The following is a 72089-nucleotide window of genomic DNA, read 5'->3' as shown; positions in this document are numbered from 1 at the left end:
AGCTCCAGCTTCATGTGGGGATGGTAAATGCCAAGCAGGGCAACTTCGGGATTGGGGGCAGATGCAGTGGTGCAGAAGAGCTGGGGCCTCAGGGCATAGAGGTCTCCACTGCACAAAACCCCCGCCTGGTATATTCTTCCCTTGGGGACCATCACCCTGTCCCTGCTGTTCCACCGCCTCTTTTCAGTAGAAGAGTGAGCTGGGGTGACCTGCGCTAGTGAAACCCGCCTTTGGTCCTGATCTCCCAAGCTCATCTGTCCTGCCTCCAGCTCCGGAAATGTTTTGTCTTGTGTATTTTTCAAGAGATTGAAATCTCTTTCTTGATTTTGAAATCTGTCAAGAAAGAAGACACAGTTTCATGTCTGAGGTGAGCATTTATCTTCTAGAACACCTGAAACATGGCTGTTTGATTGCCAAGTTAGACAACTATTTTGTGTCTGGCATTTGGACCTCCATGTCTCCACTTTCTACTTTGCGGAGCGGTGAGGGTGGGTAACAGTGAGCAGCAGTGACAAGCTGCTTTAATGTGATCATTGGCTGATTACCTAATGAAGTCTTCCTCCTTTTCTCCTTCCTTCCTCTTTCTTTCTTCCCTTCCTCCCTCTTTCTTTTGCTTTTTTTGTTTCTTTCCTCCTTCCTTCTTTCCTTCATTTCTTCCTCCCTTTCCTCTCACTCTTTCTTCCTAACTATGGGCCCCTGGACCAGGTGCTAGAGATACCACTGAGTATCTCTTACAGAGATTGTATCTCTGGGCCACGGGCAGGGTATAGGGGATTGTATCTTTGGACCACAGGCAGGGTATAGAGGTCCCCCCAGGAGGGAGTCATCTGTGCAAACCAGAAGGTCATGAAAGATCTCACAGGCCAAGATAAATTGACGATTGAGATGAGGCTTAGAAGACTGTTGCCAGGCAAACTCATGATTAAGGGCAGCGTGGGCAAAGAAGAGAAGCATGGTGTTTGGGAAGTATAAGTAACTTAGTGTGACAGGCGTGGGCCCAGTGTATGTCTGCTATAAAAAATGCAGGGGAGAGGAGTCAAGAAAACACATCAAGAGTTGATGCTAGAGCACTGAAATAATCAATATTATTAATCATCACAATATTCAGTACTTATGACCCATGTGGGTAATAATCTGAACTAAGTAAAACACTAACTAGGTGCCTAGAAAAACTCCTAGTTTCATGCTTGAGAGGCAGGGTGAATGGTTTTCATTGAAGATAAGGTGTTTCTATTTCCAAAGACCTTCTGATATGGCCCATTGCTCCATGAAACCCCTCTCACTGTCAGCACAGTCATCTTCACGGGGAAAATAGAAGGGGTTTGAGTTAATGTTTGTAAAGCTCTTAGAACAGAGCCTATTACACAGTGTTATGGATGTGTTTATTAAGTAAATGAGTATTTGTTGAATACCATGTGCCATGTATGATCGTAGGTACTTATTTCATTGCCTTCCAACAACCCTGAAAGTTAGATCCAAATTTTTATTTTACATTTAAAGAAAAAAAACTGAGGTTATCAGAGATTCAATAACTTGCCTGCAGTTAGTAATAAGTGGCCAAGCTGCAATTCAAACCTAAATCCATTGAGGTACACGTTGCTTCCACCTGGGACACCTGCCCCACTCAGGGATAACTGGAATCTTACATCCTTCTGTGTCATATCTGAGGGTCGATGGAAGCAGCAGATGCCCATCCTCATGGTGAGAATCTTTCAGAGACGGGGTTGGTGACCAGTCCCCGAAAGTCAGTGCAGTGGTCCTGTGTGGGGTGCAGTGTAGGGTAGGACTCAGCAGGCAAGGTCTTCAAACTTCCACAGCCAGCCCCAAGCTCTAGATCTCTGATTATTCTGGAATTGGATGGGAACATGATTCTAACATAACCCAAGTGCTGAAAGAGAGCAAATACTCAAATGGGAAAGCATTGATGAATGAAGGTAGAGCTTACCCAAGTTCAAATAGCTTAACATTTGCAGGATTCTCATAGGATCTTCACCCTGTGGATTTTTCCCCAAAAAGATTTCAAGAAAGGACCATTATTAGTGATGGAAGAGGAAGGCGTCTTGATACTACTTTCTAACATCCTTCAAGAAAAAGCCCTGGATGTTCTGACATATTTAAGAAGAAATAGAGATAGGAAGATAAACCAAAAGTCCCAAATCCTAGAGTTCTAAGGCCTGCTCTTTCATTAACTAACTATATGACTGATGGCAACTCATGCTCCATGCCTCAGTTTACCCGTATTTAAAATAAAAGATTTGGGCTGGATCATTTTTGATAAATGCTCAAACTTTAAAATATTGTAAGCCAATAATGGAACAAAACTAAGTCTCTTCTGATAAATGTGTTTCTTTCTCCTGGGCTCCTTCTTCTGTCCTGTGAAAACTGCCCTGACCACCTCCTTTCACAAGAGTATTTCCTGTGCTGTGGTGAATCCTCTTTCTTCTTTTCCGAGGTCACATGGTTCTGCCCACGCTAACTTCCCAAGCACTTTCAGACACCAGTTCATTTCCTTCATAGCACCTACCACAACTTGTCATTGTATATTTATAGATTTGTTTGTTTTATAGAGACTCTTTCTCCTGCGAGATTGCAAGTTCCATGAGAACAGCTACTATGCCTGCTCTGTTTACCAACGCATATTCATTGTCCCAGCATTGTATGTGGAACATAAAAGGCTCTTGGTTAATGCCTGCTGAATAAATGAATCTGTCATCTTTCCCTTTTTGATCATTATCATAGGTATCATTTGTTAAGGGTCTACTAGGGATCGGACACTGAGCTGATGCGTTGCATGTATTACCTCATGAACGTATCACGACAACCTCACCTGGCAGGTTCCATCTGTTTTGCAGATGAAGTCACTGAGGATCCCAGAGGTCATGGTGTGAATGCACTCTAGAACCTGGATCCAAACCACAGCTGACTCACTCAGAGTCTAAGTACTGAGCCCTTGCAATAGACCACCTTGGGTCCTCAGTGACTCTGAGCATTAGGCCAGACATGTAGTAGGTTCTCAGGATGTGTGTACTGAATTGAGTCTCTGTGTGATGGAGCTAACAGATGGTAAATGGAGGTCAGTATTTATGACCTGTGGGGCTGATAATCTGAAGCTTCGATGCCTGAGGTGGATTCTGAAATCTGGAGCAAGGATTGGTAGAGCAGAAAATCTCTTTCTAACAATGAGATTCATTCTTGTGTGTGTGGAGAGTTTAACAGAGCTCCTTTCTTCCACCGTATGAGGGTGTGACTTCAAATTTTTCTTGAAATGCACATTTTTAATTAGAAGACTGTATGTGGGTTGCCAAGCTTCTGAGAACTAAAAGGACACTTGTGCCTGGGGGACACTTACAGAGACTTGTCCCTCGGTAAGTGCATAATAAAAAATACACAGAGAGCAACTGAAATTAAACCCACAGGGAACCCTTTGCACTTGGTTTCAAATACCTAAAGATTTGGCAGCTACAGAATAAAGAGAAAGAACAGAAACAAAAGCCAATGCCAATTTGCTTAATTTGGGGTTCTTTTCCCTGAGAGCACCTTTCTGAGAATCTAGAGTTGGCAGAAATATTGGAGACTGTCAAGTCTAAGACTGCCTCCTGCAGATGGGAGACTGAGGCCTGAAGAAGTCATGGCAAGGTCAAAGCAAGGTCAAACCAAGTGAGGTATGGGTCAGAAAGAAGAGAAGCCATCACTGTGTGCTACAGCAGGGCACTAGGAGAAATTTGCTGGTGGTGAGGAAGATGGGGATTGGTGGGAAGTGCAGAGCTGGGGGTGGGGCAGACAGCTCTCTAGCAAGGTGGCTCCTGCTCTATTCAAAGCAAAATTAGAAATTGTTCAAAAAGAAAATGAATATGTCAAGAAAATCACATGTCAAGGAACATAGAGTCACTTATTAGTGTTTGTCTCCAGGACATAATCTGATGGACTGTAGGAGAAATCCCAGATTCTCTTGGGCTCCTTTGCTGCCTCAAACTCTCTTATACTTGAATCCCCCCCACCCTTAGACACATTGCTGTCCCTTAAACTTGGGAGTGGCGCCAATAAATCTCCAAATGGCCTGGACTGAACTGCAATCAGAATAATATTAATGCACTTAAAGAAAGAATGGGCCATTGAAAAGGTGAGGGGTAGTATCTTAGAATGTATAATTCAAAGGAGAGAATAGCCTGATACATTCAGCGCTGCCCAGAGGAAAGGGATATAGTATGTGAAGGATGCTAGTAGATCTAATCACCAGAGGAATAGGGTAGAATGTAGAAGTATTTCACAGGGCATTTTAATAAAAATGTTTCTCCAGGCTGGATCTGATTCCACGGCTGCAAATAATCTTCATAAACTTCAATGACCAGGCCAGGTGTGGTGGCTCACACTGGTAATCCCAGAATTTGGGGAGGTCAAAGTGGGGGGATCACTTGAGGCAAGGAGTTGAAGACCAGCCTCAGCAACATAGAGAGATCTCATCTCTACAAAAAATTTTTTTAATTAGCCAGGTGTGGTGATACGCACCTGTAGTCCTAGCTACTAAAGAGACTGAGGCAGGAGGACCCCTCAAGCCCAGAAGTAAGCTACAGTGAGTTATGATCGAGCCACTGCACTCCAACCTGGATGACAGAGCAAGACCTTGTTGCTAAAACATTTAAAAAAACACAAACAAAACTTCAACAATTGATGACCTGGTGTGTGTTATTTTTAAAACCTTGATTTTAAAGCTTGATTCTAGGAATGGAGTATGAGCATGTACACAGGACTGCTGAGAGCTGGTTTGAGCACAGTGAAGAAATAAGACTTGGAGCCCCATCAAAGGCAGACAGCTAGAAATCTTCACAGGGGATTTATGCTCAAGTCCAAGTCACCTTTCCACCCTGGCAGCTCCAGGAGTTTGTCCTTAGCTTCCACTTCCTATGTAGCTCATTAGCCCTGGATGGATATGAGTGGTCCAGTCACTGGGGAAAGAGATCATTCTTGCTATAAATACATGGATGATGTGGCTTTGGTGTCCACCCCTGTAAAGTGAGTTGTTGAAACGACACCTTAGGAAGTCTATGAACCCGTGATATGGTTTGGCTGTGTCTCCACCCAAATCTCATCTTGAATTCCCTCATGTGGTAGGAGGGACTCAGTGGGAGGTAATGTAATCACGGGGCGAGTCTTTCCCATGCCATTTTCATGACAGTAAATAAGTCTCACAAGATCTGATGATTTCAAAAGGAAGAATTACCCTGCACAAGCTCTCTCTCGTTGCTTGCAGCCACCCATGTAAGATGTGACTTGCTCTTCCTTGCCTCCACCATGGTTGTGAGGCTTTCCCAGTCACGTAGAACTGTAAGTCCAGTTAAACCTCTTTCTTTTGTAAATTGCCCAGTCTAGGGTATGTCAGCAGCGTGAAAACAACGGACTAATACAACCCAATAGGGGAGGATCTGATCCCAAAGCCTGATCATGCTCTGAGACAAGAAGCCCCACTTTAGAGACACCTCAACAGGCAGCCATTCTTCGCCAGGTGGCCCTCTTCTTCATCCCCCAAGCGCTGTCCTCTCAGTGCTGCCCCCTGCTGACAGACGTCTCTCACTCTGCAGTGCTGGGGTCCACAGCTGGCCATGACAGCAGGGCTTACCTGCCCTTGCCACTCATTTTCACCTGGCTGTGGTTAAGCCTCTTCACTTCGCTATGTCCCTGAGTTTCTGTCGTTTCACATACACAGGGAAAATGCTGCCTCGGAACCTTTCTCACAGCCCAAACGAAAGCATGTCTAGGAAAAGGTTCTAAAAGCATCCATCGTTTTGCAGATGTAATAGACTGGTAACAATTTCATCAGCACACATTTCTAAAGATTCTCCATGTACACTCATCAGTGTAACGCAGATCCTGTGAAGATCCCCCTCTTCAGCCATTTGCCTTGAAACAGACACCTTGGATACCTGTCCAAGACAGGTGGCCAGATGGCAAGAGATCTGAGGTCACGGTGACCTTATTTTGTCCACCTTAGTGTTTTATTACAAAAAAAGAAAAGTCTTGATTTACTTCCATTAACGAACCAAGTCTTATCTCCTAAACGTAAGTCCGTTTTTTCCTTGTTCTTTTTGGAATGTTGAAAATGAAGAATCTAATTCACAAAACATCTCCATGCACTTGAAGACGATCCTAATGGTATATTTCAGTTTGCTCATCTGCAGACAAATTAAAATTATCTTGATTCCTATATATCATTCCCTACATTTTACTGTGTCTCATGTATCATTGTTTTTACTTCATTAGCTAAAAGTTCAAAGCACTAGAAACCATTTTTACCTTTCTTTTCCTTCTTCCTTTCTTTCTTTCCTTTCTTTCTTCCTTTCTTTCTTCTTTCTTTCTTTTTCCTTTTCTTTTTCTTTCTTTTTCTTTTTCTTTCTTTCTTTCTTTTTCTTTTTTCGAAGACAGGGTCTCACTATGTTGCCCAGACTGGTTTGGAACTCCAGGTCTCAAGTGATCCCTCTACCTCCACCTCCCAAGTAATTGGGATTACAGGTGTGAGCCACCATGCCCACGTCTGGGCCAATTTTTCTTTAATACCAAACAGCACAATTTGGGAATCTCTGTCTTCTTACAACTCGTCTACTATGAGACCATTTAACATCTGTTCTGAACTAAAGGTGGGTATATTCACTTGCCTAGAACTTCTGCTTAAAATTTATTTATAATGCAGTTGTCCTAATAATAGTGTAGCTGTCCCAGTTGTCATAGTAGTAGGGTATTTATAACAAGACTAAATAAATCCCAATTATGGCTAAGATTCTGGAGGAGGAAACGAAGAACACTGAACTCTCTCATCCTTCCCACTGACTTCTTTAGAAGGTTCTGATGATTAATCTCCATGCTGGATACCGTGTGGCCCGAGCCTCTAAGAGTCTTTGGTTTATGTCCTTAAGGCCGATGCACATACAGTGAAATACAATAAAGCTGGGGCTGCAAAGGACAAAACATGTTTATGTGATAAATCTTGGCAGGAAAGCAACATAATTCCTACTCATGAAACATTTTTCTCAGTCCATTCTCTGTGCCATTCTGAAAAAATCCGGAAATCACACCAGCATTCTTTATTTTTAGCCCATCCAAAATTTCATGCACTTGAGGCGTGTGGGCAAGGAGCTATCTTTAGAACCATCAAACAAATGCATTGGAATCACAGATTATTAGGGCCTGGGTAACTCTCCACGTTATTTGATTTTTCTTAGCCTGGGAACCCCAATATAGAAAACTCAGCTGGAATGGGGACCCAGAGAGAAGTCAAGTGAGTCACTTGCCTTCTCTGGGACCCAAAGTCTTGTCGAGTTGGTTTCTCCCATTCTCTGCTGCTCAGACACTGTCATGTAATCTTAGGTTTTTAAGGAGCAACTGGACAACCACGGATCCTGGACAACCAGGAATCCAGGCCAACCCTATCATTTTGCAGATGAAGCAACAGAAGCCCACAGGGATGAATGCAGTGACCAGCTCAGAACCTCCAGCAGTCACTGGCCAGGCCAGGAGAATAATTCGGGTCTCCTGACTTCCAAAGAAGTGTTTTTCCACGGCATATGCATAAGATACGGTTACAATGGAAACTACTTTTTTTCTTATCCCATTAGCCAGAAAAGTTCATCTGAGAAACAGGTGACTGGTGGGAGAGCTTGCCTACTGGAGGCATGAGGAAATCAAGTGACTTCATCGTAATTAGACAATAGTTCTTTTCTTTGACTGAGAGGAGAGTGAAAAGTGCAAGGAGAAACAAGACAAAGAATGATTGCCTAGAAGTTACTCCATTATGGTTTGCTGCAGTGTGCTATCCGGAAAGATACTTGCCTGCCACTCCTTGCCTATGTGACTTTGAGTGAGTCACTTGACTTCTCTGGGACTGGGAAGCTCTTGTGCTCTCTGAGAGCACAACAGAGGCTCTGTTCTGGCCATTGGACATCTAGATGATCTGTTGTCCTCCCCAGGTGGACACACCCCAGATCAGCGCCTTATTTTCTTCCTTGTCTCAGTACTTCTTATAGAGCCAGGATATCTGTAATGTTATGTGGGTTTTTTTTGAGGGGGTGTGGGGAAGGTAGGCATTTTGTGCACTGAATAATTGTCTTCCCAACTGGATATTTTTTGGGGACTTTGACTGTATCTTTTTGCTTCTTTTAACATGTTTCTTGCTGGGTCTTGTCTCACTTATAAGGCAGAAATCCAGACCCCTGCAATGAGGAATGAGATCTGGTATTTCCAAAAGCCCTGGATGGTCTTATATGTGCTCCCATACAATTAGTTCAGCCATCCTTGTCTCTTATCGCTGTTCCAGAACTCTCTGCGCAGACCATGACATCTTCCTGGCATCAGTGATACTTCCACTGGGCACTGCTATGCCCTCTTGTCACTCCCTTACCTGCTGCAGAAAATGACTATGGTCCTCCCTATATTTTCTTTCTTTTTCTGATGTGTGTGTATGTGTGTATTTCCAATTTCCCCCCTCCGTTTCCCCTATTTATTTAGTCCCCAGGTGACTGGATATCTAGATAGGATTGTGACTGCACTAGAAAAGGAATAAACATCACCCAGAGCTGGACACACTGACCATGAAACATGGAGTCTTTCCTACTGCAGGGAAGGGACAGACATTTTCATTTGTAGAAGGGCTAGTTGTATAAGGTAAGAGCGTGTCGCTGCTGTTATCATTTAAAAGTTCAATTGTGGAAAGAAGGGTATGTGTGGACATTAAATAAAAAAGGTGGAATATTGCTCATTCAACACCTGTCTCAAGCTTCTGAGCTTGCCTTTCTGAGCTACAGGATAGAAAACTAAAACTAGATTTCCTAATTCTTCTTCCAGTTAGGGAGCTTCCTTGAGAAATGGTGTAGTAGAAGACCTGAAATTAAGATTCAATAGCATGGGAAGGCCTCAAATGGCCTAATCTCAAGTCCCCTGCCCAGTCTGCTGTGGCAGATAAGTTCCCCCTAACCAAACAGCCCTCCTTGTCATAGAGACCAGGTCCAGTGTCTGCTTATCCCTGAGCGGTGGGTTTCAGGCCCCTGCCAGCACACGGAAATATTCAAATGAGCCACATGCATCCTCTCATGGGAACCAGGCCTCATCTCACCCTCTTTTATTGCAAAGCCTGCCTCCCACAGACCCTGTTTGTTCACTGTGCTCCCAAATAGAATCCCCATATGGCCCTGTATGGTATGCACTGTCCTCCTCACCTGGACAGTGAGTGTATATGACTAATAAACCACTGTTTATTTCATCTATCCAGTGCTGGGTGTCATATGTTTGCCCATTCCTATAACCCTAGAGGGCTAGGGAAACCCTCCCTCACCAGGTGCCTGAAGAAGAAGTGATTGAAATACATGGCTCTACCAAATAGGTGCTCTTGCGTGAGATTTTGGGACAGAAGTAAGAAGCATGGGAGTAGCAATGTGGAGAGTACAGAGAAAGAAGCATCTGTTCTTCCAGGGGAGCCATGGAGAAAATGGTAGTATTCACCATGGAATACTATGCAGCCATAAAAAGGAAAGAGATCATGTCCTTGGCAGGGACATGGATAAAGCCAGGAGCCATTATCCTCAGCAAACTAACACAGGAACAGAAAACCAAACACTGCATGTTCCTGCTGCTAAGTGGGAGCTGAATGAAGAGAACACATGGACACAGGGAGGAGAACAAAACACACTGGGGCCAATTGAGGGGTGGGAGGGAGAGCATCAGGAAGAATAGCTAATGGATGCTAGGCTTAATACCTAGGTGATGGGCTGATCTGTGCAGCAAACCACCATGGCACATGTTTACCTATGTAACAAACCTGCACATCCTGCACATGTACTCCTGAACTTAAAATAATAGTTGAAGATGAAAAAGAAAATGTTGCTGTTCATTCCCTTAATAATATAATAATAAAAATTTGGTTGCAATGATAGGTGGCAACACTTATATTTCTAGTAGAACAGCCCTGCACTGTGTTGGGGCCTTTCTCTTGGCTCTGCTATATCGGGCTTCCCTTTTTCCTGGCTACGTAGAATCTTACACTGGTTCTCTGACTCTTTAGAGATTCCATAAGCTAAGTGATATATTTTCATAAACTGCTTTTTACTTAAACTACCTGAAGTGGATTCAGATGTCTGTAATTAAAAACTGGATGATACAAGTGGTGTAACAATACAGGGTTTTATTTTTCTCACAAAGCACAAAGTCTGGAGGCAGACAGTTGTGGGATGGTGCAACTATCAGGCCCATGGTAGCATCACTTTGTCAGGTCCCCTCCATCTTTCTGTAAAGCATTTGTCCTCATGGTTGCAAAGGTGGTTGTTCCACCTTCAGTGTCATGTATACATTCCAAGCTGGAAGAAGAAAGTGGCATGGGGAAAAAGCATAGATCTGTTGTCTTTTGCTGGGTAACAAACAACCTCCCAAAACCTGGTGGCTTAAAACAACAACCATTGTGTCAGATGAGTGGTTCTTCAGCTCTGCGTAGCTCAACTGGTCTCTGTGGGTCTCACTCACACATCTGCAGACATCTGGTGGGTTGGGTGTAGGTTGGATGATCTAGTATGAATCATTCATGTGTCTGGTGATTGACATGCTCTTGGCCAGAGAGACAGGAGTTTCCAGGACACGTCCCTTATCATACAGCAGACCAACCCTGGTGTCTTCACATGGTAGTTTCAGGTTTCCAAGAACAACAAGAGAAGGGAATCTCCATCGTGCAATCTGTTTTTGTTTGCATCTTGTTTGCTATTGTACCACTGGCCAAAGCAATTCACAAGACCAAGCCCAGAGTCAAAGGGTGAAAAAATAAACTGCTTTTCAATGAGAGAAGTTGCAAAGTCAATTCCAAAAATATGACAAGGGTAAGAACTTGTGGCCATTCTTGTGATCTAACACAGAGAGGCACCAAATCAGGAGAGCAAAACTTTCCCAGAAATCCCCGCCAGGCGTCTAACTATTTCTCATTTATCAGAACTGCAGTTTGGCCTATCATCACCCTTGTCAGCAAGAGAGGCTGTGAGTGCAGTGTTTCTTTGTTTGTTTGTTTGTTTTTTAAATCTGGGCTGCTTCTCCTCTTGGAACAAACTTGTAGTTCTGTGAGTAATTGGGGTGAGGGAATGGGAACTGGAATGAATTTTTTTTTTTTTTTTTTTTTTTTTTGAGAGGGAGTTTCAAGTTTCACTCTTGTTGCCCAGGCTGAAGTGCAATAGCACAATCTCAGCTCACTGCAGCCTCCACCTCCCGGGTTCAAGCGATTCTCCTGCCTCAGCCTCCTGAGTACCTGAGATTACAGGCTCCCACTACCATGCCTGACTAATTTTTTGTATTTTTAGTACAGACGAGGTTTCGCCATGTAGGCCAGGCTGGTCTCGAACTCCTGACCTCAGGTGATCCACATGCCTCGGCCTCCCAAAGTGCTGGGATTACAGGTGTGAGCCACCATGCCCAACTGGACACTGGAGTGAATATTAGCAATGTCTGCCATGCATAACACGAGGAGCTATAGTGGAACCACCTCTGTGCAACTGCACTCTCATTCTGTTTCCTACAGAAGACAGGGTGTGGGACTGATGCCACAGTCTCCACCATTCAATGACAAAGGCTTTGTAACTGTGCAACTCTCTTTTGAGCTTTTCGTGATTGATTTACCAGACTGACTCAGACATCGTAGTGGATCAAGCTTAGTGTCTCTGTCTCCTTAACACACAAAACACATGTCTCACTATTACCTCCTCCTCTCCTAAGTAACACCCACCACACACACAGCACGAATGCTAGACCGTGGTAGAAGAAGGAGCTGCCATTGCTGTGCAGTCCTTTTGGTGGCACAGGCCCTGGGGCTGATCGTGGTTAGTCCAGCATGTCATTGTCAATCCTGCTGTTTCATAGTCATGAGACAAAAAGCGCAGACAACTGACAGCACACTGGTTCAGGCGCTCCTTATGATCTACAGAATCTGTGTGCTTTTGGACAGGAGTCCAGCCTCTTTCTTTGTGTGCCCTTTTGAAAAATTGAAATGTTCTCGAAGTCTGGAGACAAACTTCTGAGTGAACTGCATCTGAACTTTTAAAATTCTTTTTTCCCCCCTCTTGGTTAAATCTCAGTGGAGCCGGAGGTGATCATCATTTTCATGAACACAAGCTAAAGGTTTTGTTGCCTGTTGAGCAAAGTAGCTGCTTCCTATTGCAAAAGAACCGATTCCTATTTGCATTGCGTTGGCGTTTTCATTAAAATTTCCATTATCCTCTTCCTTACAATGTAGTTATAGATGGAAATTGTCCTGACTGTGTTTCTCAAGCAAAATCGCTCCCAATTCAAAATATGAGAATGGAATAGAAGGGGAAGAGCCATGCTTCTCCAAATATAGATCATCTTGATAAGGAAAAGATATTTTTTTTGGTCCTGGTGTTCATAACCATTTTACATCAGTATTGTTAGCTTCATCAATCACACAGGAAAATAATGGCTTAAAATAGAGTCATGGTGGCAGACGTAGAGGTGGAAGTCCCTAAAGATGCTCTGATAATAATGGCAACCGTTTGTTAAGGGCCTCCTCTAAGCCAGACCCCACCAGAGAGCCCATAACTTATGCATCATACAGCCTGGGGAAACTCCATACACTACCAACTGGCCTTTGATTTGTCTCATGGGGAAAGTGGGAGGACAGCCCTGTCACAGCATGGTGATGCCAGTTCTGGCCCTGCCACTTGCTAGGTGACCTTGGTCAAGGAATTTATGCTCTCTAAACCTCAGTTTTCTTACCTGCAAACCAAAGCTAATCCATTGTTAATGATGCCTTCCCTATTCTCCTTCCTCAGAAGAGTAGCAATGGAGTGAATGCATTTGAAAGTGCTTTGTTGACTAGAAAGCTCTATCTCATCATAAGAAAGGTGGATTGCCATAGGTCATAGAAAAAAAAAAAAAAAGATGGGTGAATCAGCCACCTCCAGTACAACCAAATCAAGTCATTCTCCTTAGAGGAGGGTGCCAAGCCTGTGCTCCCAGCCTCTACTGGGAAAGCATTAAGTCCTGTCTGAGTCCATTTTGTTGCATTGCTATATAGGATTCACTGAGACTGGATAATTATTATAAAGAAAAGACATTTATTGGGCTCATGGTTCTGCAGGCTGTACAAGAAGCATGGTACTAGCATCTGCCTCTGGTGAGGCCCTCAGGCTCCTTCCATTCATGGCAGAAGGTGAAGGGGGAGCAGGTATCACATGATAACAGAGGGAGAAAGAGAGGAAAAAGAAGCGGTGCCAGGCCCTTTACAACAGCAAGTTCTCAAGGGAACTAGCAGAGCAAGAACTCATTCATTAAAGAAAGGAGGGGATGAAGCCATTCAGGAGGGCTCGATCCCCATGAGCCAAACACCTCCCACCAGGCCCCACCTCCAATATGGGGGGTCACATTTCAACATGAGATTTGGAGGAGACAAACATACAAACCACATCAAAGCCCTTTGCTTTATGCAATGGTGGCTACCATAGCCACTATTTTTTAGTACTGACTGAGCCAAGCAAAGTCAATCATGCATTATTTCATATAATCCTTGAAACAAAACTGCTGTGATTAGATAGGTAAAGATATTGAGGCTCAGAAAAGTTAGGTAATACAATGTCACGTATCACAACACTAGTAAGTAGTGGGGCTGGGTTTCTAGTGCGTGCGTGTCTGACCCCAAAGACTATGTTCTTAACCATCATCAGCTACTTTTACTGGGGAAGAATAAGAAACTCACCCCCTTGAAAGGTAAATATCTGTGGAGAAAGAAAGTCAGAATTGCTGAGAGTCCAACTCAGCCTGACCCACCAAACTTATCTCCTCTCTACTTTCTCTCACTTTGGAAACAAAGTCTTTAAGGAACTTTTTCTTTCAAAATCACCTTCAATTAAGTTCTATTTTTGCAAATGTTCATTGAGTGCTTGTTAGGTATTAGACATACATACATTTTGCATGTGTATGTGTATAAATCTATTTAACCCTTATGACAATCTATGAGGAAGATACTATTTTTTTTTATTTTACTTTAAGTTCTGGGATACATGTGCAGAACGTGCAGGTTTGTTACACAGGTATACATGTGCCATGGTGGTTTGCTGCACCTATCAACCCATCATCTAGGTTTTAAGCCCCGCATGCATTAGGTATTTGTCCTAATGCTCTCTCTCTCCTTGCCCCCCACCCCTTCAATAGGCCCCAGTGTGTTATGTTCCCCTGCACCGTGTCCATTTGTTCTCATTGTTCAACTCCCTCTTACAAGTGATACTATGCGGAGATACTATTACTGTTGCCTTTCTAAGGATGATAAAACTGAGGCTGAGGAAAGGTATGACACTTGTCTCAGGTGACAAAGCTATTAAGTGACAGAGACAGATTGACAGATTCCAACCCAGGCAGTCTGATTTCAGAGCCTGTGCTGCTACATTCTATACACAGTAAAAATGTTTGAAAGAATACACACCAAATTATTAGCAGTTATCTCTGCAGATCTGGATTTGGATTGGAAACGAAGAAATGGAGGCTTTTACTTTATTTTGTTTTTACTTAAATACTCTGAAGTTTTTTTTTTTTTCTTTTTAACTTTGAGACAGGGTCTTACTCTGTCATCCAGGCTGCAGTGCAGTGGCATGATCATAGCTCACTGCAGCCTCAACCTCCCGGGCTTAGATGATCCTCCCACCTCAGTCTCCTGAGTAGCTAGGACTGTAGACACGCGCCACCATGCCCAGCTAATTTATTTTTGTATTTTTTGTAGAGACTGGTTTCATCATGTTGTCCAGGCTGGTGTCTAACTCCTGCACTCAAGCAATCTGCTCACCTCAGACTCCCAAAGTACTGAGAATACAGCTGTGAACCACCGTACCTGGACACTCTGGACATTTTTACAATGTGCAAATATTATTTGTAAATTAAAAAGTACATATATATTTACATATATTTTGCAATCTAATTTATAAATGAATTTAAAATTATTTATAGTGATGGGACTGAGATTTTCTAGGGGATTCCAGAAATGTAGAAAAGATTGCAAGGGCGACATGGTTGTGATGAAGCTGGATTCAGTACTTATCAGGTATGTCTAGGGCCTCCTTTCCTTCCCCATCCTTGATCTGGGTGCGTGGCCAGCAGACAGGCAGAGCAGGGGGCTCTATGGCTGCATGATGTGGATTTATATCCACTCTGAACCAGAGGGCAAATGGGAAAATGTAAATTTTGGCAGCTGCTTTTGTGGGTACTGACCTCAAGGGACTCATTCAGCCTCAGACCTCACCCTGGGAGTGATTTCCCACATCCGCTGTAATTTATTGACAAGAGTTGTTTCTCTTCCTGATACTGAAGGAATTGCCCAGCTCAGTTTTGAACAAAGCACCGTGAGGGTCAAAGCGACGCACTGAATCATCATTTCCTCACACCACCAGCCCTGCCCAGGGTCATGTTTTTCCCTCCATCCTTTCTCATTTTTGAAGACACTGGCAGTACAAATCGTCTGCAGTCATTTTCCATTGTCCTTCTGCCAGACTGAAAGGCAGAATCTCCATCTCCCAGTCTTGACCCAGCCTGGCAGCTGCGACTTCAGGGCATTATTCTCTGCTGCCTCGTCACAGGCAAATCTTTTTAAGATAAGCATTTCCCATATTACATGATGCTAACTTAGAAATATGGAGATTTCAAATTGCCCTGTCCCAGATGTCATAAATTTAAAGACTGCACCTTTCCACATTCTGGACAGACTAATGGAACCACAGTATGTGTGTGTGTGTGTGTGTGTGTGTGTGTCTATATATATATATATATATATATATTTTTTTTTTTTTTTTTTTTTTTTGAGACGGAGTCTCGCTCTGTCGCCCAGGCTGCAGTGCAGTGGCGCAATCTCGGCTCACTGCAAGCTCTGCCTCCCGGGTTCACGCCATTCTCCTGCCTCAGCCTCCCAAGTAGCTGGGACTACAGGTGCCCGCCACCATGACCAGCCAAATTTTTTGTATTTTTAGTAAAGACAGGGTTTCACCATGTTAGCCAGAATGGTCTCGATCTCCTGACCTCATGATCCACCTGCTTTGGCCTCCCAAAGTGCTGGGATTACAGGCGTGAGCCACTGCGCCCAGCCGAAACCACAGCATATTATCATGAGTGTTTTCAGAGAATTTCAAGGTATGCTTAGGTATGGCTGACTGTCCAGGTTAATGATTGTAAGCTCCTTCTTTTTCAGATGGGGACAAATAACACCATTTAAATGTTTCTCTGAATGTCATTATGTGTTCTGTAAATGGTCCTGTTGTCTGATCAATCAAAACTGTGTTATCTCTCACCCAACGCTTGTGGAGGTTGTGATCATCCCAATGATGACTTTATTCACAATAGTTACTGCTTCCTGGAGTCCTTCAAGGTGCCAGGCACTGCTCTCAGCACCTCCATCAGTGATCTGCCAATCCCCACAACAACTTTGCAAGCTTACATGGGTTATCATTCCATTTCACAAATGAGAAGGAGGTTCTGAGAAGTTAAGGTCTCCCAAATAATACATCACATAATTCATAGAAGGACCAGCTGGGAGTTTTTCTTCACACTGTAAAGGTTCAGGATCAAACACTTAAAGGAACAGACTATTCTCAAGTTCTCTTAGAATTCAAGTTCTTCCCCCATTTGGCCTCTCTCTGGCCCCCTTCTTGGTGTGGGACACTTCAGCATCCCCTGCAAGCCTCCCTGGCTGTGCTCACACTATTCTTTCTGTATAGAATTACCTTCTTCTCTCCTTCTGCCCAGGAGATCATAGCCACGTTTAAGACTCAGCTCTACCACATTGTCTAAGAAGCCATTACTGTCTCCCCCACCTACCCTACCCAGTACACCCTATAAAGTTGGCCATATTGTTATTTTGTCCTGATACTCACTACACAAAGATTTATTACAAAACCTATGACACTTCATTGTTTGCATTCTTTCTTTTTCTTTTTTTTTTCTTTTTTCTTTCTTTCTTTTTTTTTTTTTTTTTTTTTTTTTTTTTTTTTTTTTTTGAGACAGAGTCTCGCTCTGTCGCCCAAGTTGGAATGCAGTGGCACAATCTCGGCTCACTGCAACCTCTGCCTCTTGAGTTCAAGCGATTCTCCTACCTCAGCCTCCCGAGTAGCTGGGACTACAGGTGTGTGCCATCACACCTGGCTAATTTTTTGTATTTTTAGTAGAGACAGGCTTTCAATGTGTTAGCCAGGATGGCCTCGATCTCCTGACCTCATGATCCACCCACCTCAGCCTCCCAAAGTGTGGGATTATAGGCGTGAGCCACCGCGCCTGGCCAGCATTTCTTTTTATGCCTCTCTTTAGTACTAAATTGTGGAGACTTTCAAGGCTTAGCTTATCTTCATCTTCCAGTTCCCACAGCCTATACCAGCGTCTGGAAATCAGTGACCAACAAATACAGTTGTCCCTCAGTATCCATGCGGGATTGTTTCCAGGAAACTCCTCCCACACCAAAATCCATAGATGCTCAATCCCTGATATGAAATGGCATGGTATTTGGGTATAATCTATGCATATTCTACCATATACTTTATTTATTTATTTATTTTGAGACAGAGTCTCACTCTGTCACTCAGGCTGGAGTGCAATGGCGCGATCTCGGTTCCCTGCAATCTCTGCCTCCCAGGTTCAAACGATTCTCCCACCTCAGCCTCCCTAGTAGGTGGGATCACAGGCAGCTGCCACCATGCCCAGCTAATTTTCGTATTTTTGTAGAGACAGGGTTTCACCATGTTGACCAGGCTGGTCTTGAACTCCTGAACTTAGGTGATCTGCCCACCTCAGCCTCCAAAGTGCTGGGATTACAAGCATGAGCCATCATGCCTGGCCATCCCATACACTTTAAATCATCTTTACATTACTTATAATACTTAATGTAATGTCAATGCTATGTAAATCATTTTTATACTGTATGGTTTCTTATTAGTATTATTTTTATCGTTGTATTGTTATTGGGCTTCCACCCAATGTGTTCAATCTGAGGTTGATTGAACATGTGGAAATGAAGGGCCAGCTGTATTTGTTGCATGAATGGGTGGATGGATGGAGGGAGGGATAAGTGGAAGGATACCTTCTAGAACGTAAAGGAATCAACATAAACACAGTCAACAATGTTGCTCACAGAAAATACATTGTATTTTTCTTATTCTTTGAGAATATTTAATCCTGCTCTAGAAGACAAGAAACAAATGGATAAAATTCACAAGAAACATGAGATATAGGTAATGAATAAGCAAATAGCATATGAGACATAGAATTCATAAACTATGCTAGGTATGCATAAGTAAGTCAGTAAGCGGTGAGACAGGTGAGACATAGAGTTAGCAAGGCATGTATTGCTGAACATAGGGAGAAAGGACCAAAAGGCGACACGTATTCATGAGTCTCCAAATATACAGGAAGAATGTGACACTAAATATTCATGAACTCTTAAATTGGCCACTCCCTAGGGATGTCTCTCCAGCGTCACATGTTCTCTGCCCAAGAAATGTAAATAAAACTCTCTGCTGCTCATCAGGCTGATTGACAAACTAGAGCTATTGATCATGGGACTTGCCTCTGTGTCCCTCTGATAGAGCTACCTTGTGTGGGCTGCAGTCACCTTCTATTTACTGAATTCTCTTGCCTGAACCTCACATCTCATCTTGGTAACCCACCATCAACGGGGAAGGCTGATGTAGCAGGGAGACAGACAGAATTGTGAGCGTCATGTAACTGAGGACCAGGTGATACCATTCCTCCATCTGACCTATACCCTCTGGTTAAGTGTGTTACCCTATTTCTTCTGTATCCTCTTGATTCTTGCTGTATGTTTTAAGTGCACTGAATAAACTATATATACTTCAAGCATATTAGTTTGGTCTGAGCCCCTCTGTTCCATGACCTCTGGCATAACTTGCTGAGTCATGTATGTGGAGGCTATAATGCATCAGCGAAATTTCCCAAGGCAAATATATTTCCTAGAAACACCATATTTATTCACTAGAGCTTCCTTCCTTGGCAAGCCAAATTTGCTACAGCTACTCTCTAATTACTACAAGAAAAAAGAAAATTCAAGGTACTAGAGACCTCTGTATCCAGAGCTCACAGCAGAAATATTGAGATTACAGATGAAATAAACACTCAGGCTGGAGTTGTGGCCCTATTTTGTATGCAAAACCTTTATGACACATCTTAAAGGAAAATTGTGTGGCTAAAATGGTTTATGATTAAGTGACACAACTGTGAGAGACTCTGTGTTTTTTCTCTGAGAATGAATAATTAATTTTATCTTTTTTCTCAATGTCAGGGCAATACAAGCTCCCACTAAGATGCCCTTGTAGAATTCTGCAATCGTACCCTATATAGGCAGCTGGAATTCCTGGGCATGTAGACCAGTAAAGAGCTGATATCTCACCAAGTGGGATATTGGATGTCTGAGCTGGTTCTTCATGTGGGAGGTTATTTCAGACTTTCGTTCTTTTTTTAATTTGAATTTTAATTAATTTATTTATTTTTGAGATGAAGTCTCGCTCTGTCACCCAGGCTGGAGTGCAATGGCATGATCTCAGCTTACTGCGACCTTCACCCCCCAGGTTCAAGCGATTCTCCCACCTCAACCTCCCGAGTAGCTAGTATTACAGGCGTGCCACCACACCTGGCTAATTTTTTGTATTTTTAGTAGAGATGGGGTTTCACCATGTTGGCCAAGCTGGTCTCGAACTCCTGACCTCAAGTCATCTGGCCACCTTGGCTTCCCAAAGTGCTGAGATTACAGGTGTGAGCCACTGTGCCTGGCCCAGACTTTCATTCTTGTTCATTGGCCATCAATAACATTGTGAGTCCCATTTATTGCTGCTGGTTTCACATAGCTCAAATCCATACATGAAAATGCTCTTTCTTCTGAGTCACATTTAAATTTTATTCCTATTGAACTCTAAGACTTTTCCTTTCTTTGGACAAGATAGATGCTAAATCAATCTGTAGAGCCAATGGTTCTTTTCCCTAATTCTATCAAGCGGTCCCTTTAAAATGAATTTGTTTGAGCATCACATTGTAACTGAGCTTGTGAAAGTTTAAACGCTCCTCATAACAAGATCTGCTGGTTCACTAACTGCAAAAACAAACAGAAGAAAAGAATAAGAGAAAATTGAAAAGTCTCCATTTGATCTCCTATATTGAATTTACTTCCCATCTTCTAACAACGGAATGATATTCAATCTCCACTAGAACAGCACTTTGACATCTATGACTTGGAGGATGTGTAATGCTAGGAAAATAGCCTTATAGGGCCGTAGGGACCACTGATGTATCTGTGATCCTATAAAGCTGCTTGTGGGCAATGCATAACAGAGTCAGGGCTCAGTTTTATATAAGTTGGTGAAAATAAATAGCATATGCTGTTACTTGGGACTTTTTATTCTCAGATCTCCATGGATCTGGAATACTAAGACTATACAAAGTTATCATTTGGTCTCATGGTTGTCTATTTACAACACAGTTAAAATGCCTGCAGCTGGGAAGAAGGCCTGCACACTGGAGCTCCTTGTGGTCAGTTGCTGTTGTAATGGGACTCCCCAGGGAGCTGACTCCCCTACGGACCAGAAGAAGAAGATTTGAAATAAAGGGAGCGGCGCTTCCACTCACCCTGCACCAGAACCTGAGCTGTCACTTGCTTGTGCTCACCAGGAGTGTGGCACCCAAACCGAAGATCAGACCCTCTGGCTTCCCAAGATGGAACCCGGTACCTGACCCCAAGCACTACAGGAACTTTTGTATGAAAATGGAAGTGGTGACTACCTGGTGACCTCCCTACCCGCCACCTTCCCTCCCCAGAATCTGTCCAACCATGCCTCCCAAGCTCGAATTATCTTCAAGGAGTCTTTCACTCTAACAAATCAGTCTTAAAATTGAAATATGCCAGTAGAGGCAGCTCCTCATCTTTCCATCGCATTAAAATGCAAATGACTGACATCAAATGCTTTCCTGACAGCTGGTTTTGCTGGAGCACACTCTGAGCTGTGTGAGGGAAGGAAAACACAGAAATGGAAGTGGAGGTCTTAAACAGAGGTTTTAAACATTGAATCTTGTTCTCTTTGTTCAGAAATTCTTTGAGCTGTGAGGGCAGTGCTGGGAGAATGAGGAGTCCACTGGTTACATGTTCTTCCTTCTGTCAAGTGCTCTGCTTAGGCTGTCAATTTTATAGCCTCCTTTTCAACCTCTGCTATCCTTTGCGTTCCCAGAGAGGTCACTTGTGAATGACCAGATCTAATGTGCACAACCTGACATGTTTTCCCCTTGGATGGCACCTTCCTCCCTCACTGTTTTCTTTCTTCTTCTGGGATATCACTTGTTTGGGGGATTTATGACAGAAATTTTTACTTTGTTTATACAGGAAAGCCACGACTTCTCGGGAAGTCAGTTAGGTCCCTGTCATCCCTGTTCTAACAGTGTAGGGACTGAAATAAATGAGGGAGGGTGACTCCCCCACCTGTTGTTCCAAGCAGGGAAGAGGGCTCTGTGGTCTTCTCTGAGCTGAGCCTGTAGTTGCACTTCTCAAGTGCAGGAAAGGTCAGTGAAGTGGACACCAGCTTTCTGCCAGTTTGTTCTGAGAACGGTGGTTTCATAACCGATTGCGTGAAGCTGAAGAAATCAGCCTCTGCTAGGGCTGGCACCAGAAGCATCGGTTCCCCAGATCTTCATGTATTTCCCCCTATTTTGTGCCATTCTCTCTCTCCTTCTGGGGCATTTCTTCCTCCCCCTTCTCACATACGCATTGCCCTACCTTCTCTTGTCAAATCATGCTCACAGAATATGACCTTAGACTTGCTTTTGGTAAATTATAAATCACTGGAAAGAGCTTTGGCTCTCCCCTTTCCCAGGGTATTACACTTTAACAAGGATCAAAGTCTTAAATTAAAAGAATTAGTCTCTCATTGGGGGTTCGAAGCCACCATTATAGGAGAAGAATATTAAACAAGAGGTACCATCAGGCCTCCCAATATCCTTGAAATTATATACTTAGAAGATGACTTGAAAAGGTAGAATTGAAGTCATGAATGATTCTTCATTATGCCCTGTCTCTGCTGTGATGTTTCTAACATAGAACCACTTATATCCTTCACTCTAAAGAATTCATCTAATCCAATCTCCAAGATAGTGTCTGAGGCCCTACTGGGACATTCCTGAGTTGTATTCAATCAACAGTTCAAAAATCAGAGAAATTCACTGTCTTCCTAGGCAAGCCAACTCATTGACAGACATTCCCATATATTAGTACGTTCTCCTGTTCCATTTACTCACTGGTCTTTAGCTCATTCTTAAAGTCTTGTGGGTTACATCTACACTTTCTTGCATATGATAGTCTTCCAAAGAGCTGAAGACAATGGTCACATCCTCAATGCCTGGTTTATTCTTCTACAAATTGAGAGTTACTCTGGCAGAGTGAATTGAGCAAAAAATCCATAGGAGGGATATACCCCTGTGGATGTGATGGCTTTAAAATGTGGCCATCAATTAGATATATTGTTATCCTGAGATAGTGATACGGCTTGGCTCTGTGTACAAATATCATGCTGAATTATGATCTTCAGTGTTGGAGGAGGGGCCTGGTGGGAGGTGATTGGATCATGGGGGCAGATTTCCCCCTTGCTGTTCTCCTGATAGTGAATGAGTTTTCACAAGATCTAGTTGTTTAAAGTGTGTAGCACTTCCCCCTTCTCTCTCTCTCTCTCTCTCTTGCTCTGTCATGGTAAGAAATGCTTGCTTCCCCTTTGCCTTCTGCCATGATTGTAAGTTTCCTGAGGCCTCCCAGCCATGCTTCCTATACAGCCTGCAGAACTATGAGTCAATTAAATCTCTTTCTCTATAAATTACTCAGTATTAGGTAGTTCTTTATAGCAGTGTGAGAATGGACTAATATAGATAGAGTCTATTATTTCCCCCTTTGAAGCTGAATGGCTTATGACTGCTTTGGCCAACAGAATATGGTGAAGTGAAGCCATATATATACCTGTCACCTTGTTTGCTAGAACACTTGCTCTCGGAGCTGTAAGCTGCCATATGAGAAATCCAACTATCCTGGGCTGTCATTCTGTAAGAAAGCCCAAGCCACAGAAAGAGGCTTCAGTAGGCAGTACCAGCTGAGCCCAGTCTTCGGGTCATCCCAGCCAAGGCACTTGAAATGCAAGTAAGGAAGTCCCCAGATGATTCCAGCCCTTGGATATCTGAGTCACCTCCAGCCATTCTAGTCCTACCATATGAAACTCCAGATATTATAAAGACAAATCATCCCTGTTGTGCCTTGCCCAAATTCCTGAGTCACAGAATCCATGAATGTAACAAAATGATTGTCATTTTACACCATTAAGTTTGGGGTTGGATTATTACACAGCAAGAGATTACTGGAACAGAGATCAACCACTAAATCACCTTGGCCATGACCACTTCCGCCCAAGAGTGACATTAACACTAAATTCCCTCATTCTTGCAACTTGGTTATTAAATTTATTAATCTTGCATTTAAATGACAACTTCCTCCAGAGTACCAAAGAAAGGCAGAGATGTCATAAACTGCAGGAAGTACTCACAGAAACAGATCATGCATCAAAAACAGTGCCAAGAGAATTTAAGTCTCTAAATGTTGTGTCTTACTCCTTGCTGCTTTATATTACACTCCTGATGCAAAATCTTCATTTGAGCTAGTTTATTCAGATAATAAAGACTTCCAAATCTTCAGTCCATCATCCAGTATTCATTACGCCACTTTTTTTTTTTTTTTTTTTTTTTTGAAACGGAGTCTCACTCTGTCACCCAGGCTAGAGTGCAGTGGTGCGATCTTGGCTCACTGCAGCTTCCGCCTCCTGGGTTCAAGCAATCGTCCTGCCTCAACCTCCTGAGTAGCTGGGATTACAGGTGCATGCCACCGTGTCCAGCTCATTTTTATATTTTTAGTAGAGGCAGGGTTTCACCATGTTAGTCAGACTGGTCTTGAAGTCCTGACCTCATGATCCACTTGCCTGGGCCTCCCAAAGTACTGGGATTACAGGCATGAGCCACCGCACTTGGTCTTTTTAAATTTTTAATTGCATTTATTTTAATGCTGAATTTACTCTCCTGCCATAAGTTTTTGTTTCTTCAGTTTCTTCTGGGATATATTTTCCTTTTGGGCAACTTCCTCTTCTGGTTTAGGAACAATCTGTTCCTTTTCAGTAAGAATCATCTCAATGTGGCAGGAAGAGCTCGTGTATGGGTTAATCCGACCATGAGCTCTGTAGGTCCAATGGTGCATCTTAGGTGCTTTGTTCACTAGGATATACTCAATGACCAGAGAATCTACATCTAAACCCTTAAGTTCAGCATTACTCTCTGCATTTTTAAGAATGCGCAGCAAAAATTCAGCACTTTTTTGGACCACTGACCTTGTGTCCCGCCCCACTGCTTGGCCTAGGCGTGCCTGCCAACTCCACCATTATAACTTCAAAATGGTACACACTGTTTCGGTAAAGTGACATCTTTCAGATACTTTGTGGCTTTTCGTATATGCATACCCTTGATGGCCTGGGCAGTTTCACGAATGTTCTTAAAGAGAACACGAAGATTTGAACCTCTTGATTTGTATCATTTTGTGGGGTTGTCAGGGTCAAGTGAATAGTGAACCATTTTCACAGATTACCTCAGGCTGCTTAGGGAAATAGCTAATTATGCCATCTTTAGCCTTGCATCTTCAGACAGAGAGAATCCAACTTGGATGCAAAACCTGGGTATGTCCTTCAGTCTTCTGTGCTCTCAAACCCAATAATGATGATACCTGCCTTGCAAGACTGTGGTAAGGATGAGAAATCAAGTAAGAAAACTGCACCAGGTGCTCACTACTGCTCTCTGCAAGTTTAATCAACAAATCCCCAACCAACATTCAGTCTTCTTCCGAGTTCTTGAAAGAAGTACTGGATGGGTCAGGGCACAGGACAGGCCCACTACTGGTGACCACCCCTGAGCCAGTTATCAACTAATCAAATTTAATAACTGAACTAGCTTCAAATATAAGCTACACAGAAGCAAAGATCTTAGTCTGTTTTGTTTACTAAAATCTCACATACCTAGAACAGTGCTTGGCACATAGTAAGTACTCAATAAAGATTTGTTAAGTTTGTGAATGTGATTCTGTGAGTGGCTCTGTCCTCACCCCCATGTTCTGGAGCCCTAATCATATACCTGAGAAATCCATGCTGTCCATGCCATGCTGTCTTCTGGCCCAAAGCTGCTCCTGCCTCCCTCAGCCTCTCAGCTCACAGAGGTAAAGAGTGCAGATGGTCACACCAGCAGGAAACTGACAACTCCCTCTACTCTACCCATTTTCCACTTCCTAATTACCGAGATGTTTAAACTATAACATGAATAGTCACATTAAGGCCATTTATTATATGTAAAGCAGGGGCATAGCACATTGATAATTAAGGCCTCCCTCTGTGACAACCTACATGCTGGAGGTGTAATTATGTGTAAGTACCCCTTCGTTTGCTAACCTTTATCACTGGGCTTAAACATACATTCAGCTAGTTATTAGTGAAATTCTATAGTGTCCTAAGGAACTGTTGTTTTAATAAATGGAGTAGGAGTTTTCCAGCCTGTATTATGTTTTCTCTGCTGATCCAGGGCAGTGATTCCGTGATGTAATTTTTTTTTTTTTTTTTTTTTTTTTTTTTTTTTTTTGAGACAGAGTCTCACTCTGTTGCCCAGGCTGAAGTGCAGTGGCGTGAACTCAGCTCACTGCAAGCTCCACCTCCTGGGTTCACGTCATTCTCCTGCCTCAGCCTCTGAGTAACTGGGACTACAGGCACCCGCCACCACGCCCGGCTAATTTTTTGTACTTTTAGTAGAGATGGGGTTTCACCGTGTGAGCCAGGATGGTCTCCATCTCCTGGCCTCGTGATTCGCCTGTCTCAGCCTCCCAAAGTGCTGAGATTACAGGTGTGAGCCACTACGTCTGGCCTCTGTGATGTAATTTTTTTTGGTGTCTGCATATTCTGCATTTTCATTATGGAAAACTCAAATCTTGGACACTCTTAGGACTGGAAGAACAGCCTCCTGACATTCTTTTCTGGTTCACATTGGCCATAGAAGAGATTTTTCCTTCTTTTAAGATTCGCTGCTTGGAGGGTCTCTACTCCATGCAAAATAAGAAAACTCCACAGATTATATCTTCACATTTGGTTCCAGGGAAGCAAGAACTTACAAGCAAACCAACAACATTCGCTTATTATGGCCTTGCCCTGAGCTAGGGCTATATTGAAATAGTACGTTTTTGAGTTGAACTAGCATTATATACAAGCATATTTAAACATTTAGATCTCCATTGTATTCAAACAAGACATAAAAGCAAAGATGGTGGTAGAATGGGGTGTTTAATCCCTTCATGCCTTATCCTGGCTTCTGATGGTGTATAAGGGTGAGTGAGTCCCAGAAGGGAGTAGAGACCTCCCCCGTCCTCTTCTGAGACTGGCTTTACTTGCTTTCTCTTCCCAGATCCTAAAGCAGCAGCTCCAGAGTGTCCCTGCAGGAGGGACTTCACAGTGGCTGTCAGGAGACTGAAGTGCTTTAAGCTGCTGTTGCACAGCTAGCACATGGGATGTACTTGACTCATTGGTTTGGGATGAATTGAGGCAGAGAAACAAAAGAGAATATGAAGGGATTAAAGGGGCTAAGACCACCTCTTAGAACAACTACTTCAGATCTCCTGCTGGCTGAGGGATAATGTATCAAGTCACCCACCCTCAAGGACCTCTATTCTTAGTGCGTTGCACTCAGTGAGGCTCAATCCGCATGTGGGGAAGAAATAACAGCTCCTATGGGTAAAGAGGTACCATTTCTCCTGTCCACCATGCAGCAATTTCAGAGATGTGGGTGCAGATGACCTCTGTGCTTCCCAAAACTCTGTTGTTTTGACAGCCATAGGGGAGAAAAGGTGATTTTAGACACAACATACCATGTTATTGGCCAAAAGGAAGGCCAGGAGAGACGTGGTTTAGAGAATTGCATTCCACAGGCACTAGAGCAGAGAAATATCTTAGTTCTGGAACCATAAGATGAAAAACATGCACAGAGGAACTCATGGCCTCCAGGAAATGCCATCAGACATTTCTCCAATGCTGAACCCCGAGTTCAATGTGTTCATCAAATAACTGGGTATTCCTGAATATTGTACATGTTTAGCCAGACCTGCAGGAGGCTGAGAAGTTCTCTAATGGCTGCCTCATGAAAATCAGAGTAGTGGCCTGGAAAGATGGAGTTGGGGGCTGCTTGCTGGCCCCAGGATTGGTTTCTTACCACCAGCTCACCTTCCATCATCCCTCTCCAAGGCTATTTTCCAAACTCTTAATTCCTTTAAATGTTTCCACTGCACTCCCCCTCTGCAAGAAGCCCTCCTTAATCACTGTACTTGCTATGCCTCTGGCTTTCCCTGTATTTGTATCTTTTCTTCCTAGAAACAAACTGTGCACTGATTCTAAGAGGAATTTTGTTGAGAGTGAATTATGCACTCAGAAATTAATCACTTGCAAGCAGTGGGGTTGAATGGATGCCTTAATATATGGCAGGCTCTATACTAGAAACTTTATATGAATCATTCCCTTTGAGCCTCCCTACAATCCTGCGTAATAACTGGTGTCTTTTACACATATCAGAAAACTGAGGATCCTAAAAATAACTTCTGTCATACAGATAACAAAAGTTTGTTGCGTGTCTTATACGTGCCAGGCAAACTGCTAGGTCCTAGAGAGGCAACTTTGAAGAAGACCAATATAGACTCAATCCTCCAAAGTGTAGGGACTAGCAGGGATGCAGACGAGTAAACGGAATAGTCCATTCTACAGGAAATAAGAGTGTGTGGTCAGGAGAGAGATCTATGGTAAAGGGACACATGAAGGAGCCTCTAATTCATTAGAGAAAGAGATTGCTAAACTAAGAAAGAGGGCAGGGGTTCCAGGGACACCAAGGGGAAAGAGTGGAAAAGTCAAAAGAGGAAAGGGGAAAGGAAAGAAAGAGATTTCCAGGCAAAAGAAGCCTCGTGTGCAAAGATCTGCAGGCTTGAAGGCAATGAAAGGACAATGTGGCTCAGCTACACCTGCTTCTAGAAAAGTCCAAAATTAGCTCACAGGATACAAGAGCTGTGACAAGAAGGCACAAATCAAAGAGAGGAACTTAAGAAAAAATAAAAACAGGGATGGAGGTTTCAAATGGAGCCAGGAATGAGACTTTAAAACTGCATACCATCATGGTATGTATGCTTGTTAGCAGAGAGCCACCAATTTGACTCTGAGCTTTCTAGAAACCAATCCTGGGAGGAAAAGCTGGTGGTTTCTCTAGACGAGACTTCCTTAGGGAAATAGCAACCATTGGTCCAGAGAGGCCTATAGGACCTTACTAAGCAAGCCAGGATACTCTCCACCGGGAAAGCATCCTGACAGCATCCACATGATGGGATGTCCTGGCCGTCACCCCAAAGCATGTTTCATAACAACAGTTGAACTGGGGACCTGGCAACATTATCCAGGGGTCTCACTCTGGATCCACAATTGTCAACTCCAGGGAAGATCCTAAAACAGCAAAAAAACAGAAGAATAATTTATCCTTCAAATAAGTGTCCCTGGGATAGCCTCTTTCTGCCAAGTTTAGAGCATATTAGTTAGAAGTAAATTACAAACTATTTCCTTACAAATACTTGGAATTCAGCTCTTCTATGCTGCCAGTTCACTGTAGACCTTATCATACTATCGAGCTGACAGTAGAGTATGCCTCAGTGAGAAAGCATCTCCTATCTCTCATCTCCCTCCGCTCATCTCTCCTCTCTTCCTTGAAGACCTACCCCAATGCCATCCTCTCTACAGACGCTTTGCACTTTTCCAAAACCAGAATTACTTCTCCGTGCTTCAGTCTCTCAGAGTGTGTTACCCTTTTAAAGACACGTAGCACATTCAATTTGGTGCCATGCATCTGCAGATCTTTCCTCCCCTAATGTGCCCATCACAATGCCATCCTCATCACCAAACTCAATAAAACCTGATCCAATGAAAGCAACATTCTCCAAATACGACACTGAAAAGTCCTCATTCTTCAAATCACTACCTTTTTTTTGGCGGGGGTCACTCTGTCATCCAGGCTGGAGTTCAGTGGTGCAATCATGGCTACTGTAACCTCAAACTCCTGGGCTCAAGCAATCCTCCTGCCTCGGCCTCCCAAAGTGCTGGGATGACAGGCGTGAGCCACTGCACCCAGCCAATCACTACCCTTGTAGCAAGCATGTGGATTCATTTATTCATTCATTCAGAAGATGTACTCAGTGGTCTGTGATTTTTTTGTGTGCAATGGTTTGTCTGGCATGTTGAGCTTCCTTAGTCTGCGTGAGACCTTTTGTGACCTCCCCATCTACAATGGGAGGTCATGGGTAAGGGTCATATCCTTTGAGGAAACGTAAGAGCAGATGGGATGAGGAACTGGGAAAAAATGTAATGCAGGAAACAGCCTTGACCTCTAACCCTGACACACAGAATGAGTGGATTAGAGATCCTTATAGGCAACTGGGCCTGATGTTGTCATAAAATACAAAGACTAACATTCATTGGACCCTTGATAGGTAATAGAAATTGTGCTAGGCTTCTTAAAACATTTTAGTAGTCATGAGTTATATCATTCAACCATGACAATAACTTATGCATTATTGTGAGAATTTATAGATATAGGGCACTAAGTAGTTAGTAAAATACTAGCGGTATCACCGTTAGTAATTTGCAGAACAAGAACTTGACCTCAAATGCATTTGACTTCAAAGCTCAGTTGGGAGACTCAAGATATGTCACTTCACTCCTTAGTCATGTAAGCCTCGGTTTCATCATCTAAAAAGACAGGCAAAAAATAGTATTTGAAGGATTCTTTTGAAGACAAAATGAGGAAATACACATAAAGCATTTAGTACAGTACAAGGCAAAAAGTAGGTACACAATGAAATTTTGTTATGGATATTAGGAAGCTCTGCTATCTAATTTCAAAAAGGAAATTTATATGCATTCAAAGTGAGCTGTTTTCGCCAAAAATGAATCCAGATTCACCAATATCTTAGAGGGTATATTAGTTTGCTAGGGCTGTCATAACAAAGTACCACAGACTCAGTGGCTTAAACAAAAGACATTTATTTTCTCACAATTCTGGAGGCTACAAGTCCAAAATCATGGTGTTGGCAGGGCCAGTTTCTTCTGAGGCCTCTCTCCTTGGCTTGTAGATGGCCACCTTCTCCTTGTGTCTTCACATGGCCTTCCCTCTGTGCTGTGTCTGTGGTCAAATTTCCTCTTATAAAAACATCAGTCATACTGGACTGCAATCTACCCTAATAACCTCATTTAACTTGATTACCTCTTAAAATAACTTATCTCAAAATACCGTCACATTCTAAGGTACTAGAGGTTAGGATTAAACATATGAATTTTGAGGGGACACAACTCATTCCATAACAGAGGGTCTCAATCAAACTTTTCTAGAAATATTTTAGTGCTTTAAAATTTTGTTTTGGTAGAAGGCATGTTAGAGCATCCTCACTTGGTTTTGAGAGGAAAGCCCATTTTAGAGCCTTCAGTAGACAAATTATTCAAATTATTGCTTGTTTAAAAATGACATTAGTCAACAGGAACTACAGTGGTTTTGGTGCATTTATTTTTATTTTGGAATCTCCGAAGTCCCACACTTCCCCAGGGCTGCAGCTATTCACTTTATGCATATCATGACTGAAAAGCATCTTGGCCAGGATCTTTCTTTGCCAAAGGCTAGGACTAGAATGGAGAAAAGTATAAGAAACAGAGAGAGGCTCAATGGAGGTGGGTATATTTTTTCCTAGGGACACTTCCTCCTTCTAATTTTGGAAATAAGAGCAAGATCACAGGTACACTGGTAGACACATAGTAGGTGTATTAAATTACAAACTATGCCGGCGCTGGGTGCAGTGGTCATGCCTTTAATCCCAGTACTTTGGGAGACCAAGGCAGGTGGATCATTTGAGGTCAGGCGTTCAAGACCAGTCTGACCAACATAGAGAAACCCCATCTCTATTAAAAATATTTAAAAAAAAGAAAAAGAAAAAAGCCAAGTGTGGTGGTGGCGCCTGTAATCTCAGCTACTCAGGAGGCTGAGGCAGGAGAATCGCTTGAACCCAGGAGGCGGAGGTTGCAGTGAGCCTAGATTGTGCCACTGCACTCCACCCTGGGAGACCGAGCAAGACTCCATCTCAAAAAAATAACAAAATAAAATAAATTACAAACTATGCTCCTGTAACAAAGCACAATGGTAAAATAGATTCTTTTTCTGGGTTTGAGTGACTACATTGATGACCCCAATTAATAGCACCCTGTATCTGTCCCCTTGCCTTGTAATGGTAGTTTTACCTACTCTGAACAGGTCAGCTAGTGACTTGTCCTATTCAGTATAAATGGCAGAAGTGGTAGAATTGCTGTTGCAAGACCAGGAATTCCTGTTTCAAGCTCAAGGACCCTTAGAGACAGACCACTTGGGCCACTTCTGGTTCTATCAGTTACTAATTTCATGGCCTTAGGCAAGTGTGTAACCTCTCTGCATCTTAGTTTCTTCTTTGCCAGGAAAATGGGGGTTGGATGATAATTCCAAGCCCAAAATCATTCTGAAAATTAAATAAAATAATACTGGCAAAGTTTCTTGTAGGTAGTAGGGACACAATAAAGATTGTGTCTCTCAGCCTGGGCAACAGAGCAAGCCCCTGTCTCTAATTTTTTTTTATTTTTTTATTTTTTTTTAGCTGGATATGGTAGTACACACTTGTAGTCCCCAGCTACTCAGGAGGCTGAGGCAGGAAGATCTCTTCAGTCCAGGAGTTTGAGGCTGTAGTGAGCTATGATTGCACCACTGCACTCCAGCCTGGGCAAGAGAGCAAGATCTTGTCTCTAAAAAAAAGAGCTGTCTCCCCTTTCTTTGTTCCTCTGTTGCCACTGACTTTGGTTGTCCTGTGAATGCTATTTCTAAGGAGAAGTGTGGCCCAGCTGAGATGAATTAGTTAATTAGCTAAGTGTCTTGCCCTCAGGTGTGCAGTGCAGAGGGCGACCACCCCCTTGGAGATGAGATACTGTCACTGCCATGGTTACGCACCCAGGCTACCATCTTGCCATTTGCTGCCTGTGTCTCTTCCAAGGGTGGAGGCTCCTCCATGATACACATTTAAGTTTGGCCTGGGAAGCTCCTTGTTGCTTAAACAATCCAATCTTCTGACCCCCAACACCCCAAACCATAACCTCCCTATGAAATGCCATGAGGCCTGCAGATTCCACAGATCCTGGGCTGTAGTCATGTGGGAAGGGCAACCCCTCAAGCCCCAATGTGCATGAATGATTTTCATGGGAGGAGATGCAACTTTCAAGAAAGTGTTTCTCGCATAAACGTCCGGAACCCAGAAAGAAGAAGAAAGGGAATATGTGGTCCCTGGTCCTCTTCCCAGCCCTCTACAGACAAAGTACGGGGACTTATTTCTGGTTTGAACACATGTGGCCTATTAAGAAGTATGTCAGCCTCTGATTGATGGAAAAGTAGAGAGGGAAAACAAGAGTGCCAAAGAACAAGCCCCAGAGCACTCCCATACAGAAGGCAGGAAGAGGAGAAGGAGCCCCCATGGCACTGATGAAGCAGAGCCAGAGAGTTGGCAGGAAAGTCAGAGTCCAATCCACCAGAAGAGATGCCCCTGAGGCATCCTTGGGAGTGGTATCTACCCACTGGCAAGTCAGTGGTCAGGCAGGATTATCTGGACTAGAGAGTGGCAGTGTCCCGCGGGCCTGGCTTTATTCATAGGTTCATAGGACACTCCCTGGGGATGCCCAGATGTACTTCCTGGTATAGGGCAAAGGGGAGAATGAGTGTCATTAAGGGGCAAGAATTGACAGAATGGAGACGCTAATGCTAATGGCAGCTGATTTGTCCGGTGAGGCCAAGACAGGTGATTGTTTGCACGGTCACTCTGGCAGTCTGGTGTGTTTCCACCTTAGCTTTGGCCTGCAGGAGGCTTTGGGCCAAATTGACAGCCTACCTTTAGCAACTGCAGAGGACTGCATAATACACACTGCCAGATGTAATCTCACCCCTGGATTTATTGTTTCATTTTCCTAATTTTTCCTTCAAACAAATTTCTTCAATTAATTTCATTCTTTTGCAGTGTGTCTGTGTTTTATAAACTGCTTCAAATCCTTTATCATATGGGAGATAGATAGATAGATCTTTTATATATGTATACATACACATACATACATATACATGGGAGTCTCCAACTCCCGGGCCACAGACCAGTACCAGTCTGTGGCCTGTTAGGAACCAGGCCAAACAGCAGGAGGTGAGTGGTGGGCTAGTGAGTGAAGCTTCACCTGTATTGACAGCAGTTCCCCATTGCTCGCATTACCACCTAAGCTCTACCTCCTGTCAGATCAGCGGAGGCATTAGTAATAGATTCTCATAGGAGCGTGAACCCTATTGTGAACTGCACATTCAAGGGATCTAGGGTGCATGCTCCTTATGAGAATCTAATGCCTGACGATCTTTTATAGTCTCCCATCACTCCCAGATAGAACCATCCGGTTGCAGGAAAACAAATTCAGGGCTCCCAGTGATTCTACATTATGGTGAGTTTTATCATTATTTCATGATATACTACAAAGTAATAATAATAGAAATAAAGTGCACTATAAATGTAATGCGCTTGAATTGCCCCAAAACCATCCTCCTCCTGTCCCATTCTCTGGGAAAATTGCCTTCCACAAAACTGTTCCCTGGAGCCAAAAAATTGGGGGACCATTACATATACATATAATCATACAACAGATATATGTACATATATACATACACACACAGTATATACATACATGCATATAGGTAATAATTATTGGCAAATTCCCATCACCCCAAGCTACTTCTGTGGTTTTCCTGATCTTAGTTCATAAGTCACTGCTTACCCAGCCTCCCAAGCTAGATTTTTCTTTTTTTTTTTTTTTTTTGATTTGTATTTCCCTTTTATTGCATAAATTACCAACAAAATCCTGACCTGGGAATCAAAAATTTAATATAACCTCAGTTTAACACTATTAAATAAGCTAAATCACAGAGTAATACTGGAATGTTACCCAAATTAATAAAGTAGGCAAATGGCCAAGTATTACATTCCCTATTTCAAAAAAGAGGCATTAAGCATTCATGTCATAAGTTTATTGACAAACATATCTAGTATGCCATGAGTTAGAGTTTGATCCATTTCCAGAGGCTGTATCTCTTAAAATGCTCTTCATATCTGTTAAATGGACGAACTGAAACATCCTTATGATTTAAGCAGTTGGTGTCTTACTATAAGGAAGGGTGCAGCAAATGCAGATCCAAAGTACAAACACATCTTAACTAGTAACGCCCACTTGTTTTCCACTGAAAATGGCAAATTCTTCCCAGGGCCCTCCTCATAGTGGCTCCTACGGACCACAGAGGTTGTGAACCTCCGGATGCTGTGGCCCCACATAGCGCTGCTGGAAGCACCGCACCGAGTACGGATGAAATGGCGGCACCTCACCAAGACCTTGTTTTCACGACCAGATTTTTCAAATTCATACTTGACTTCCCTCTCCCCTTACCTACCACATTAACTCAGTCATCAGCCCTATCATTTCTACCCAGAAATGGCTCTCCCTTCCCATTTCTGTCTCCCTCACCCCATTCCTATCTCACACCATCCTCATGACTAATGCTATTATCTATTTTTCTTTATAAAATACACATAGTGCATTTAAGCTCCTAAAAATAAATGAAACAAAAAATGATCAAGAACTAAATAGAAAAATGGGCAGATAATTTTTTTAAAATCACAAGGTGGATACAAAATAGCAAATTTAAGAGACACACAATTGCGCTCCATAAAGTAACTGAAAGTAAAACCTCACTGAGGGCCGGGTGCAGTGGCTCATGCCTGTAATCCCAGCACTTTGGGAGGCCGAGTCGGGTGGATCACCTGAGGTCAGGAGTTCAAAGGCAGCCTGGCCAACATGGTGAAACCTTGTCTTTACTAAAAATATAAAACTGAGCCCAGTGTGGTGGCACGCGCCTGTAATCCCAGCTACTTAGGAGGCTGAGACAGGAGAATCGCTTGAACCAGGGAGGCGGAGGTTGCAGTGAGCCAAGGTGGCGCCATGACACTCCAGCCTGGGCGACAAAGCAAGACTCCTCCTCAAAAATAAATAAATAAATAAATAAATAAATAGTAAAACTTCACTGAAATAGCATTTGTCTCCTAAACTTTGGCAAAAATCCAAAGTTTTCTAGCCCACTGTGTGAGCAAAGGTGTTGACTGAGAAAGAGGTGCCCTTACACACTAGCAGTAGGAGTAGAAATTGCAACCTCCGTGGAGGGCAGTAGGGCAAGATTTAGCAAATTACAAATGCTGCCTCTGCCCTGTGACCCAGCAGTTCCACTTCTGGGAATGTCTCTTATGGATATACTTAAGCATGAGTGAAATGACACAAAAGTTTATGCAACATTTTTGTAACGGAAATAACTCAAATGCCTACCAGTACGGATCTTTTAAAAACAAATGACAGCAAATACAATCAATGGAACACTATGCAGCTGTTAAAAAAAATAGACAAACATTTTATAAACAGTTATAAAAAACAACCTCAAAAATATGTTCCTATGTCACAAAACATCAGGGTGCAATTATCATGTTAGCACCCCCATCTCTCTGCTTCTGTATGCACTGACCATCCCAAAAAGGATAAGTAAGGAATGGGTGATGCTCACCTCCTCTGGAGATGGCTGGGGGTCAGGGACAGGAGGAAAATTACACCTTCAGCACTCTTTTGTGCCTTTTGCATTTTGAATCGTATATATGAATCAACAATGGAAAAAATAAAAACGCTATTATGGCATTTCTCTGTTAAGTGCATGCACGTGTGCGTGCTCTCTCTCTTTCTCATACACACACACACTTCTGTTGGATGTTGTGTGTGTCTCTCTCTTTCTCACACACACACACACACACATCTGTTGGATGTGTGTGTGTCTCACACACACACACTTCTTTCTCACACACACAGCCTTCCAGATACAAGACAAATTATTTAGAGTTCCTCACCAGGCCCTTCCCAGTACCACCCCAGCTGATCTCCCAGCCAATCTGTCAATTTCCCATCCTCTCTCCCTCCACCCTGAACTTCTCACCCTCTTTCCAACCCAGGCAGAGGGAGTGTGATGAGGTGCCATGAAAAAAATGAAGGCATTGAATCAGAAAAACTTGAACTTTAGTTATTTCTTCATAACTGACAGGCTTTGTGACCTTAACCACTCTGAACTTCAGTTTCTTCATCTATCAAATGGGAAGAATGATGTCCACTTTCCTGAGGTTCTGGGAAACATGAAATGAGATGACCCTTGTGAAGCATTTGGTACATACAGCGCCTTCAACCAATGCTCCCTCCCTTCCACCTCCCTTTCTTATTCGTGCCTCTGTATAATTTCTCAATACTCTCTGCCTGCCTAGATTCCCTTTCTCCTACTCCTCTTGGCAAACTCCCACTCAGGCTTAAGGTGAAATTCAAATGTCATCACTGGTCCTTTTCTCTGCCCTGCATCTCTTTTCTTACAGGATGGATCAAGCTAGATGTCATTTGTCATTTTCTGCTTCCATTTCTGTCTCTACCACCAGCAAAAACTATTTCGTCTTTCCCTCCCAAGAGCTTAGCAGAGCATCTAAGTTTGAAGAACTTGTTCGAGTTCAGAAAACCACTAAAACAGAGAGTCCTGACAGGGACTTCCTGCTTTCTTACCCATGCTTGCCCGGCCCATTACTTTTGGCTGTTAACACTCTCATGGCATCTTGCTCCCTTGTAGTGTATTTCTCTACAAAAGGGAAATGGACTTTTAAACAGAAGGAAAGATTCATAAGATGAACACTTTCTTCATGACCACCCACCAGCTACCCATGCTGCAGAGAAAAGTTGCAGGTGGTAGAGTAATGGGAAGGTGAACATTTCTTTAGTGCATTTAACACCTGCTTGAAAAGCAAGAAGCCCTTGTCCAAGCTATTTCTTCATATCAAACCCTCATAATAGCATTCTTGCACTTGTTAGCCACGTGGCATTTTGCAGTTTACTGTGGGGTTTAACCTAAGCTCTTCTCAACCGATGAGAAAGCAAATGAAAGCAGAATTCTGAAGCCAAGAGGGGTCTAAATTCCAGTCACCAGCATAGTGTTAAGGAATTCTTGGCTGAAGAGTGCAAGTGGTGTCAGAACATCTGAGTCTTTGTCAAAATATGTGTCAAAATTCATGGCCCATTGCATCCCAAGGCAATCTGCATAGATGAGTTCCTGCTTTCCTCGATCTGAAATTCTTGTAGGAAGCTAACATATCATCCTGTAAAAAACGCAATGAGAGGAGTGCTTATGGGAGCCTGACCCAGACTTGAGGGATCAAAGAGACTACGGCAGCTGAAATCTGCGGGTCTAGCAGGGTTGGCCTAGGAGTGTGGACAGATGTGTGTGTGTGTGTGTATGTGTTTGTGTTAGTGTTGACAAGAGATAAGAATGGGCCTGACCATAAAGGGCCTTGGGAACCATGTTAGTTTATCCATTCAACAAATATTTATTGTGCTGTCATAATGCACTGTGATTGAAATATAACATAGACTGGGTGCAGGGGCCTTGGTTGGGCCTGACTTAATCACTTGAGCCCTTTAATTCTGTGTAGAGAAGCCAGAGACAGAAGTTACCCATGAAAGGGATTTGATGCAAGGGAGAGTCGGCATGGCTAGCTTTGAAGATGAGTGACCTAGAAACAGCATGTAGGAGTTGAGAATGGTCCCCCAATGGCAGCCAACAAGGAAACAAGCACCTCTGTCCTATACCGGCAAGGAATTCAACTCTGTCAACAACTTCCTTGAGCTTGGAATAGAACTCCAAGCTTCAGACAAAAACACAGTCTGGGCGACATGTTGATAGTGGTCTCGTGATATCCTGAGCAGAGAATCCAGGCACACCATGATCATATTTCTCACCTATAAATGAGTTAATAAATGGGTGTTGTGGAAAGCTGCTGGGTTGTGATAAATTGTTACACAGCAATCGAAAGCCTATATATGACATTTCACCACAAACTCAGATTTGACCAATATTTGGACATGTCCTCATAGGTTAGGGATGTTCATATGTGCCAAAATTTTTAATTTTCCCTTTAATCCTTCATGAACAATGGTACCTTAGTTGACATCGCCAGCAAACCCCTTCTCTACCATGAAGCAGTTGTACTGTTTAAATGGTATTCTCAAAATCCCCAGCTGAAATCCATTAGCAATTCCATCCCACATGCTAAGGTGGTTGGTATAGAGAATGTGTGACTGAGGCCTAAGACGAACAGTGCCTGGTATCCGCCAAGTCAAAAAATTGGTTTAGGAGTTAGCACATGATGTAAGTTGGTCCAGTCAGGATGATGTACAATAATTTTGGCCAGTGATTGGAGAAGAGAAGTTCTGTATGTGATATGCCTCTGGGAGGCCTGGAAGAGCTGCCACCATCTTTCTTCCAGGAGAAAAGCAAATGAAGAAGAGCAGAAACCAGAGACTCAGAGAGAAATGCATCTGGAACCCTGATCAAACCATGCCTGAAGCTTATGCCACTTACAAACTTTTTAGTAGCCATGAGCTAATCGTTTCCTTCAGTATTTAAACCATTTTGAATTGGGTTTTCAGTTATTTGCAAATAAAGCCATCCTAATTAATACATTATTATTTTTATTAGATAGATGAGAAACTGAAACTTAGGAATTATTGGCTAGAAGTTACAAAGCTAGTAAGTGGCAGAGTTGAGATTTAAAATCTAATCCTTCAGCCACAAGTTTATTGCTTGTTCTATTACACAAGTTGCTGCACCTGATTTACCTTTGTCCCATCCTACTGGTAGATATGCTTTGCTCCCCCAGGAAAAAAAAAATTACTCTAGCCTTAGGGATCCCTGCTTCTAGTCACTGCTAGAAAGAGACCCCTGGCTTTACAATCTACATGTTTTCACACCTCAACTTCTGGCACCATGCTATTTTTCCAGTCACAATAATTTTACCAGAAAGGGGCCCCAATCCAGACCCCAAGTGAGGTTCCTTGGATCTTGCACAAGAAAGAATTTGGGGCTAGTCCATAAGATGAAAGCAAGTTTATTAGGAAACTAAGGGAGTAAAAAATGGCTACTTCATAGGCAGAGGAGCCCCAAGGCTGCTAACTGGCTGTTTTTATGGGTATTTCCTGATCATATGCAAAATAGGGGGTGGATTATTCACTAGTTTTCTGGGAATGGGGCAGGCATTTCCTGGAACTGAGGGTTCCTCCCCTTTTAGACCATATAGGGTAACTTTCGGATGTTTCCATGGCATTTATAAAGTGTCATGGCACTGGTGAAAGTGTCTTGTAACATGCTAATGCATTATAATTAGTGTATAATGAGCAGCGAGGAGGACCAGAGATAACTTTTCATTGTGATCTTGGTTTTGGCCGGCTTCTTTACCTTATCCTGTTTTATCAGCAGGGTCTTTATGACCTGTATCTTGTGATCTCCTATCTCATCCTGTGACTGAGAATATCTGACTTCCTGAGAATGCAGCCTAGTAGGCCTTAGCCTTATTTTACCCAGTCCCTATTCAAGATGGAGTTGCTCTGGCTCGAACGCCTCTGACAATGTAAGCATATCTCTAAAGAGAACTTTCTGTTTTTACTCACTGCTTTTTCTCCAAAGGGTCATAAACACGAAGTGCTGTGGGAATAGCACAGACCATTCCAGTTAGGGGGAGAATGAGGGCTCAGGCCAGCACAGCAAGTGAGGAAGAACTCCCCAAATACGCAGGGAGCCACTCTCTGGAGAAAGCTTCAGGAGGTGGGCAGTGAGTAAACAAAAGAGAAAACTCAGAGATAAATGAGAAAGCGCCCCCCTCTTTAGCAAGAAAATATCCCATTCATCAATGTCCAGACACCTCCACCTCCTACAGGGCTGGCATCTGAAACAAAATTAAGTAACCAAATACAAGTTCCTTCCTGTCAGTAGAAGGCAATATTATTAGCAAATTAGCAAACACATCCATCAGCGGTAAAAGAAAATCAATGGGTTTCGGAGTTTTACAAAAACAGGAAAAAGGCTAGAACTAACAGTAGAAAGGTGATACACCCCTTCCAGAGCTTGACGTTTCTTTCATGGAGATTATGGTTCCAGCCAGTTTCACACCCCCACTCCCACTTCCTTATCCAGCAAACAGGGGACCTCGCCCTCTTTCCAGATACTGCAGTGGTTTCCCTCTGCTCCCTGCTTTCAGGAGCTAAGCTTAGGAGTTATTTCTTTGCTTGCACAATGGCTGGCCAAAGCCATGAGCCCCCCACCCTGAGGGAAGTCTGTTGGAGACATCTCTTTTGAAGTCAGGGAGCAAGGGTCAACCTGGTGACTTTTCTTCCAGCATTCTCCCTCCATGGCAATGAATGGATATGCAGTCAAGAAAGAGCCTTCAAATGGTTAAGCCAGCTGGAGGGGATTGTACAGTTCCCTGCTTTTGGAAAAGTAGGTAGGATAAGAACAGTGACAGCAGAGACTGAACAAGGAATGGCCCCACCCAGCCCCTGAGCTGTGAAGCAGTTGGTGGACCTGGGAAAGGGGCTTGATCTCCCCTCCCCTCCTCTCCTCTCCCCTCCCCTCCCATGTCTTTTGCCTTCTTCTTCCCTTCCCTTCCCTTTACCACCCTTTCCTTCCCCTTTCCCTTCTCCTTTTCTCCTTCCTTCCTTCCTTCCTTCCTTCCTTCCTTCCTTCCTTCCTTCCTTCCTTCCTTCCTTCCTTCCTCCCTCCCTCCCTCCCTCCCTCCCTCCCTCCCTTCCTTCCTTCCTTCCTTTCTTTTTCAATCTGGTACAAGCTACAAACACTATCCTTAAAAAAAAAAAAAATTCTGAGGATTCATGCACACATTGGGGGTTCAAGTACCCTTTGCTTTAAGAAAATTCACCATGCCCTGGAGTCAGACCCACCTGGCACCCTTCTCCACTGAAGTGCAGCTGAGGGCATGAACCTGGCACTTTCCATGAGGGCAGCAGGGGTTGCTGTGAACTAACCAAGGAGGGCTTAAATCATGGCATGGAGCGCAGCCTCCTTCCGACATCTGGAATTTTAATGAGCTCGGATCAGGCCGGCAGACCCAGAGAGCATGTTTAGGGCTCACAGAAAAGTTTTTTTTATAAGAATCTTTGTCCATTGTCCAAGCATTCAGTAGGCACTCAATAAAGATGTTTAAGAATTAGCTTGTTTTGTTGAAGAGCAGATTCTCTTAGCAATGGCCATTGCTAAATGTCTTCACCTCTAGGGAGTTGGGCAATGTACTAAAACCCCCTCCCTCGTTCTACTCAATCATCTTATTTTTGCCTCACATAAAGCCTGGCTTAACTTTCAGGGGAGCACATGACTATCAGAGGCTGAATGGCCTCCTCCACTTCCGGGGGCACTTGCACAAGTAGAGCACCGCCAGGCATGCACACATCTCCAGCAGGGTTCACCTGCCTTTCTGGAATCCCATTAGGTCCCGGGGCACAAGTAGAGAGCCTGATAACACTTGCCCTGATCCAACCCCAATCCACTATGTGAGGAGAGAAGAAGGCAAAGACTCACAAGACCCCATCTTTCCCCACCTTAAATACAAGCATTCCCTGAGTCATATTCCACATTTCCAAAGTCAGCCCTCTCTTCCACTTCTCTGCTGTGTTCCAGACACTGACTGCCCCTTTTCTTGGAGCCATGAACTGTTTCTATAACAGGAGCACCCAGAAGGAAGCTGTTCTTGGTTCCCCTTTAATTAACCTCCTCTCTGCTCAGAACAGGCTTTTCCCTCGCCTATTACCCAACTCAATCCCCCCTCCAGGAGTTTCTCTACCTTACGGGGATTAGGAGAGTGTGTGGGGAGCCCATTTTCTAATGGTGGCTTTGAGCATCCAGGAGTAGAGAGAATGTCTAAGGGACAGGTGCAGAAAGATCTCAAGCACCTTCCCCACTTCCGTCCCCTGTACAGGATGGGCCCCTCATCCCTGGTTCAAGATGTGTCCCCCAGGGTGCAGGGTGCATGACTCATTTCCTGAGTCTCAGTCAAGAGAGCTCTTTTTCCTGCCTCCTTCACAGGCTGGGGACTCTGGGGGATTTTCAGTTTCTTCCCTGATATAGGTATTGCCACAGCAAGAATTGCACCTGTTCCAACAGGAAGTACTGTTTATGATGATACAAAACTCAGAGAGATTCAAGAACATCAGAGCCTGAAAATAACTCTAGAAGATTCCTCCCTCAATGTCTGCATTTGATAGATGAGGACACTGAGGTCCAGAAGAGTGAGGAAAGAAAATGCATTTGCTCCACTTGACATCATCATCTACCTGACATTCAAGTGCTTTTCAACTCCAGGCTAAGTTGCTGCATCTAGGTCTTTCTATTTTAAATTATTATATTTTTTATTTTTGTAGAGACAGAGTCTCACTATGTTGCCCAGGCTGGTCTTGAACTCCTGCCCAAGCGATATTCCTGCCTTGGCCTCCCAAAGTGCTGGGATTAACAGGCTTGAGCCACCACGCCCAACCAGTAGCTCTTTCCATTTTAGAAATGTCCATACCAAGCAAGTTTGCTGGAATGACTGAGGGCATAGATAGTGTGTATGGAGTTGTTTCCTTCCCGTGGGTTTGTGGTCTCGCTGACTTTGGGAATGAAGCCATAGACCTCTGTGGTGAGTGTTACAGCTCTTAAAAGTGGTGTGGGCCTGAAGAGCAAGCGGCAGCAAGATTTATTGTGAAGAGCAAAAGAACAAAGCTTTCACAGTGTGGAAGGGGACCTGATCGGGTTGCTGTTGCTGGCTGGGGGTTGCCAGCTTTTATTCCCTTATTTGTACCGCTTATGTCCTGCTGATTAGTCCATTTTACAGAGTGCTGATTGGTCCATTTTACAAACCTCTAGCTAGCCACAGAGGACTGATTGGTGCATTTTTACAGAGCACTGATTGGCGCATTTTACAAACCTCTAGCCAGCCAGGGAGTACTGATTAGTGCGTTTTACAATCCTAACTACAGAGTGCTGATTGGTGTGTTTTACAATCCTCTTGTAAGGCAGAGTCCCCACTAGACCCAGGAAGTCCAGCTGGCTTCACCTCTCAATAGAATAGTGCAAAAAGTTACCTAGCACAGACAGAAGCCAGGCTCAGAAGGAGGTGACACTCCTGTCTCCCTATCACAGATAAAATGTGGTAGACAAAAGCTGATGACAACTGGGGCAGTGTTAACAAGAACAGCCAGTTAAGTTAATTCCTCTTCCACACGCTGCATCTCCAGTGTAGTTTGCCACTCCCAGACAGTCACTGTGGACCTACTTTTCAAGTGGAAACCACAACTCTTAACATGTGAGCAGGAAATGAAAAAGCAGGGAAATGGATCCATTCCAACAAGGAGGATGCAGCTGACTGTGGCCTTTTGGCCTTTTAAAATCTCTAGATAAATAAAACTAGTTATAATGTACCAGTTAAGTATTAAAAACAAGCTTTAAAAAAATTCTTATGATTTAGCTAATAGAACAGTGCAATCAAGAACACAGAAGGCCCCCGGCCGCTTTCTCTCCTTTCAAAGATGGGGACGGCCATCACCACCACCACCCAATCAGCAAGCAGGGCACATTTCTCTTTGCTCCACATGGACAGTTCATCTTTTTCTTCTCATACCACCCACAAATATTTGCCTGGCTTCAGAATTTTCAAATAATGTCTCATTTTGGTCCACAGATTCCCTGGTGAAGTCTCTAGTCCAATAGAAATCACCAGAAGTGCAAGGGAAGTTGGATCTCACTGTTCGTCTGTCCCATCAGGACTCAGCTTGGGGGTAGTCAAGGCTTATCCACAGGAGGATGTGGGTACTGGGATTCGCTGGGGGCAGTCCGCAGCTTCCATTCTTATCTAGCTAGGGAGAGAAGGAAGGCACAATCATGGCGCTGACCCTGGCCCTGCATGAGGCAGCCACATGCCCACCCTGGTGGTGACTGTCTACTCTTCTGACAGGTTTTCTTTCTCGTTCTCTGATAAGGCAACCCTAAGGTTTTTATTAATAGTGACTCTTACAAATGAGGGGCTTCAAATGTAATCTGGAGGAGAAAATGTGGTTTAGAGAAAGTGCGAGGAGAGCTGTAGGGTACCCCAATGCCAGTCACTGCATTCCACAAATAACGACATTGATTTAATGCCTGCCCTGTACCTGGTACTATGTCCACAAGTACATGAGTAGGACAAAGTCCCTGTTTTCTAAGAGCTTGAAAGCTACTGGAGAAGACGGAGAGGTAAGCTTGTATTTTTAGCATATGATAATGGTTATAATAAAGGATAAACAAAACTTGATAGGGACCCAGAGTAAAGACCTCTTGTCTGTTCTGGGTGAGAGGGAGTTTCTGAAGGGGTGACACTTGCCCCCAGAAGGAAAAGATGACTAAGAGGTCAACGGGGAGAGGAAATGAGAATGTGGATACAGCAAGGTGTTGGGGGCATTCCGAGCCTGGGAAACAACACACACAAACCCACAGGAGCTCAGCCTGGCATGCCAACAAGTGTGAGCCCTGAATCCTCTCACCTTCAGGTTTTCCTCTAGACAACAGTTCCTCCTCCAAGCCGCCCTCTCTGATTATCCCCACCCAACCTCTCAGGGATCCCTTCCTAATCACAGTCCCCCTTTCCTGCCTTTTTGCTGATTTGAATTCTCCACTTACTGTAAGCTCCATGAAGCAAAATCAATGTTGTTTTTGTTCACAGTTTTAGCTCAAGGCACACTGGCATGTAGGATGTGGTATGTAGTAATCTCTCAAGAAATAGTTTCTGTAGGATTAAGTCAAAATTCTACCAAAATTGTATTGGATACATTTTCTGTATATTGCATATTGCAGTGTTTGCTTGTGTACATATGTATACAAGCAGAAAAATAATCTACAATGTGCTTAAGGAGTTAGTAAATTTTAACTAACATTGTTAGGAGTTAGTAATTGCAAATGAAATTGTCCAGCATTTGCAATTTCCATTATGTGAGATCTAGTTGGAAAAGCAGGAGGCCTCGAGACTCAAGGTCTGTCTCCGTCACTAAGAAGTTCTGTGACCTCGGATAAGGTACTTCACTTCTCTGGAACTAATTTTCCTCCTCTGCAAAATAAGGGGATTTCAGAATTGTGTTTAACACTTATTCTTATCCTTATCTATGACTCTTATTTCCGGAAGCCTAAAGCAAAACCTGCCTCCAGAATTTAATGCAGCTGAAATTATGTTCAACCACTAACGCTCTTGAAATCTTCTCTTTGAAACACCTCCTGAAACATAAGCTTTCTTTTTGCCTTTCAAATAAAAGCTTCCTATTGAGCCCAATTCTCTATGAGAACACAGGACTCTGGCTCAAGGAATGACAATGACGTGGCGTGGGTGAGGATGTGGAGAGAACAGAGCTGGTAGAGCTTACTTACTTAATTAGTTGAGAACAGAGGGACATCTGTGACCGCGTCCTTCTGTTCCCGGGACCTTTAGGAACCACAAGAGCGTGGCACATGCTGAGTTGGAGGATGTAACCTACCAGCAAGCTCTGGACTGAAAGCACATTCTCTTAATTTCACTGTTGTTCAAGGAGTTCAGGTATATTTAAAATAAAACAAACAAAAACAAAACACTTTTGTATAACCACACAGTATCTCCTCCAGCTTACTGGGGAAATTGCAGTTGTGTGTTCTGAAACTATAGAAATGACTTCTTTAGCTATAGAGCCTACTGATATTTTAAATTAGAACCAGATTCAACAGATGAAAATTACTAGCTGAACGGAAGGCATTGGCCTCCCAGTGAAATGAACGTGCCAGCTATATTCGGGGTTTTTGAAACTGTAAGATTCAAATGGGGAGTCTCCTGAGTATGGGATGAAGGTTAGAATCTGTCACCATCATGACTTGAAACTAACAGGAATCCAGGAAAAACTGGATGTTTCCCATTTTCCTCCCCCTAAAAAATTACACACCAAAGACAGATGTAAATGTGTTGCTAATGAGGCTAGAGCCTTTTCTAAACATTAGCCAAGGATTTAGAATATCTCTCCAAAAGGAAAACCTTCATTTAGAGAGCAAAATAAAAGATGTTATAATCTTGGAAACTGAAGCCTGTCCGTTACGAGAAGTAATGTCACTATAGAAGTTTTAATAACTGGCCAGGAATACTGGAAATGGAGAGAGAAATGATCAGAATGTGTTGGTGTCTCCAGTGCTGATGAGAGCAGAGCACCTGCCTTTTCTGGACTGCATTCCCTCTAGGTAGAATGGGTATATCAAGCAATCATAACTTGAAGGCCTAATTTCTTTATTAAACTCTATACCCACTAGGCAGCTATCTTACATTGATTTGGCTTCTTCAGTACATTTCCATATGGAAAGAGAATGTGCAAACCTGCCAACAAGAGCCTTTCAGGACCTCCTTTAGAGATCTAGTTTTCAATAAAAATTGACTATTTGCTATTTTTGTGTCTGTAACTGGTTATAGGAAGAAGGCCTGGAAATTATCGCCAGGCCAACTGCAAAATTACAACGTTTTCCAGAGCTTATACACCTTCTAAGCTATATGTCTACTTGTAAGTGTGCATTCATCTAAAGACGTACGTGATTAACTTCTTTTAATCTATAACTAAGGTCTGAGTCCTAAGAACCTTCCTCTGGAGCCTCAGTAAATTTATTTCATCTAAATGGGTCCAGGCGCTGGGGTGATTACCCTTATCTTGTCTCCTGCTAAACCATGGACATTTGGAGGGTTCCCTGTTAGTGAAACTTGTTTGTGGAGGCCCAGAGAGTTTCTTCAGACCCCCCATAAAACTTGTTTAATCCTAAATGGATCCTGTTAAGAATTCCTTCATTATTTTGTCATGCTTTAAGGCCCAGGAAAGGCCTGGGCAAAACTCTTGACAGGCTTTTGTTATATCCCAGCCTTTGTATGAGGGCACTGGCTTTTAAAAGTTAACTGAACAACACAGTACTGAAACAGTTGTTAGTGAGACCTGGCTTGCACACCTGAAGAAACTGACACCAGTTTCTGAACCTTGCAGCAATGCCACTAGGAAGCAGGCATCCTGGGAAGCTGACATACTTCCTTACTTCAATTTCAAGCTTTCTGTGCCCATGGGATGAACTAGTTTTGGCAGGATGCACATCCCAATGTATTTCCTCTGGAAGATTTTCTAGAACATTATCCAAAGGAATGATTGAGAAATAAACAAATATTTATGGACAGGGAAGACAATACACATGATGCCCTTTTGAGTTACTGATTTGGTAACTTGCAATGAGAGGATCAAGCCACAACAATTACCATGGAAAGCACTCAATGGATATTTATTGCTCACGCCTGTAATCTCAGCACTTTGGGAGGCCAAGGCAGGCGGGTCACGAGGTCAGGAGATTGAGACCATCCTGGCTAATATGGTGAAACCCCATCTCTACTAAAAATACAAAAAAATTGGCCGGGCATGGTGGCACGCGCCTACAGTCCCAGCCACTTCAGAGGCTGAGGCAGGAGAATCGCTTGAACCCAGGAGGCGGAGGTTGCAGTGAGCCGAGATCGCACCACTGCACTCCAGCCTGGGCAACAGAGCGAGATTCCGTCTCAAAAAAAAAGGAAAAAAAAAGACATTTATTTATGCAGTGCCTACCATATGCAAGGTACTGTGAAGGATGTGAAAGGAAAATAAATCTGGGGGCCCCCAAATCACTAAACTAAAGGGAAAAGCCAAGCTGGGAACTGCTTAGGGCAAACCTGCCTCCTGTTCTATTCAAGGTCACCCCTCTGCTCATTGAGATAGAGGCATATCTGATTGCCTTTCTTGGAAAGGCTAATCAGAAACTCAAAAGAATGCAACTGTTTGTGTCTCACCTATCTGTGACCTGGAAGCTCCCTCTGGCTTTAAGTCTTCCTGCCTTTGCTTCAAGTTATCCCACCTTTCCAGACCAAATTAGTGTACTTCTTACATATATTGATTGATGTCTCATGTCTCCCTAAAATGTATAAAACTAAGCTGTGCCCTGACCACCTTGGACACATGTCATCAGGATTTCCTGCAACTGTGTCACGGGCACATCCTCAACCTTGACAAAATAAACTGTCTAAATTAACTGAGACATATCTCAAACTTTGAGGATTCACAGGGATATGGAGCTGAAACAAACACAGGTTTCCTTCCAGGAACTTTCAGCCTAGAAAAGGAGAGAAGATAATTTGTGTAATAGAAAGCACACACTGATATGCACTATAAAAGATATGATTGAGGCCAGGTGCGGTGGCTCACACCTGTAATCCCAGAATTTTGGGAGACCAAGGCCAGTGGATCACGAGGTCAGGAGTTTGAGACCAGTGTGGCCAACATAGTGAAACCCTATCTCTACTAAAAATACAAAAATTAGCTGGGCATGGTGGCGGGCACCTGTAAATCCAGCTACTCGGGAGGCTGAGGCAGGAGAATCACTTGAACCCAGGAGGCGGAGTTCACAGTGAGCAGAGATCACACCACTGCACTCTGGCCTGGGCAACTAAGTGAGACTCTGTCTCAAAAAAAAAAAGATGTAATTGAAATGCTAATAGTTCAGAAAATAAAATATTATTTATTTTAACAAACATGTATCCCGTATGGTTCTAAGCACTTACTATGTATTAACTCACTTAATCTTCCTAACGACCTATGAGATAAGTACTATTTCTTTTTTCATTTTACAGATGGGGAAACTAAGGCACAGATACAGTAAGAAACAGCCAAAGTCCCATGGCTAGGAAGTGGCAGAGCTGGGATGTGAATTGCACTAGTCTGGTTTCAGAATCCTTGCTCTCTGCTACTACCCGCTGTCTTGCAACTGGCAGCTGGAGGGACCCAAGGAAGCTTTCAGGAAGGTGGGAATATTTACATAGAACCTCGAAGAGGGTGGGTGGCATTTGGATATGCAGACATGGAAGGAAGTACATTCCGGGTAAAGTAAACAGTGTGAAGGAAGGCAGGGAGTCTAGCATGCTTGGAATTATTGTTTCCTAGTAAGCCAACAATAGTCCCATAGCCTTAGCACAAGTTCAAGTTCAGAAAGAATAACTTGTCAAAATAAAGAATCTGAATAAAAGGTCAAGCATGAGGGCCAAACAATGGATGAGAATCTAGCCTTTTGAACTTCAATTTCCACAATTTCCATTAATTCTCTCTATCCCAATCTTTAGCTAAGTAATTGACTCAAAAAGAAGGCATGACTTTGATAGGAGCAAACTTTATTAGAGCCATTCAAATCATATCCTGACATGGCATGGAGCCAAAGGCAGGGCTAACCATTGCCCCAGAACCTTAGAGTTTGGTATTTCCTGATCTATGGGGAAGGGTAAACCGACCACATTTATTTTTATATATCCTACAGCAGAGGAGAAGGCAATACTAGGCAACGAGGGATCATGTTCTATTTCTTAAAAAAAGTCAGCCCTATTTCAAAAGTAAGATCTCTTCCAGGGTTACAAGGTCGTCTCATCAGGCTTTAAAATCAGCTGAATCACAATGGTTGCACTCTTCACGAGCAACGAGATTACTTACTGAGTATTAATTAGCACTGAGTACTGAGCTTGAAGAAACTGTTAAAGGAAAATGCATATTATTACCTTTAACTGAATGTTGGGTTGCTTCATTTCTACCTCCTGAACTGGGTTCACAGTTAAAAACCGGGAAGACCGGCCGGGCGCGGTGGCTCACGCCTGTAATCCCAGCACTTTGGGAGGCCGAGGCAGGCAGATCACGAGGTCAGGAGATCAAGACCATCCTGGTTAACTGTAAGATGTGAAACCCCATCTCTACTAAAAGTATAAAAATTAGCCGGGCGTGGTGGCGGGCGCCTGTAGTCCCAGCTACTGGGGAGGCTGAGGCAGAAGAATGGCATGAACCCAGGAAGCGGAGCTTGCAGTGAGCCGAGATCATGCCACTGCACTCCAGCCTGGGCTACATAGCGAGAATCCGTCTTAAAAAAAAAAGAAAGAAATGAAAAAAAAAAAAAAAAACGGGGGGACCGAAGAACAGGTACGTGATCCCTCAAAAGTGGACTCAGGACAAATGAGTAAGTATGCTAAGGTTAGGGACCCAGAGCCTTCCCTTCCAGGGCAATGTGTGTATGGTTGTAGCTTCTTCTTCTCTTTTTTATTTTTATTTTTTGAGATGGAGTCTCGCTCTGTCACCCAGGCTGGAGTGCAGTGGCACAATCTCGGCTCACCGCAACCTCCGCCTCCTGGGTTCAAGCAATCCTTCTGCCTCAGCCTCCCAAGTAACTGGAACTTAGATGCATACAACCATGCCCGGATAATTTTTGTATTTTTAGTAGAGATGGGATTTTGCCATGTTGGCCAGGCTGGTCTCAAACTTCTGACCTCAAGTGATCCATCCGCCTCAGCCTCCCAAAGTGCTGGGATTACAGGTGTGAGCCACTGCATCAGGCCTGCTGTAGCTTCCTTTGACGCATGCACCAGCCTCCGGCTCATGGCTCCAGATTCTTGCAGAAGGCACGGGAAGTGCATGGGGATGATGCCAGTAGATCACATTTGACTGAATGTAGTCCAGATTTCAGATTCTCAGGTTTGCCATCCCCATCCCTAGAGCCTGCCTGAGGAGAGGAGAATTTTGGCTCCAAATAGACCTTGGTGCAAATCCCAGCTCTGCCACATACTTGCTGTGCAGCCTACAGGAGGTGACTTCTTGACTTTGCTTGGGTGAATCTCAATTTGCTTCACATGGAAAGTGGAGATTACAACATTTTATTTAAGAGGTGATTTGAAAAAAATCAAATGAGGCAATCTGATACGTAACAGATGTTCAAACTCTTTCTTCTCTGACTCGATAAAGTCACCACATCCTTAGAGCACCATGCATTCAGGGCATACAACATTACAACCACTTCTCACGTCATTCAACAAGAGGCAAAACCTTGAAAATCAGAGACTCAACCCTTGCAAAGTAGAAAAGCAGCAGAGCTAAGCCCTAAAAGTAGAAGTGAAATTGGAGGCTGTTGGAGGCTTTGATGGGAAATACCAGTAAGAGAAAGCCACCAAGATACAGTTGTTAGCATCTTACTCATTATTTTCTGCATCTATTCACATAGATATATTTACATAATTGAGATTAAATTATGCATAAAATATCACTTGAAATTTTCAGTTAATATATCATTAATAATTTTTCATGATGTTAATTATTATAATATGTGTTCAAATGGAAAATAACTGCTTTTCCTCCCAAAGTGCTGGGATTACAGGTATGAGCCACTGTGCCTGGCCTACTGTAGCTTATAAAAAACAGTGCATTCAAAAATAAAAACATTCAAAAATTGTATAATAAATTGAAGTTAAAATCATGCCATCAATTCATACTTGACAAAGGTGACAGTCCAAATGAGAAAAAAGAAAATGTTTTCATCTAATGGTGTTAGAGCAATTGGTTATTGATTTGGGAATTTTTTTCAGTTAAATTTTTATTTCACACCATAAACACGAAGAAATAATAGATGTATTATAGTGCTAAATATGAAAAGCAAAACTGTAACAACAATTAGAAGAACACATAGAGACATATTTTCCTGATCTTGAGGAAGAGAAGGTTTTAAATATGTAAGAAAATATCAATAATCAAAGTATTCATTGTTAAAAATCTTGTAAACCATTAATTAAAAGATAAACAACCAAAGAAGAAAATGGATGAAGCTTATGAACATGAATTTTCCAGAAGAAATGTCTAAAAAACATATGTAAAAGTGATCAACTTTGTCAGTTATCAGAGAAATGCAGATTAAAACAACATAAAGATGCAGTCCTTCCCTGTCAAACCAGCAAAGCATTAGGAGGTTTGTGATATGATTCTATGTTGACAAGAGGGTAGAGAAATAGCTTTCTCACCTAAGATGAGGGGAGAGGTAAGTTAGTGTCACCTTTGTGAACGACAGTTTGGCAGAAACTATCAATACTTAAAATGAATGCATTATTTTTCCTGGCAATTCCATTTCAAAACATTTATTCAGAGAATACACACAACATTTACAAAGGGAACCAAACAAGGTGCTCACTAGTGCACCGTGGCTTGCAATTGCAGAAGACTGGATGCTGACTAAATGCCCATAAAACAAACCAGAATGCATCTATATTTGGTAATACATGCATATTAATGATGACCATGCAGCAGCTAAAAAGGACAGGAGGTCGGGCACGGTGGCTCACGCCTGTAATCCCAGCCTGTAATGCCTGAATGTGGTCCAGATGTCAGACCCTCAGGTTTGCCATCCCCATCCCTAGAGCCTGCCTGATGAGAGGAGAAGCCTGTGAGCTTTGGTTCCAAATAGACCTTGGTGCAAATCCCAGCTCTGCCACATACTGGCTGTGCAGCCTACAGGAGGTGACTTTGGGAGACCAATGTGGGTGGATCACAAGGTCAGGAGTTCGAGACCAGCCTGGCCAACATGGTGAAACACCATCTCTACTAAAAACACAAAAATTAGCTGGGCATGGTGGCAGGTGCCTGTAAATCCCAGCTACTCAGGAGGCTGAGGCAGGAGAATCGTTTGAACCAGGGAGATGGAGGTTACTGTGAGCCGAGATCACGCCATTGCGCTCCAGCCTAGGTGACAGGGCAAGATTCTGTCTCAAAAAAAAAAAAAAAAAAAAAAGGACAGAAAAGTCGTATGTACTGAAACAGAAAGAACTTCAAAATTGCCGAATGAAAAAAGCAAACTGCAGAATATTATACATTGACTAGTCTCACTTAATTTAAAGAATACATACAACTAAAACTGTGTCTGTCTGTATGTGTCTTAAAAGTCTGGAAGGACACAAACAAAACTGAAAATGATAGTTATCTCTGGGGAGGAAGATAGGATTTGGTGGGGTGGGCAGAAGAGGGAAGTAAAAAGAACTTCTGTGTTTTAATCTATGCAGTTTATTCTATATTGCTGGGAGTTTAAAGATTGACAATCTATTCAGGCTGCGTGAGATGACTCACACCTGTAACCCCAGATCTTTGGAAGGCCAAGGCAGGTGAATCACTTGAGGCCAGGAGTTCGAGATCAGCCTGGCCAACATGGTGAAACCCCATTTATACCAAAAACTACAAAAATTAGCTGAGTGTGGTGGCTCACACATGTAGTTCCAGCTATTCAGGAGGCTGAGGCATGAGAATTGCTTGAACCCGGGAGGTTGAGTGCCAAGATTGTGCCACTGTACTCCAGCTTAGGCAAGAGAGCGAGACCATCTCAAAAAAAAAAAAAAAAGAATGAGGGGAATACGTTCATATATTATTTTTGTATTTATGGATATGTAGACAGAGAGCCAGGATTGAGGGGTGAGGGAGACAGAGAATTCCAACACATAGAGCCAAACAATGCCAGCCTTTGGGTGAATTATCTTTTCATACGTCCCTCTACATCATGTATAGAGAGAGAAATTGAGATCCATAATGTGCAGAAGTGGAATTTATTCATAATTTACACAACAAATACTCATGATGTTCAAGGTTCTGGTGTGCAACAGTAAGCTTACATTCCCTGACTTTAGGTTAGTGAGGGTGAAAGATAATAAAAAACAAAAACTACATAATTCAAGTGGATGTAAGTGCTAATAAGAAAATACACCAGTGATCGTAATAGAAATGCAATCTATTCTCATCTTGTCATTATATTTTAATCTTTTTATGGCCTTTTGTTCTCATATTGGTACATACAAGTTTAAATCCTAATGTGTTAAAAAAGTTTAAAATATCACCATAATTTCAGAACTTTATATCATGCTTATCATACCATCCCATAGTATGAGAATCTTTCCATTTCAGTAAATGTAGATCCACAGTAATATTTTTAAGGGCTTTGCATTCCATTGTCTAGATGAACCACGGTTCACTGAAACGACGGTCCGATGAGGAATGCTGAAATTGATTTTACGACTGTATCTTTGTGCACTTATTATTTTCTCAGAAAATTTCTAAAAGTGGAATTTCTGGATGTTTCAGTGGTGATTATTTATGTCTAAAGACATTAATTTTGCATTTAAAAAATCTGGCAACCTTACGGAATTCAGTATTTCCAATAATTTTATTTTCTTGAGCATTTCAATGATGTGATCAGATCCCTTACAAATAATGAGTTTCCTTCCTTTTTAAAATATTGAAATTATATTTATTCACTCTTTTTTCTAATATATATTAGACAAAATATATATGTATTTATATTAGACAAAATATACATAAATATATTAATAGTAGACAATATATATTTATATTAGACAAAATATATATATTTATATTAGATAAAATGTATATATTTATATTAGACTATACATATATATTTATATTAGACAGATTAGAGTCTCACTCTGTCACCCAGGCTAGAGGGCAGCAGCACAGCGCAATCTCGGCTCACTGCAACCTTCGCCTCCCAGGTTCAAGTGATTCTCCTGCCTCAGCCTCCCGAGAATCTGGGATTACAGGTTTGTGCCATCATGCCCAGTTAATTTTTGTATTTTTAGTAGAGACAGGGTTTCACCATATTGCCCAGGCTGGTCTTGAACTGCTGACCTCAGGTGATCTGCCTTCCTCAGCCTCCCAAAGTACTGGGATTACATGCATGAGCCACCGCACCTGGCCTTGTATAACTATACTGACTAGCACTTTCAGAGCAATGTTTAAGAAAGTAGGGGTGCCTGGGACATTGTTTTACTCCCAATTTGGGAGAGCCTCATGCTTCACCAGTCCTATGCCTTGATTTCTCATGGCCGCACTGAACATGCAGGGTGTGATGGTAAATACAACGCAGTGGCACTGTGCACATGATACTGAAGATACTGAAGAGCCTCCTTCCAAGCAGTAAATCACCCTGTGAGTGGGGAGGGGAGCTGTTCTAAATGTCTCAAACTTCAGCAGAGAACTGGAGATTCTTGGGTGAATCAGGGCTACCGTGGTCCTGTGTATATGTGTAATTTGCTCCCTTGGAGGTCCCAGAATTTCATACTGCATCGGGGTAGGCTGGAAGCAGCTGAGGGTAATTTCTATAATAATAAAGGAGTATTAGGAAACACCTGCTGTTTTTGGCCTCTTTCATTGCTACCTAACGCAACAGAGACTGTGACCAGGACACTGTGGGCAAATCAAGTCAGCAAGGCAGTGGGAGGACCCTGAATCCCACCTTCATGTTTCCCTCTTAATTTGCCATGCTACCCACAAGGTTTCTGGGGAAGATTCTCTCTCTCTACCATAATGACATCAGAGATGAAGGGCCGAATGGAAAAATGTGCATATTGTGAGTCAAGCAATTGCTGTGTCAGGCTTTGGCCACAGCTTGTTTATGATGATGGCACTCAAATGTCCTAGGAAAGAACAATCACAGTTGCTGCCCTCCGGGTGATGACATGGGGTCTAGAACAGGGTAGTAAACATCACTCCTATCTTCTCTCTAAGGAACTTTTTCTTATGAGGGAAGCTATTATTAACTCAAAGACTAAGGTCACTCAAACAGGAGTATCACTAGGAGTACTGAATCAAACGGTAGGGATGGCCGTCCCATTTTGGGTCCTAATAATAGAATTGTACCCCCATGAGGGAGAATGTTCCCTTTGGTGATCTCCTTGTACTGTATGCAGCAGAGAAAGGGCTGGAACGAGGTTGGAAGGATAGCCTCAGTGCAGAGCCTCTCATGAGTGCTGACCAGGAGATGAGACCTCAGTCTAGTAACTGGAGTGCAAAGGAGCAGAGATGGTGGGGTTGCAAAGAAGATCATCGTGCTGTGCTCTCAGGAGGAGCCATGAGCCACCCCAGGAGCCCAGATAAGCCAGGAGGGAACAACTTGTAGGGTTAGGGTCTGGTGTTTCAGCTCACAAGAGAAGAGCCAAAGACCATCACTGAATATCTCTCGAGGTCAATCATACTCAAGAAATGCCTGCCTTACACTCCTTCCAGGAAAGACAACTTAAGCTTCCCAATGGCATCCATAAGTTCTCAGTTTCAGAACTTCCCAGTGAAATGAGCCCCCGTGGAAGTCACTGTTACTGTTTGTTCTTCCCTAAGTTAAATGTCGAGAATGGGCTATGTTTGAAGGGACACAAACCTTCAGATTTTGCTTTCATACCAGAAACCATGAATACAAGGAAAGTAAAATCCCCAACTGGCCAAGATGTCCTGTGACACTGGGCCACACTTTCCTAATCTGGTTTCTTCAGTAGTTGATCTCCAGAGTGGGAATCTGTGGGGTCAGTAGGTGTCGCCTCCACCAAGTAACAAAAATGGTGGTGAAAGGAGACCAAGGATATAAATCACAGTGTTCTAAATGTGTCTCGAGGCAGAGGGACCCTGCCACTTGCTGTCCTTCTCTCTATTCCTGTGGCAAAGCCTCCCTTAACAGATACCAGGTAATGACTAACACATGGAGAAAATCGAACACTTTGGAGCACTAGGTAGGTGTTCCATCGGGAAAGATGACTTTTGCTTTTTACAGAAAGCAGCCACCTCTACACCTGGAGTGAGAGCTGCCCTCAGGGTGGATTGTAAAAACAAGGCTGGAATGGAAGGAAAAACTTATTCCTTTTGAAATAATAAATAGAGCACAGAATAAGCTAGTCCTCCTCCACATGCAAACCATTTTCCCCTATATTTTAGCCAAAAGGCCTTTCTTGCATTTGATCATTTTTCTGCTTCGTCTGAAGGGCAGACCCCGCGAAGGCCCCCATGAGCACTTCAGAAGAACAGGGAAAGCCAATCTAGCCACATTGAGTGTGAAGGTTTCTGATTAGGCCAAGTTCTCTCTGCTGCAAATCCAGAATTACAAACCAGAGAAGTTAGTCTTGCCCTCCGCTTTTCATTGGAACTGGGGTGAAGCAGATTCTGGAGCTGCAGGCAACCAGAAGGCCGGAGAAGGAGGCCAGTCAGCCCACAAAGAGAGACGGAGAAGGCAGGTGGGCAGCAGGAGGCAGATCTGACCAGAAGACCACACCGGTCAGACTCAACATCCCAGGGGCTTCCAGTCCCTGGTTCCAGGTCATTCTTTGACTTGGATTCTGGGAGATACCCTGAAACCTAACAACAAATTGACCCTGTTTAGTGCTGAAGTGAATTTGAACTGGGCTTCTATTGTTTACCACCAAAACGGTTTTTTCTAAGACAGAAGCCAAGGTCATTCTTTACCTGGGCTGCTCACCCACACCTACATCTACAACAAGGGCTGACTTCATTGCCCTTGCTCTTGGTGTTGGCCACAGCCCCCGGCCACTTCCGTCTTACGGTGGTTGGCGTTCCTTGTATCTGAGTCACCTCTGAGTTTCTGTGACCTGGGAAGGCCTCCTGACCTCTCTCTTATCATAAGATTGCAGGTGGCTCATTGCCACGCAATGACGGTGGGAATACTTAAGACCTCAGGATCCTTGAAGCGCATCTCGCCTGGACAGGATTGTTACACAAATGAACCCAGCATTTACTCAGCTATCCATGGAAGCTGTTCTTTCACTACCATGAGTTTGGGACCCTCTGCCACCCAGGCCCTTTCTCAGCACTTCAGCCCAACTAAACAAAAGCCTCCCTGTAGGAGAGAAGTCTCATGACTGGAGAAGTAGGTGAAGGTTCCTGTACCTTCTGGCAGAATCGGGCAATTTACAGGCGTGATGGAGCTGAAAGAGAAGGAATCTTGGAATGAGGAGTCCTGGATTTCAGAGCTGGCTTCATCATTTGCTAGAAGTATGGCCATGGTCCAGCCATCAAACTCACTGAGCATCAGTTTCTAGATCTGTGAACGAAGGGTGGACATGATCTGCCTGCCCTCTCCCACATTGTTGAGAGGATTCAAGGGCACACTTTTTAAAAGTGTTTTGTTCCTGGCTAACATGGTGAAACCCCATCTCTACTAAAAATACAAAAAAAAATTAGCCAGGCATGGTGGCGGGGGCCTCAGTCCCAGCTACTCGGGAGGCTGAGGCAGGAGAATGGCGTGAACCCGGGGGGCGGAACTTGCAGTGAGCCAAGATCCCGCCACTGCACTCCAGCCTGGGGGACAGAGCGAGGCTCCATCTCAAAAAAAAAAAAAAGTGCTTTGTAAGCCACAAACCCCTACTCAAATAGTGTCACTATTGAGTAATATGGTATCAAAATGTTTTCAAACTGCACTGAGATGTGCAATACCAATGTAACCTCTTATTTTGCATATCTGACCTAATCTTCCGAGATGTCCCTCATTCCTCTGTGAAAGAAGACCAACAGCGGCCACAGCATTGACTTGCGACTGGTCAGTTGAGACTCTAAATGCTTTATATATTTATTTCTCCTGCACAGCAACCTACAAAGTAGGTGCCAATACCATCTCCAATTTAAAGAGCAGAAAGGAAACTCAAACATGGGAGTGATGAATGTGTGAGTCTCTCCCTGCTCCTATAGTTTCTTTTCAGTTTAAGATTGTCTTTTTCACAAAAAACACCCGGAGTTCTGCCGCACTCCATCCTCCTCTCCCAGATGGCCTCTGGATAGTAGTAGGAGAGCTTGCTGTACCCTTGTGGTTGAAGAGGTGGTCTCCCCTCATCATGTGCTCCTGAGCCCCTCACTCTCTGTTCCGGGGGGCACTGTAGGGCATGGTACTCCCTGTCTGGCAGACTCCACAGATCTTAGGCAGAAGGTTAGCCCAGCACTCCTAAGGCTGACTCAGCCCCCGCTGGCTCTAAATGATGCTGAATGTCTGCCTGTGACTGTCCAAGAGCACTACTGCCCTCCAGCCCAAAAGATCCTCCTTGAAGCTTCCACTGTGGCAACACCCAGAGTTAGCTCACCCAACCAGTCCCCTCTGGTCATCCACCTCTCCACACACAGGGACTCTTGGAATCCTTCAAAGCCGCGTGGGGGAACTCTGCACAAAAGCAGATCCCATCCATTTTATTCTGATGTAGTCACCCCAGAACTATATACTGAGCCCCTAGTATGCCCCAGGCACTGTTCTGGATGCTCATGATCAGGGAACAAAACTAAAATCCCTGCCTTGGTGAAGCTGATGTTCCAGCAGCTCCATGACAAAGAAGGGGGTGCCCTTTGAGGTGGTCTCCCCACCCCAGAGTCCCAACAAGGAATGCACCAAAAGCCTCCCTCTCAACCTGGCACCTCTTCTCTCCCGGAGAAAGAATTCTGAGTATACTGATATCAGACCCACAGTCCTTCCCACATTGCAGAGAGCCAGAAGGTGTTGGCATTTCACCTTATCATCCTCTTTGGCAAGGACTGCCTCTGCCCCAAATCCACCTTCTTCCAGACTGTCTGTTCTCTCCACTGCTCTTTGATAGAGGCACAGCAGGACTTGGTTCCTAACATGCTCAAGGGAAATATTTGAGATTTAGAAAAATTTCCTCTGTCTGCACAAAGCCTGACTTTCAGGGTGATTGTCCTGATAGACAAAGAAAGCCAACTTTGAGACTCAAAGTCAAGGGGGACAGTGGGAAGTCTTTGCTCCAGGGGTCCTGCCCTGTACTTCCCTGGATACATTCAGTCTCAGAGCCCAGTGTTGAAAGTTGAACTTTGACAGAGACCAAAAGATGTCAGGGGGAAGTGAAAATGTCAAGGCTACATCAGCAACCTCATCAACTAGCCAAGATAGGAACAAATCAAGTAATAGAGTCTCCTATTCCAACATCTGTGCTGAAGGTGCTTTACTTTGTACTGTGTTCCCTGCAGCTTTCACGATTGCTTTTTATAACAATGACATCCAGTGAATCAGTCTCTTGTTGAATGAACAAATTATCTATTAGAGAACGTACTCCATGTTATTCATGTCAAGGAATAGAATCTGGGGGCCGTAGACTGTAGTCAACACACACACACACACACTATATATATACACACACACACATACACGTGTATATATATATATTCTGCTTTATGCCAAGTATTGAGGAATATACACAAAGACAGTTCTTGCCCTTGAGGAGGAAGAGAAAACAAGCACAAATGAAACAATTACTGATCTATGAATTCAGTGAAGAGAGAGAGGTGTGTGAGGCAGGATTGTCTGAAAATCTTCCTGGAAGGGCCAGAGATTGAGATCAGCAAAGGAAAGAGGTAGAGAGCAGGAGAACCAGGAAGCTTGAGCAGGAAGGCAAGCGTGAGCCTTCTCAGGGCTGGGAGAGAGGCAAGGATGACCCGAATGGAGAGAAGAGAGCAGTGGAAAATGAAACCAGACAGGGGAAGGGATAACTTACAGAAGACCTTAAAGATCAGATTGAGGAGTTTGGATTTGAAATGGGTTTTCTGAGGCTAGGCTGGGCTGTGGTAATAAAGAGACCCAAATATTTTCAAACACAATGCAGTTAATTTCTTGCTCATGTAGCTCAAAGTCCAATCTCATTGGTGGGTTGCTTTCCTGCTCTCAGGAATTCAGGGACCCCGGTGCCTTCATTTCCAAAGCTGTCATCTCCTAAGTTGCACTGTTGTCTGCTGATAGCTGATGTTTTTCTTTAAGTGTTGTTCATTTCACTCACATTCCACTTCCTGGAACTCAATTATCTGTTACATCTGAATACCTGAATACCTGAATACCAGGAAATGTAGGAGAGCCATGAGCCCAGGAAGAGGAAATGGATCTTTGGTGCCCATGCCCTAAGGAGCTGTGATAGCTGTTCTTGACACTCAGCTCATCACTTCATCATTTTAGCAGGACTTGGGAAGGTTTGGGGGAGAGAAATACCCATTGCAGATCGACAGCTAGGAGACCGTACATGATGTCCTGAGACCCAAAGCTGTCTGATGGCAAAAGAATGCAGAAGAAAAGAGGGTTCAGAAAAGAACCATGGAACTGGGGCAGAGGAGATTGACTTGGGGAATGAATAAAAGGTTGTTTAGTGAATTTACTAAATCCAAAGTGACTGCAGGGTCTGTGATGTCACAGCCTGGAGAGGGGTGGGAACTGTGACAGAGATTGACAGAGATGTTGGTGGTCAACACTAGACTGGGGCAGTCAGTCCAGGGAGAAAGAACAATCAGGAAGGAGACCAAGTGTCTCACAAAAGCAGTAAGAGGGAACTTCAACAAAACGGGTCAATGCCAAAGCATCTCAACTTTCTTTCTTTCTTTCTTTCTTTTTTTTTTTTTTTTTTTTTTTTGAGATGGAGTCTTGCTCTGTTGCCCAGGCTGGAGTATAGTGTATTGGCATGATCTTGGCTCGCTGAAGCCTCTGCCTTCTGAGTTCAAGCGGCTTTTGTGCCTCAGTCTCCTGAGTAGCTGGGATTACAGACATGCATCACCACGCCCAGCTAATTTTTGTATTTTTAGTAGAAATGGGGCTTCACCATGTTGGCCAGGCTGGTCTCAAACTACTGACCTCAAGTCATATGCCCACCTCAGCCTCCCAAAGTGCTGGGATTACAGGCATGAGCCACTGCACCTGGCCTATCTCAACTTTCTTACAGGAACTGTGACCTCAACTCCTCAGGACTATGTCCCCCGTCATCAGATGATGAATTGAGAGACCACAGATCCACAGATCCTCAAGGGCTTTACCAGATAAACTAGTGCTATCCTAACCTTCAGATTGGCCCTTGACCATTTTAGACCTGGAGGAACCTATGCTCTGTTTGAAAAAGACCCCTGAAAAAGAGATGTTCCTTCCACCATGAAGTCTAATACCACTGCCCGCAGCTGCAAATTTTAGCCACTTTCCACTAATCGTTTCCAAAGGCAATGGTTCCATAAACCAGCCATGGGGTAAGGTGTGCAGGATCTCCCACACAATAGGCCCTCAGTGATGTATATTGATGACATCCCATGAATCCAAGTGACCCACAGTTGACTCTTGAACTATACCTAATAAGTGACCCTATTAGGTGGCAGGTCATGTGGCTCTCTCAGACCTGTTGTCCCTAACAAAATCCCTACCACCACCCTTATACACACACAGCCTCTCTCAGAGAGGGCATCCTTTTCCCTGGGTTCTGTGACTAATGTTTGATTCAGCTGCGTGCTTAGCTTCAAAGCTAAAAGCACATCCACCTGTTCTTTTCTCCCCACGTCAGTCTGGGGGAATGACTCACCTGATGTTTGCTGTTCCCCAACTCTTCCAACCTCCTCAACCTCCGGAGGCTGAAAGGGCTGTAGTGAGGATCAGAGAGGAACTCCCTAGGAGTGAGAGAACCCACAGCTACACCCTGGATGGAGAGCTGCATGATCCGAGGCACAATGGCAGACCTGGGAGGAGGGTCTGGGAGCAGTAGTGGGCTGCGAGGGGAAGGGGAGCTGGAGAGGAGTGAGAAGAGGTGGGAGATCACAGCCTGCCTAAACCCTGAGTACTCGGAGACAGCAGGACATCCTTTTGTCCCTGCCAGGGCCTCTCCATGACACCCAGAGCACCCTGGTGGGCTCAGTCCATGATTCATGACATGCAGTCCCACAGTGGCATCCAAGAAGTACTGGAATAAAGGAAAAACCAAAGGGAGAATGTTCTTTTTTTTTTTTTTTTTTTTTTTTTTGAGACAGGGTCTTGTTCTGTTGCCCAGGCTGTAGTGCAGCAGTGTGATCTCAGCTCACCGCAACCTCTGCCTCCTGGGTCCAAGTGATTCTCCTGCCTCAGCCTCCCAAGTAACTGGGATCACAGACATGCACTACTATGCCCAGCTAATTTCTTTTTTTGTAGTTTTAGTAGAGACAGGGTTTCACCATGTTGGCCAGGCTGGTCTCGAGCTCCTGACCTCAGGTGATCCGTCTGCCTCAGCCTCCCAGACTGCTGGGATTACAGGAGTGAGCCCCTATGCCCGGCCCAAAGGGAGAATGTTCTAATGCAGCCCTGTGGGATGACTTGGCCGCAGGAAGTTACATAAAGGTGACTTAGGTGTTACAGAGACATGAGAGACCTAAGGGCTGTCACCTCCACCCCACGGAGGATGTCCATCGCCTGAGGATGAACCCACACTCCAGATCAAGATATAAAGGAGCAGGGTTGCAGCTCACCTGGGCTGGGGATTGCCTGGACTCTTCAGAAAACAAAACTTCCACTTTGTCATGGAGCGGCTAGCAATTCACCTCAACATTCTCAATAATTCAGTGTGTTTGGGCGCATATTCCATGCCAGGCACAGTTACTGGAATAGGGACAGCTGGAAGGAAGTGGGAGACCCTCTAGCCACCAGGATCCCAGAGAAGAAGCAAAGTGACTTGCCTAGAATACCAGCTGGAAATGACGGAGCCAGAAGGAGAGCTCCTATTTCCTGTTTCTCGTTACCATCCGCTGCGTCCCATCTTCTCCCAGGAAATTATTTTACAACACAGAAAACATGTTTGCTTAGGAAATCTCAAAATTAAAGGTAGGAGCGAGAAAATATCCAGCCACTCTGCTGTGATTTCTGGGCCAGTGAGGGCTGACCACCACTGCGGGGAGAGCGCAGTGTTCTTGGTCCTGACCCTTTCTTTTGTCAGTGGACACAAGTGGACCTGTTCCCCCACTTTCTCTGCAAAACCATCTCCTACTCAAATTCATTCATAGCCCTAGAATCAGGCAGCCTCCTCCACCTGCTCATCTCTTAAATGTGAACAACCACTGAGAAATGCAGCAAGGAAATCTGGTGGATCCATTTCCATAGCTCTTAATCCCTCTGTTCATCTTTCCTGGTATCAATATCACTTCCTCATTCTCCATTGCCTCCCCCCAGCTAGAGGAAATCTGACAAAGCAATGAGTCTACAGCGGAAGAAATTATTAGCATCAGGTGGACATCATTTGGATCCAACCTATGTCACTTACTGACTGTAGGACCATGAGTGAGTTATTTAAGCTCTCTGTCCCAGTGTCTTCATTCACAAATTGAAATGGACCATGCCCACCCCTCGGGGGATTTGTGACAGTTAAGCCAAATCACTAGCACACAAATGGTGTCCAATACATAGTGTAGCATGCAAGTGGAACTCAATAAAGACTAATTCCTTTAGTTGACAACTTATTCCAGTCTATCATAGTTTTTTGTTTTTGTTTCTGTTTTGTTTGTTTGTTTTGGTTTGTTTTTTTTTGCTCTTGCTTTGTTTTGTTTTTTAAACCACAGGGCCAGAGCTGGGTAGAGGAGGAAGGAGGAGAAGGAAGAGCATCCTTTAGTCGCCCTCTGACTCTGCCTTTCCAGGTCTCGCTCCTGGCCTCACTTTAGACATCATCCCCAGGCACACCTCCTCCGCACCTCCTTCCTGCTAGAGTGCATCCCCACAGGTGAGCCAGCATGGTAACAAACGCCCTGAGACTTGCACCTTTCTCCTGAAATGGAGTGCTCTGGTCAGCTTTCATATCCCCCTTAGCCCTGCTCCTCATCTCTGGGGCTGCTTTACCTGCAAAGCCCAATCAAGAAAGGGATGGGGACGCTGAGAAGGATGAGTCTTTACCCGAATCCTGTTCCCATTTCTACCACCAGCAGCACCCCTGAGGCAAGTTAAGCTTTGGGACCAAAGGGGTCCACTCGGTTTCTCTGAGAAACTGGCAGATCCTATTTTTCAGAGTCATCTGCAGCAATGTCTCTCATCCCGCCCGGTCTCCTTGCAAGGTGGCTTTGACTCCCCCATGGGGAGGTGACGCCTATGTTCCCTCCCTCTGAACCTGGTTGTCACAGAAAGAACACTCCCGTGACCGCCAAGACCAGGTCGTAAAAGGTGCTACCGCTTCTGCCTGGCTGCCTTCTATCATCCTCCTCACTGACCTGACACAGAGAAGTTCAACGTCCAAATGTTCAAGAAAGGTGGAGGTGAGAGAGGGACGAGAACTCGGCCATACTGTGCCCTGAGTCAGGATGCAGGACTGGTTGTGGCTGATTCCCATGCCCCACAGCTCAGCCCTTTCCCCACTGGCACTTTGATGGACCTCCCAGGCACCTGACCTAAGTCCCTGTAGGGCACAATGCCAAAGAGGTGACAGGCACCCAGAGACAAAAGGAGAAATGGAGCATCTCCCTGAGACAAGGCAACTGGTATAGCTACTGTTGGGTGACAGTCGCCCTGAAGGAAGGAGGTCTTGGTCCTGGGGCTAGGTCTTCCTACCTCTACCTTCACTTCCAAGACTCCTGCTGGCCTCAGAGCATGAAAGGTCTTCTGATCCTGGAATCTTACCTCGAGCACCTCTGCCAAGGAAAGGGGAGAGAAGTTGCCTTTCCATTGTAGGCCAACTTTTATGTCTTAGTAGAGTGCTGGGGCATTTTGATCCAGGGAGAGAGAAGGAGGCACAGGAGGAGACAGACAGACAGACAAAAGGAGGTAGAGACTGCTGACAGCTCAGGAGATGAGACTGGCTCAACAGGGCCTGCAGTTTGCCATCTCTGTGCTCTGCACTAAGGGTAAAAAGACGCCCTGTCCTCAGGATACTTGAAATCTAATGGGGATTTGGACACCTACATAAACAAAGTCATGCACTAAGGAAGCTGAGTTTGGTAAAGAAAGCAGAAGTAGGCCGGGCGCGGTGTGGCTCAAGCCTGTAATCCCAGCACTTTGGGAGGCCAAGACAGGCGGATCACGAGGTCAGGAGATGGAGACCATCCTGGCTAACAGTGAAACCCCGTCTCTATTAAAAAAATATAAAAAACTAGCTGGGCGAGGTGGCAGGCGCCTGTAGTCCCAGCTACTCGGGAGGCTGAGGCAGGAGAATGGAGTAAACCCGGAGGCAGAGCTTGCAGTGAGCTGAGATCCGGCCACTGCATTCCAGCCTCGGCGACAGAGCAAGACTCCATCTCAAAAAAAAAAAAAAAAAAAAAGAAAGAAAGCAGAAGTAAAGAGCTGGGCCCCGCCAACTCTGAGCTCCAGAGAAGGCTGCAAAGAGAAAACTGAGTTCTGAAGGCTTTGTCCAATGCATTTTATTCCTAGGCCTTTGTAGTTTTAACACAACATTTATATCTTTAAGTCCTCGCTATGTGTCAGGTGTGGTTCTATGCCATTGACTTATTTGACCTCATTTAATCATTGACAAGCCTAGGTGGTTGATACTCTTACCTGTTTGTTTGTTTATTTATTTATTTTTCAGACAGGGTTGCTTGCCCCAGGCTAGAGTGCAGTGATGTGATCATAGCTCACTGCCGTCTTGAATTCCTGGGTTCGAGTCATCCTCCCACATCAGCCTCCCAAGCAGCTGGGACTACAGGTGTGCACCATCACAGCCAGCTAATTTTGTATTGTCTGTAGAGACAGGATTTTGCTATGTTACCCAGGCTGGTCTCAAACCCCGGGGCTCACGCGATCCTCCTGCCTCAGCCTCCCAAAGTCCTAGGATTAAAGGCGTGAGTCACCACGCCCAGTCAGTGGTTGAAACTCTTATTATGGCCATTCTGCAGATGAGAAGACTGAGTCATCAGGAGGGCTTGCCAAGGTCACTCTGCTGGGGAAATACAGCCAGGATGTGAACTCAGGCTCTTGGGGTCCCTGCTGGTCACTATAGCCCAGTGGCCCTTCTGAAGAATGTCACAGAACAGCAAGGCTGAGAGGGTCTCGTGAACTCATCCACGACTGTCTCCCACACTGACCTGCACCTTTGGTTCCAGAGGTGCTTATGAAAGACAGATTCTCAGGTCCCTCCTTAGAGAGTCAGATTCAGGAGGTCTCATGTGAATTTCAGAGAGCTGGAATTTTACCGATGGCCCAGATAATTTTTATGGTCAGATACTGACCTAATTCCACCCAATTTCCCACTAAACTTTATAAATGAGGAAAGCAATGCAGAAGAGTTACAGGAAGGCCCAGTGTTACATGCCCAGGTCATGGCCCAGGGCCAAGTCAGCCCCAGAGGTGGAACCTTCGTTCTCTTGGCCTTCCCCAACACCTGTCACTCTGGCTGCTCCTCCAGGGAACCCTCTCTTGGGAGAAGCTTGAGCAAATGTTGATCTTCCCAGAGTAGGAGTCTACAGAGTCCAGACATGTTGTCAGCAGTCACATGTGTCCTGTGATTCGAGCGATTCTAAGGGATGCTTCTCCACTGCCCAGCTCCTCCACAGCTCTGAAGTTCCCATCATTAGATATTGTCCTTTGGGCATCCTAGAAAAAGCCACTAAAATGCAAATTGCTTACTGTAAACAGTGGGATGCTGACAGCTGTTAGAATTTTGGTTCATCCACAGATCCAAACTTTGAATTGTTGAGACAAAAGATAGCTGTGCTTTGATAGAGAAGATAGATAAGAAGAAAAGGGTGTGAAATCTGAGTGTCACAACAGACACAGAAGCAGATGGAAACTAGGTTTCTGGAGTAGGGGAGGTGGGGAACCAACTTTGTTTCTCCTGATTTTACCTTGTCCTAGTTGGAATCATCTCTCCTCATCTCAGCTGCAAAGCTAGAGAGGATTTACTGTCAAAGCATCTACACCAGTGGTCCCTCTTACTGACACTGATCAGACAGGGAGGCAGAACTGACAGAAAACACAGCATGGCATCAGAAGCACAGCTTGGGAGCTTATTAGCAGCAAAGTGCTGTTTTCTGGGCGTTTTCTGGTGTTCCAGAAATACATCCCCTTGGATGGAGATACTACCGGGCCACCTAATGTGAAATTTTCTGCTGGAGTGGTTAACCCTGGAGATTTCCTTGAAAAACATTGCCACTGAGAGAGGCTGGCTTCAAGTTTCATATATATGTATATGTATCTGTGTGTGTGTGTGTATGTGTATGTGTGTGCCCGTGTGTGTATATATAAATAAATTTATAATATAGTATATAAATATTTATATATAAATAAGTATATATATATATATATATGTTTTTTTTTTTTCAAAGTTAGGGTCTTGCCTGTCACCTAAGCTGAAGTGCAATGGTGTGATCATAGCTCACTGCAGCCTCAAACTTCTGGGCTCAAGCCACCCTCCTGCCTTAGTCTCCTGAGTAGTCAGGACTACAGTCTGGCTAATTATTTTATTTTTTGTAGAGATGGGATCTAACCCTGTTATCCCGGCTGATCTCGGACTCCTGGCCTCAAGCAATCATCCTACCTCAGCCTCCCAAAGTGTTGGAATTACAGGCATGAGCCACTGCACCAGGCTGATGTATTTTTCCGGTGCAGAACTTAGGGGCCATTCCAAATAACCACACCTGCCTCCCACATGGGTAACAGTGACCGTGGCTATGACACCCCCACTGCTGGCCTGTTTATTTCTTCTGTTCTGTAGGAAAGGGCCTTCTCACCCACAGTCACCAGACACTAATTTTCCAAACTCACAACCTCCCATCTTCTGGAAGGAATGACAGAAACCCAGACATGAGACAATAATTTTTTTTATTAAAAATCACCAGAGTGGCCAGTTCTGAAAAAGGTATCACACTACCTCTCAAGAAGAAATGTATTTCTTCCTCCCTGGTAAATCAGCCAAGCTATTCAAAGGATGGTAGAGTACATCATCCCCAAACATGCTCCAAAGATTTGAAGTAACCCACCTTCCCCACCCCCCCTTGCTGGAATAATAAGATGTCAAAGATGGAGAAGACTGGAGAGGTGATGTTACCCAGAGCACACAAAGCTAAGATGCTCATAGGAGGCAGATAGCTAAAGTAATGAGGGACTCAAGCCAGGTGGGGACTACTGTGACTCAGAGAGTTCACATCCCACCCTAGGGAGTAACATTCAAAAAGTTCAAGACACCAGTCTGTCTGTCTCCAAATCCCATGCATCTTCCCTTAAGCCATGTGTATTAATTTCCTAGAACTGCTATAATAAATCAGCACAAATTTGGTGGCTTAAAACAATAATAATTTATTGTCTTTCAGTTCTGGAGGTCAGAAGTCCAAAAATCAAGGTGTCAGCAGGGCTGTGCCTCCTCCGAAGGCTCTGCGGGACAATCCTGCCTTGCCTCTTCCCACTCCTGGTGGCTACAGGCATTCCCTTTATATCTGTGTGTTTATGGATGTGTCACTCCAATTCCTGCCTCCATCTTCCCATCACCTTCTCCTCTGCATGTCTCTCTTTTCCTCCTCTTTTGTCTCTTATAAGTTTGGATGTCATTAGATTTAGGACCCAACCAGATAATCCGGGATGATCTCATCTGGATATCCTTAATTTTTTGGAGATGGAGGGGGTCTCTCCCTATGTTGCCTTGGTCAGTCTCGAAGCCCTGGCCTCAAGAAATCTTTCCCTGTCAGCTTCCAGAGTAGCTGGGATTACAGGCGTGCTGCCACAATAAGATCACGTTCACAGATTCTGGGGTCTAGGATATTTGGGTGGGGGTGGACCATTATTCAACCCACTACTCCAGAGAACAAAGGAGCCATGCTGGGACCTGCAGGTGAATCTCAGCAATGCAACTTCCCTTTGTCTGATTTCTAAGAGCTATTTGCATCCACATTTGTTCTTCACTGTTAGCGGAGGCGGTCCTTCCAACTTCTGTGTGACACCAGTGGGGTGTGTGCTGATCAAGAGAATCCAGGTTACCTTGAGCTGCAGTTGTTATGACTAGTGTATTTTTTATTCTGGTAGCTCTGATCACCTTTTCTTCTTATGGAGAAGAACTTCTTTTTACTTTTTAGTTCGCTGCCCTTGTCCCCCTGTGCTTTCAGGGCCATCTCCTCCTCATTCTAGAAGTTTCCCTAATCCTCCCCTTTTTTTTTTCTTTCTTTTTTTTTTTTTTTTTTTTTTTTGAGATGAAGTCTTGCTCTATTACCCAGGCTGGAGTGCAGAGCGTGATCTTGGCTCACTGCAACCTCCATCTCCCAGGCTCAAGTGATCCTCCCTAATAGCTAGGACTGCAGGCGCATACCAGCATGCCTGGCCAATTTTTGTGTTCTTTGTAGACTCAGGGTTTCACCATGTTGCCCAGGCTGGTCTTGAACTCCTGGGCTCAAGCCATCCTCCTGCCTCGGCTTCTCAAAGTGCTGGGATTACAGGTGTGAACCACTGTGCCCGGCCCCTGGCCCAGCCCATAATTCCTACTCTCTTGCAGTTCCTTAGCAATTGCCTCCCTTGGGGTTCCCTGACTCAGTGTTTCTTAAACTTTAGTGTCCATCAGACTCACTGGAGGACTTATTCAAGTACAGCTTGTTGGGCTTCAACACCTGAGTTTCTGATTCAGTAGGTTTGGGAGTGGAGTTAAGAGCTGACATCTCCATCTTGGGTGCTACTGCCACCACTAGTCCAAACACCACAATGAGAACCACCGCTCTTGCTTGGCCCTTCCTCCTGCTCCTCTAGTGGTGTTCATTTCTGACTGGGACCTCATTACCACATCCGCCTCCCATCTGCCACCCTCAGTGCCCTGTGGTCGCTTACTGAATCCCATCTGCTGGCATCATCTCCAAACAGCTGGGGCTACAACTAATTTAGTTTCTCTCCTATACCTTTAGACTCCTACCTAACCATTTCAGACCTCTAGGGCCCATCTAAAAACCTTTCCTCCAATTCTCAACCTTCTTTCTTCATTAAGTCAAAGTTGTGGAAACCCAAGGAACTTCCAACTTACTTGGAAGCCCTCAGAAAACAGGAAAATCTGGTCCCAAGCAGGGGAAATGGCAGCTGTGCTGAGAAGCCTGATTTTAGATATTCTCAATGGACTAATAAAGTGGGTAGTCTGGGGCTGGCTCCAGCCTGGCCGGAGACGATTACAGAGAAAACATCCACCCTCATCTCCACCCACCCATCCGCCCATGCTTCTCTGTCCTCACCAGACCCATGTGCCCTGGAGTACAACCACTCTTCTCTAGGGTGACCCCTCAGATGCCAGCAGACCGTCTTCCCAGGACATTGAGTAACTCTTGGTGAAGCATTTCCAGCATTCACGCACTCCCCAGCAGCCTGTAAGACATTTTCTCTAAGGAATTTCAACACACATAACTAGCGCTTTGTTCTGATGTGAATGAGGGTTTGTCTGGGTGCCAGTGTTTCACCATACAGGAGATTAGCAAACATGAGCTGAAGCCTCTTAGCAGACACATTTCAGTCTTAATGATCTTTCTTCATACTATGGACAAATGTCAAACCACTCTAGAAAAAAGAATGAGAGACGATGTCAGTCCCATTTGAAGATCTAATTAATCTGGACAATATGCTGTTACAAACCCTTTTAATGTCAAGTATCGCTGTCAGTTTCGCTAAAGATGGTCTGAGCTAAGCATGGCCAGGTACTGTCGTCAGAGTTCTGCTAATAGTGTGTCAACACTTAAGAGCTTCTCATACTTTCTCCTTATGCCCTCATAAATTCAATTAAAAAAAAAAAAAATAAGAGGTAGAGCATTAATGGTGATAGTTCACATGTAGCTGTTATGTCCCAAGTGAATGGTGGACTTCTCCACAAATAGCCCAGGAACCTAAGTGGAATGGAAGGCCTAACTGGGTGCTGGAATTGGATACAAGGGACAGCTGGGGTTGGGTTGACAGGTCTCTTGTTAAGGCATGATGATCCCTTATCTCAATCCCTTGCTCTGTGCTCTTTGAAAGTTTTAGTAAGAGGTCTGTATGAGTTTTCTAGGGCTGACATAACAAAGAACCACAGACAGCATGACTTAAGCAACAGAAATTTATTTGTTCACAGTTCTGGAAGCTAGAAGTCTGAGATGAAGGTGCAGGCAGGGTTGGTTTCTTCTGAGGCCTCTCTCCTTGGCATGCAGATGGCCACCTTCTTCTCCCAATGTCTTCACATGACCTTCCCTCTGTGTCTGGGTCTGGGTCTAAATTGTATCTTCTTCTAAGGATACCAGTCATATTGGATTAAGGTCTACCCATATGACTTCATTTAACCTTAGCTACCTTCCTAAAGAGCCTATCTCCCAATGCAATTACATTCTGAGGTACTGGAGGCTAGGACTTCAACATATGAATTAGGGGAAGAGACTCAATTCTGCCTGTACCACTATGATAATTCATTTAAACTAATACTACACATACAAAGGGTTTCATTATTTCTAAGATACATATTATTCCCCATTCTAACATCTGGGAAGTCAGGCTCTATCTAACAATCTATGATGTGGTCTTCATCAGTGGTATGTAAAGTACTGATGCACCTTACAAGGGGTGGCATCTTGAATTTAATAAATTATGGTAGTCCTTGCAGTACCCCACTGAATTAGGTACTATTTTTATCA

General features: G+C 43.9%; 1 protein-coding gene across 1 annotated transcript; it reads right to left on the bottom strand.

Moving 5' to 3' along the window:
* Positions 1 to 34025: 34025 nt before the first annotated feature.
* On the bottom strand, positions 34026 to 34549 carry LOC115899666 (cytochrome c oxidase subunit 7C, mitochondrial-like). The gene has a single exon (XM_030937890.1). It carries the CDS (start codon positions 34532 to 34534, stop codon positions 34343 to 34345), a length of 192 nt encoding a protein of 63 aa, XP_030793750.1. The 5' UTR covers positions 34535 to 34549; the 3' UTR covers positions 34026 to 34342.
* Positions 34550 to 72089: the final 37540 nt, after the last annotated feature.

The sequence above is a fragment of the Rhinopithecus roxellana genome, chromosome 9, assembly GCF_007565055.1.
Source record: "Rhinopithecus roxellana isolate Shanxi Qingling chromosome 9, ASM756505v1, whole genome shotgun sequence".
In the NCBI taxonomy this organism is placed as follows: Eukaryota; Metazoa; Chordata; class Mammalia; order Primates; family Cercopithecidae; genus Rhinopithecus; species Rhinopithecus roxellana.
The sequence above is the reverse complement of the archived record's forward strand: the minus strand, read 5'-3'. Positions and strand labels throughout refer to the sequence as shown.

What these genes read in the sequence shown, in the direction of transcription:
- LOC115899666 (XM_030937890.1), bottom strand. Translation starts at nt 34,534, where the DNA reads ATGTGGGGCCACAGCATCCGGAGGTTCACAACCTCTGTGGTCCGTAGG.